At 35.4% G+C, this 72,089-nt stretch overlaps 1 protein-coding gene across 1 annotated transcript; it reads right to left on the bottom strand.

Moving 5' to 3' along the window:
- Nucleotides 1-25,151: 25,151 nt before the first annotated feature.
- Nucleotides 25,152-33,816, bottom strand: LOC123925267 (MICOS complex subunit MIC27-like). Its single transcript, XM_045978515.1, has 2 exons — nucleotides 33,802-33,816; nucleotides 25,152-25,982 (listed from the first exon to the last, which is right to left on the bottom strand). Exons 1-2 carry the CDS (start codon nucleotides 33,814-33,816, stop codon nucleotides 25,152-25,154), a joined length of 846 nt encoding a protein of 281 aa, XP_045834471.1.
- Nucleotides 33,817-72,089: the final 38,273 nt, after the last annotated feature.

Genomic DNA, 72,089 nt, shown 5'->3' with positions numbered 1-72,089 from the left:
AATTTGCCCACTTAATTGCCCACTGAGAAGAGATTTCTTCACCATTGTCTTCAGGCATCTTCCAGAAAGGGGCTATAGTGATATAGCACTACACTTTCGAGTAATGTCTGGATATTATGCAGAACCATCTATGAACCAGGCCTGAGTCTTCTTTCTCTTCCTTAGTCAACTGATCATAGGAAAGTCCTAGTGAGGTCCCAGGTACAGGCTTGGGGAGAGAAGGAAGTGTATGTAATAGAAATGGTGACTATGAGCATTTGGGCTCATTCCTCATGTAACTAGCAACTTCAGGGTATGCTCAGACCCAGTCTTACATACAACACTTCCATTTGATGAGGGAGTACTGTTGTACATAACCAAGTTTATGTCTTCGTGGGGCAGATAGCACAGAGAACAAGATGGGAAGCTCAGATAACAGGACAATTTGTGGCCTGTGGTTTAAGCATTCAGTCTTAGGATATGAAGGCCCAATAGCAGAGTAAAAGCTGTATCTCAAAGGGGAGTAGTTAAAACAATCTGATTAAAAAACAGGCAGAGGATCTGAATACACATTTTCCCAAAGAAGACATACAGATGCCCCACCAGCACATGAAAAGACTAATCACCAGGGAAGTGCAAATCAAAACCACAATATTCACCTCACATCTGTTAGAATGCTTATTATCAAAAAGACAAGAAATTCCAAGTGTTGCCGAGGATGTGGAGAAAAGGGAACCCTTATTCACTGCAGATGGGAATGTGAATTGGTGCAGTCAGTACAGAAAACAGTAGGGAGGTTCCTTGAAAAATTAAAAATAGCACTATCATATTATTCATCAGTTCTACATCTGGGTATTTATCTGAAAAAAAAATGAAAACATGAATTCAAAAAAGATATATGCACTCCCATATTCACTGCTGTGTTATTTACAATAGCCAAGATACGGAAACAACCTAAGTGCCCACTGATGGATGAATCAATGAATAAAGAACAATGGAATACTATTCAGCCAGTAAAAACTGAAATCTTACCATTTTGACCATATGAATGAAACTTGAGGGCACTATGCTAAGTGAAATAAGTCAGACAGAGAAGGATAAATGTTGTATGTTCTCACTTATATACAGAATCTAACAAAATAAAAAAAAAAACAAAAAAAAAAACAAGCTCATAGACACAGAGAACAATTGTTGTTTGCCAGAGGCAGGGGGAAGGAATAGGCAAAATGGGTGAAGGGGGTCCAAAGGCACAAACTTTCAGGGATAAAGTCAGTCAGTCCTGAAGTAAGGCTTTGCCATTCTACAGCATGAGGACTACAGTTAATAAAACTCTATTGCATATTTGAAAGTTGTTAAAACAGTAAATATTAAAAGTCATCATCATAAAAAAATTATAATGATGTATGTTGAGGGGTGTTAACTAGACTTCTTGTGATTGTTTTGCAATGTATACAAATAATCAATCATTACGTTACATACCTGAGAGAGATATGCTGTCAATTACACCTCCGTAAAAGAAGAGGAAGCAGTTATAGGCACAGAATGATGGAACTTGGGCCTCAAATCCTATAGACTTTTCCTGTGATTCATACACAGAGGTTTGCCAAAGTCTCTAAATAGCATCCTTGTCTGCTACTAACATTTCAAGCACCACCATCATATGTTCTCCTCCATCATATGGCCCAGGTGGCAGAGAAACTTGTACTACCGCCTTAAAGAGCTTTCTGTTCTGGGCTTCATTCAAACTAGCAGTAGTCCACTCAGTAAATGAGTTCTAGTAACATCTCCAAATGAAAACTATGTTGTTTCCAAAATCCATACATGTTCACTATGTGTTGTGCTTCTTTCTTGACTGTAGGTGGGGCCACAGGGAGTTGCTTATCCTTCTCCTTAGAAGGGATATCCTAAGATACTCCACACCACTGGAAACTTAGAAATTTCACTGAGATAGAAAGGCCCTGAATTTTTGTCAGATTTATTTTCCACCATGTGACACACATGTATCTTGCCACTCGGTCTACTTTTCACTGTTATTCAAGTCTTATATCCTCGCTTATCTTCTACCTTGGTATTTCTATTATTGAAAGTAGAGTCATAGTATTTCTGCCTCTCTGCCTCTCCCTTCAATTTTGCCATAATTTACAACATATATTTAGGAGTTTTGATGTTCAGTGCATATGTATTTCTAATTGTTATATCTTCTTGATGAATTAATCCTTTTAATTAAAAATGTCCTTTATCTCCTTTTTTTAAATTTAAAGTCTTTTTTTTTTTCTGGTATTAGTAAAGTGACCCCCTGCTCTCTTTGGGGTAACACTTGCATGAAAAATGTTTTCATCTTTTCACTTTCAGTCTCTCTGTACCATTAGATCTAAACTGATTTCTTGTAGATGGCATATAGTTAGATCCCATGTTTCTCATCCATTCTTCTAAACTATGTATTTTGATTGAGAAGTTTAATCCAGTTATATTTAAAGTAACTACTAATATGAAAGGATTCTTTCCCTGTTTTCTGTACATCTTGCAGCTTTTTGTCCTTCCTTTCTTAATGACTCCCTTTGAGGTTTTGTTTGTTTGTTCTTTTTTTTTGTTTTTGTTTTTGTTTTTGTTTTGTAGTGACATGCTCTGATTGCCTTCTCATTCCTGTGCACATATCTCACAATAACACATTTATTTTCACAGGAATCATATCTGCCTCATAAAAATGTGGTTTTAGTACATTTTTAAAAGGTTTTGATTCCAATCTAGTTACTATACAGCGCTGTTAGTTTCAGGTGTACAACATAGTGAGTGGTTCAACAGCTCTATCCATCACTCAGCGCTCATCAAGGTATGTGTGATCTTAAGGCCATTCACCTATTTCACCTATCTCCTCACCCACCTCCCCTCCGGTAACCACCAGTTTGTTCTTTATAGTTGAGTCCATTTTTTTGTCTCCTTTCCTTTGTCCATTTGTTTCTTAAATTCCACATATGAGTGAAATCGTGGTATTTCTCTTTGTCTGAATGATATTTCACTTATATCATTATACTCTCTACATCCATGTGTTGTTGCAAACAGCACAATTTCATTATTTTTATGTCTGAGTAATATTCCACTGTATATATGTGATAATCATCTTTAACCTCTCACCTATTGATGGTCACCTGGGCTGCTTCCACAATTTGGTTATTGCTGCAATAATCATAGGGGTGCATGCATCTTTTTGAATTAGTGTTTCCATATTCTTTGGATAAATACACAGCAACTAAATTACAGGATTATATGTTAATTCTATTTTTATTTTTTATTTTTTTAGGAATTTCCCATACTGCTTTCCACAGTTGGCTACACTAATTTGCATTCCTACCAACAGTGCATGAGAGTTCCTTTTTCTCCACATCTTTGTTGTTTCCTGTGTTTCTGACTTTAACCATTCTGACAGGTGTGAGGTGATACCTCATTGTAGTTTTTGATTTGCATTTTCCTGATGAGTGATGCTGAGCATCTTTTCATGTCTTTCTTGGCCATCTGGATGTCTTCTTTGGAGAAATATCTATTCATGTTTATTGCCCATTTTTAATTGGATTATTTGTGGGTTTTTTTGGTTTTGATTTTTATAAGTTTTTTACATATTTTGGATAGTAGTCACATATATCATTTGCGAATATCTCCTCCCATTCAGTATATAGATTCTTAGTTTTGTTTATTGTTTCCTTTGTTTTGCTCCTTCTCATTTCCTTTTGTGCATGCTCTATAGATATTTTATTTGTGGCCACCATTGCAGTTGCATAAAAACAAAATTAAATTTTCTAAATTTAATTAAAAATTAAATTTTAATTAATTAAAATCAAATTAAAAATTTAATTAATTAAATTTTAAAATATTAAATTTATTAATTATGATTTTAATGATTATTAAAATTATTAATATTAAATAAATTAAATTAATTAAATTAACTAAATTAAAAATCGTATTTTAAACTGATAACAAATTCCAATTGCATATAGAAGCTGTACTATTTTGCTCCTACTTTGTTATTGCTGTCACACATTATATCTTTATAGGTCATATACAAATTGAATAGGTTTTTATGATTTAGAAATATAAACTGTATAAAAGAATCAAAAGTGACCTTATGCACCAAATTTACCTTAATGCAGGCTACTATATTTGTCCATGAATTTACTTTTACCTGGAAACTTATATTATCATTGGCTTCATGTCACTAACATCCTTTGTTTTTACCTTGAAGGACTTCCTTTTACATTTCTTTCAGAGCAGGTCTAGTAGTAATGAACATAATCAGCTTTTGTCTATCTTGGAAAGTTTTCATTTCTCCATTTTGGAAGGACATTTCTCTGGATACAATATTTTTGTTTGATGGTGTTTTTTGTTTGGTTTGGGGTGTGTGTGTGTGTGTGTGTGTGTTGTGTTTTGTTTTTCATCTTTCACCACTTTGAAAATATCATCCAATTCTTTTCTGCTCTAACAAATTTTTGCTGAGAAATCTGATAATCATATGGAAGCTCCCTTGTACATGAAAAGCCACCTTCCTCTTGCTGCTTTCAAGGTTCTTTGTTTTTGATAGTTTAATATAACATGTCTCAATGCAAGTCTCTTTCATTTATTTGGTTGGAATTCCTTGAGGTTCTTGAATTTATATGCCCATTCCTTCCTCATTTTGGGGAGATTTTCAACTATTATTTCTTCAAATAAACTCCTTGTCCCTTTTTCCCTCTCTTTTCCTTCTGTAACTCCTATTAAGCTTATATTGATCTACTGATAACATCCCTAACTCCCTCAGGCTCTCTTCACTCTTTTTTTTTTTTTCCCATTTTGCTCTTGTGACTTGATAAATTCAAAAGAACTGTTTTCAAATTAACTGATTCTTTATTCTACCTATTCAAGTCTGTTGTTCAACCATCTAGTGATTTTCCCCATTTATTGTATTTTTTAGCTTCATAATTACTGCTTGTATCTTCTTACTATCTTCTTTCTTCCTCTTAGTATCTTCTATTTGTTGATATTACTATTTTGTCCATGCATAATTTTTTCTAATTTTGTTTGGCTGCTTTCTCTTTTAGCACAGTGAGCATGCTTAAGACAGTTATTTTAAATCCTTTTTAAGAGGGCTCATAAATTCACATTTCTTTAGGATTGGTTTCTGGAGTTTAATTTTGTTTCTTTGACTGGGTCATGTTTCTATGTTTCTTAGAATGGGATTAAATATTTGCAAATTCAGAAGTACGATAAGGAATTTGTATCTAGAATATATCAAGAACTTTTTATTAAGATTTTATTTATTTGTTTGACAGAGAGAGCACAAGCAGGGGGTACAAGCAGAGGGAGAAGCAGGCTCTCTCCTGAGCAAGAAGTCTAATGCAGGGCTCGATCCCAGGACCTGGGGATCATGACCTGAGCTGAAGGCAGACACTTAACTGACTAAGCCACCCAGGTGCCCCTATCAAGAACTCTTAAAACACTAATTAAAAGAAAACCCAATTAAAAAGTGGGCCAAATATCTGACTAGACATTTCTCCCAATAAGATATACAGATGCTCAACAAACAAATGAAAAGATTCCCAGTGTCCTTAGTCATCTAGGAAATGCAAAACAAAACCACAATGAGATACTGTTTCACACCACTAGCATAATGGAATCCAAAAGTCAGATAACAAGTAATGGTGAACATGTAGATAAATTAGAGCACACATACACTGCTGGTGGAAATGTTAAAATGGCACAGATACAGTCTCACAATTCCTCAATGATTAAACACAGTAACCATATATCCAGCAATTTCTATTCCTAGATATATATCCAAGAGTTTGAAATGGGTTCACATACAATATGCATGAATATTATGAATATTTACAGCAGACTACACATGATAGCCAAAAGTTGAAAACAACTCAAAAGTCTATCAATAGACAGATGTCATACAACATATCAATACAATGGAATATGATTCAGCCATAAAAGCAAAGGTAGTGTTAATGCATAGTACAACATAGATGAGCCTTGAAAACATTATGCTAAGTGAAAGAAGCCAGTTATGAAAGACTGCATACTATAAGATTTCATTCACAGAAAAGGTTGGAAGAGGGAAATCTGCATATTCAGAAAGTAGAGTAGTGGTTGCTCAGGGCTATGGGGTAGTGGCCGTGAGAGAATGGGAAGAGTGAGAATGGAAAGGTACAGTAGTTTAAGGGTGCCTGGGTGGCTTAGTCAGTTAAGCGTCTGCCTTTAACTCAAGTCATGATCTCAGGATCCAGAGGTCAAGCCCCATGTTGGGCTCCCTGCTCAGCTCAGAGTCTACTTTTCACACTCCCTCTGCCCCTCCCCCTGCACATGCTCTCAAGTAAAAAATATAATCTTAAAATAAAAGGAACAGTACTTTAGATATGAAGTGATAAAAATGTTCTGAAATTGTGGTGGTTGCACAAATCTATAAATATGCTATAAAACATTAAATTATATATCTTAAATGAGTGACTTGGATAATATGTTAATTATATCTCAATAATGTTTCAAAAGTACTGAAGGGACAAAAGGACTCCACTGAACTTTTTTCCAAAGATAAGATATAAATTAAAAACAAACATATTAAAATATGTTAAGCATCATTCATCCTCATGGAAATGTAAGTCAAAATATAATGAGAAACCACTTCCTACCAACTAAGATAACAGAAGTTTAAAAAGTTAGGCAGTAAAAAAAAAAAAAAAAAAAAAAAGTTAGGCAGTGTTGGCAAGAATATGGAGAGAAATTAGTACCCTTATATATTGCTAGTGGGAATGTGAAATGGCACAGCTGCTGTGAAAAACAGTTCAGCAGTTCCCCAATAAGTTAAATATATAAATACCATTAACCCAGCTATTACAGTTCAAGATCCCCTTCACAACTGAAGTCACGTTTTAAAACAGAAACTTCCACACAAATATTCATAGCAACGTTATTCTAGTCACAATCGTCAAATGTTAGAAAACAACTCAATTATCTGTTACCTAACCAACAAAATATGATAGATTCAAACAATGGAATATTATTCATCCAAAAATAAACTAAGTAGTAATATATGCACAACACAGATGATCCCTGAAAACATTATGCCATGTGAAGAAAGCCAGAGAAAAAGTCACATATTCCACATACATTAAATAGCCACAATAGGCAAATACATAGAGACAGTCAGTAGAGTAATCATTCTGAGAATTTGGGAGAAGAACAAAAAATAGGCATACAATTTTATTGTATGGTATTGTATTATACGGTTTTCCTTTGGGGCAAAGAAAAATTCTGGAACTAAATAATGGTGATTGTATTAAGGTTACTGAACCATACACTTTAAAATATTTAAAGTAGTTAATTTTATGCTATGTGCATTTTACTATAATAGTAAAGCTAAAAATGGTTTTTGTGAACATAGCACTATATAAAATTTAATCATCTTTATCTTATAAATTAACATGCATTTTCTAAGAAAATGAAAACCTGAACAAAATGATTTAATTCATTATATCAACCGAATTTTCTCCGAGATATATAATGTGAATAATGTTGAAGGATCTTAAGAGTTTGAGTTTTCTCCTTCATTTGTTCAAATCTGTTCATATTTTTGAAAAGAAAACAATTCTACTTATTTGTCTTTGGCTTAATCACTATCTGACTCATTTAACATGAAGATTTTTATTTAAATTTTCACCTTTCTCATATTTGTCAAGGTGGGATAGCAGAGTGTTTTATCCATTTCAATATAAATTATCAAAATAAAAGTATAGGATGATTTTCCGGTGTCAGACTGCCAAATATTTTTTTTGTCTGGTTTTGATTTATGTTTAAGGTGAATGTAAGTTGTTGGTAGTGTTTTCTAGTATGTATGTCAAGTACATCTCAAAGATTAAATTAAAACAGAAGGATAATATCCCGGGTTTGTGAGGCAGAACCACTTAAACTATTCCCATTAGGATAGTGATCTGTGAAAATGGGATAAGGTCTATGTTATGTGAATGATATTAAATCATGGCAACGAAGCAATCAAGGCATGTAAAATTTAAATTCTGAAGAGTGATGTGAGCAAGTCTGCGGACTAGGAAGATTCAGGGCCCCCCTCTCTCACATATGGACCAAGTCGGCAACAATATAATGACCAGAATACATTTGTGAGACTCTAAAGGCCAGCTGAGAAACTAACTATGGCACAGAGACTAATATAAAATCAAGAAATAATTCCAGAAAAAGAAGTAGGAAAATTTGTGGCATTTCATGTACCCCTAATATGCCCTTGCCTTATCTGACTTAAGTGGTGGAATTAGGAGAAAACCCATCACACTGGGAATTCTCCTTTAGGACAGAAACTAAAGAGTGCATCAAAAGTTCAATGTTCATGCCACCTGACTCAAAGCACTAAGAGGCTCACTGGCCACATTTTTTGGAAGCCCCTGAAAACAGACTTTATCACTGCAGCATGTTAGAGGCACAGTTTCGCAGGCATACATAAGGTGAAACAAGAGATGGTGAGCTTATGAAAAGAAGCACTGTTAAATTATTTGGGCAATTTGAAAGAACTAAAAGCATATGCATGCACTCACAGATACATCATCAGAAAAGGTTTGAGAGGTCCTAGACCTCTAGTTGTGCTGATCAGTGAAGGTCATCCCCTCTACCTGAAGGCAGCCCATAAACACCAAGAGAGATAGTTGTTTGTTTGTTTGTTTGTTTTCAAATGCTGAAGTCTCAATACAAATCTCAAGGCACAGAAAGAAACAGGAAAACATGAACCAATTAAAAAAAAAAAAAAAGAAGCTCCAGAAACCAATCCTAAAGAAATGCAAATTTATGAGCTGCCTTACAAAGAATTAAAAATAACTATCTTGGGGCGCCTGGGTGGCTCAGTGGGTTAAAGTCTCTGCCTTTGACTCAGGTCATGATCCCAGGGTCCTGGGATGGAGCCCTGAGCCCCGCATCAGGCTCTCTGCTCAGCAGGGAGCCTCTCTCTCTCTTCCTGCCTATCTGCCTACTTGTGATCTCTGTCTGTCAAATAAATAAATAACTAATCTTTAAAAAAACAAAAACAAAAAAAAACTATCTTAAACATGTTCTTTGAACTAAAAGAGAACACAGATAACAAATGAAATCAGAAAAAAAGAAAATAGATGCATAGACAAATTTATATTATCAACAAAGAGAAGTTATCCGAAAGAATCAAACAGAAATTCTGAAGCTGAAAAATACAACGAATGCAGAAGTTCACTAGACGGGTTGAACAGCAAACTTGATCCGGCAGAAGACAGAATCAGTTAATTTAAAAACAGGTCTTCTGAATCATTAAGTGAAGCAAGAGAAACAAAGAATGAAAAGGAAGAGACCCTAAGGAAATTATGGGACATTATCAAGTAGACCAATATATGCTTAATGGGAGGCTCAAAAGGAGAAGAAAGAGAAAAAAAGGGACAGCAATTTGAAGAAATAATGGCTGGAAAGCTTCCCAGATCTGAGGAAAGAGATGGGTATACAAATTCAAGAAGCTCAAGAAATATGTGCCAGATAAATCCAAAGATACTCACATCAAAGCACATTATAATCAAACTGCTAAAAGACAAGACCAAAAACACCCTTAAAAGCAGCAAGAAAACATTGCAAGATAGAGATATTCTAAAATACTATAATCTACTTATTATATATTTAAAAACATCTTTCTTTTTTAAAGCATGCACTCTGATTATTTCTGGCAAACAAATGTCAACTAAAATGTCCTCTGATTTCATTGAATTTTACTTAATATGAAACATAGCATATACACATTTAAAATATGGAGAAAGAATATAGTCACTGTGTACAAATATATTTGCGGATCTTTTAATGCTACCTCCTTTCAGGCAAAAATAATTTTAAGAAGTACAGTCAGTGCTTTAATTATCACCACTACTGTACAGGGATCATGGGAAAGAACAATGAACAAATAGGTAAATGTGATTATATTCTTGATATACTGTGTTACCACTGTGGAATGAGGAAGATACAAATGTGGAATGTCTAAACACAAAAAAGTGAGTGGCACTGAATGAAATTAAAAGTATAAATATTAATACCTTTTTAAGATTTGAGAGATGAACATTCATTATCTCATATTTCAGAGAGGAAAAGAGTCCTTCTCCTACAAAATAAAATTTTAATGGGGCATATTAAAAGGGGACAGGAATCAAGTTGAAGAGCTTCCTCTAGCTAAATCTGGGACAATTTGAATGTTACACAATTAAAAACAGTAACAGGGGCACTTTGGTGGCTCAATCAGTTGAGCCTCTGCCTTTGGCTCAGGTCATGATCCCAGGGTCCTTAAATAGAGCCCCATGTCAGGCTCTCTGCTCAGCAGGGAGTCTCCTTCTCCTTCTCCCTCTGCTCCTGAGCATGCTCTCTCTCTCTCTCTCTCTCTCTCAAATAAATAAATAAATAACATCTTCAATAAAGTAGTAATCAATTCTGAAGGAAGACTAGGAAGGGAGGGAGGGAGGGAGAAGGTAGATATCTTCATTACAAGAAAATGGTGACTGATCACTTTACAGAAAAATGAATTTGGAAAATTATAACTCTGTAAACATCATAGAATGACTGCTCCAGGCACAAATAATAAATGTTAAATTAATGGGGAGGGTGGACAGAAGGTATAAGGAGTACAATATTCCCATTGTCTTTTTTTTTTTTTTTTTTATTTGACAGCGAGAGAGAGAGATCACAAGTAGGCAGAGAGGCAGACAGAGAGAGAGAGAGAGGGAAGCAGGCTCCCTGCTGAGCAGAGAGCCCGATGTGGGACTCGATCCCAGGACCCTGAGATCATGACCTGAGCTGAAGGCAGCGGCTTAACCCACTGAGCCACCCAGGCGCCCCAATATTCCCATTGTCTTAAATGTCTTTCTATAGATTGCTTGTCATTTACAAGAACATACAATGGAGAAGCCAGAGCATACCTTGACCAGGTGACCAAACTTAAAATCACAAATGAAAAATAGATAGAACTGGAAAAGGACACACATTATTTATGTAATATTCTGACCTGAAATTTAGAATCTGAATCTAAGCATGAATTGTTTCCGATTAAGCACATTTGTTAAAATAACGAAATAGTAAATGAGTAAAATTGATAAATATGCTTGATCTCTGAGGATACGGAGCCCCACACTGATGAAGAAAGATTTTTGCATCACTTTTGGTATTCAGTCAATAGGTAGTGTGATTCCTTTTCCAGAGCACTTCCCAATTCTTCTGTGGTATTAAACAAATTTACCTAAAACGTGTTTCCCATAACAGAACTGGTAGCATGTTTATCAGAACAAAGCGTGACTTGCCTTACCTTAAGTTCCAATTAAATTTATGGCAAAGACAAGCAAGACATTGAGAAGGCTTAAGAAGTAGAAAGATTTTTAATTAAATTGAATATTCTTTTGGAATATTGAATATTGAATATTCCCTTGGAAATATTTCCCAGAAAGATTTTTTTTTTATTTTGTGACTTTGAAAATGACTATAAAGACTGTGAAGATTCTGTTAATTTTATTTTCTATGTAACATTCTCTCCATGTGTCAATATCAAAATTATCTTTTATCTCTTTGGTTTAGTATATTACCAGGATATATTTGGATTTGACTTTATTAAACAATGCTGATACTTAATGATACTTAACGATCTACAGATTCAAGACTTCATGCTTCACAATTTTGAGTGTTTTTCTGTGCCCCTTATTTGCTCTCTAATTTAAAGGTATCAGCTATTAGGGGGACGTGGGGGGCTTAGTTGGTTAAGCATCTGCCTTTGGCTCAGTTCAGGATCCCAGGGTCCTGGAATTGAGTTCCACCTTGGGCTTCTTGTTCAGCAGGAAGCCTGCTTCTCCCTCTCCCTCTTCCTGCTGCTCCCACTGCTTGTGCTCTTTCACTCTCTCTCTCTGTCATATAAATAAATAAAATTGATATCTGTTATCCATATGCTTTTTATAAACTGTCTTTTTTTACAACTTTTATTTCGTTTACATAAATTTTTCTGGTTCCTCTTTATTCTGTGACGTTTCCTCAAGATCAACTCATTTTCAGTTTTCCTTTGAGTTATGTGTTATAATCATTCATAATATTCCCACTTACAATACTTATAACAATACTTCTGCTTTTCCAATTTTATTTCAGATCCATGGGGGAGAGAAGTCAGATTTCCTACATCAGAGATTATTGTTATCTGATGTCTCTGCAACAATTTTTTCATTTTCTTTTTTTAAAGATTTATTTATTTTAGTGAGAGAGTATGAGTGGGGAAAGGGGCAGAGGGAGTGGAGAGGGAGAGAAGCAGACTCCCCACTGAGTGTGGAGCCTGACATGGGGCCTGATCCCATGACCCTAGGATCATGACCTGAGCCAAAGCAACAAATAGACAATCAACCAACTCAGTCACCTAGGTGCCCCTCTTCACTTAATTTTAGTCTTTCTCTTCAGATCTCCTATTTTCATCCCACATTTTAATGAATCCATTAAAATATATGTGTCCTGAAACAGTTTTATTTGATGTATTTGTTTTTAAATTTTGTAAATGATACTGTGTTACAAATTACCACCTATTTTCTCCTCTTTCAGGCAACACACAATCTTTTTTTTTCTTTCTTTCAAACATTTAGTTACATATCCATTTTCCTAGTAATGACCATTTAGATTACATGCAAATATAATCTACCACAAACAGCACTATTAAAAATCTTGTTCTAAATCAAGTCATGGAATTTCAGCTTTGAAGCATGTGCATATTGGTTTACTTGAAGAATACCAGATTATTTTCCCCTAATATATGTACCAGTACAAATGTTTACCAGAGATGGATAATGGCAGCAATCTCCCAACAGCATCATCTACATTTGTATTATCTAATGTATCATCTACATTGTATCATCTACATTTGTATTATCTACATTTGTATTATCTATTTGTATTATCATCTACATTTGTATTATCTACATGTATTATCTACATTTGTATTACATTTTGTATTATCTATACATTTGTATCATCTACATTTGTATTATCTACAAATGTATTATCTACATTTGTATCATCTACATTTGTATTATAGATAATACATTTGTATTATCTATACAAAGTTTCACAAATTAACAGCTCAAAGGCACCACCTTGGTTTAATTTGTATTCATCAATTTGATAGTAATGACACAGATAAACTTCACATATAACAATTAATAATTTTATTTTTCCCCTCTCTTCCTATTTACCATTGTCTCCCCATTTCCTTAAATTATTTCATTTAGGGGCACCTGGGTGGCTCAGTGGGTTAAAGTCTCTGCCTTCGGCTTGGGTCATGATCCCAGTGTCCTGGGATAGAGCCCTGTATCGGGCTCTTTGCTCAACAGGGAGCCTGCTTCTTCCTCTCTCTCTGCCTGCCTCTCTGCCTACTTGTGATCTCTGTCTGTTAAATAAATAAATAAAATCTTTTTAAAAAATTATTTCATTTATCCTCTTCTGATATGTCATCTGAAGTTTCTGTCTGATGTTCCATAGATTTGCCTTTTTCTCCACTAATGTGTAAGATCACATACAATCATGGGTTTTAAGAGTACTATATGTTTGTTATAGAACATATATTACATAAAACAAATTACTTGCAATGGGTTTAATTATTTGATATAAATTCGAAACACACTATAGTTTGTTTTATAACATATTTATCTCTCTTCCTTAGTTAATATAGAGACTTATTTTGGGGTTCAGAAAAATTATCATGCCAGCTTTTTGTGACTGACTTGTGACATTATCAATGACAACCACCACAGAAAATGAAACCATGTAAAATCTAAGAATATCTTCAATCTGCATTACCCAATTATGGATAATCATGAATTAACTATATATATTAGGGTATTGATACAAAAAGTTTCCCATTGGACCATTACTGCACCCAGTAGTGAAAGTTAGCTTTCAAGGTACTATGAATTACACACTACAGGGAGATTCTATAAAGAACAAGATTAACGTAGGAATAACAAGGTTTTAAATCTTGGTTGGAACCCTGAAACCCTGGGAGCACACTAAAAATATAGTTTCATAGTCACTGGTGTACAAATACATAAATCATGAAGGTGTATGTAAACGGAATAATATCCACAGAATAGAGAGATTGTTTATGTCCAAGGTAAGTTACTTTTTGCATTTGGACACTTGGTGCAATGAGCACTGGGTGTTATATGCAACTGATGAATGACTAAATTCTACCCCGAAATTAATAATACATTATATATTAACTAAACTTATATAAATAAAATTTTTTAAAAAGAAAAAACATATCACCTAAAATATTAGTGCACAAAAGCATTTTGAAATGAGAAACTTTCAGTTATATATTAAATTTATAAAAGAACAATTAGTCATGATTAAAAAACCTTCACTGCATACTCCTAATGTTTTTACTGCTGTCATTTTCCCCAGCTTCTCAGAAGGTTTAGGACATCCACCACCCTTAGCTGAGTGACGGTATTCTGAGATGTGATTATTCTTTAAAGTTTAATATCTTGAAAATCCTAAGGAAGTTAATAATATATGTAAATGTTTTATTATTACATGTTACATTTAAATTCTAATCTTTGCTACTCTTTGTTTAGCAACTCATTCCTTGGGCTCCAGCAATACTTACAGATTATTTATATATACCTCTGGAACTTATGTCATTTAACAACCTCCTTTCCTATTTGTCATTGATGTTACACTTTCAGACATTCTTACTTTCTTGCTGCTTTCAGACCAGTCTCAAATCATTCGCAATATACCTTGATACTTTGTATCTTTTCAGTGCTTCACCCTTGCTATACACATTTTGATACAGCTATAATTTAGATTTATTTGATGCTGAGCTCATATAGCAAATTTAATTCAACACAACTTTAATGTATTGATAATCTATTACATAGACAAAAACTGAGTTTGCAAAGTTGACAAAGGCACTCCCTATTGATTAGTTTATTATCCAAATTAGATAACTAAATATTGACTGTGATTAAAGTATAAATGATAAATGCCAAGTCCTGGCAAAATATTGTACTTAATTGAACATGGATGGCTTACATATCCTCAAAAAAAAAAATAAATCTAAAAAGTTCTTCCATTTATAGTCAGAAACACACAAGAGATAATCCAGACTTGGGCTGAGTTCTATTAAAAAACTGAATAAGCCGTTTACTTGATTCTAATATAATTTACCAACTGCCAATATGATATTAAGTTGAAACTTGGTTTAAAAAATTTAAATTTCTATCTCAAGCCTTCTGGGAAATGCAATCCATTATATACAACCTAAAACGACATGCTTGTGTAATTGAAAAAGTGAATATATTCATCTTTAATAAATATTTTAATAACATAATATGAATAGCAAACTGCTAATTTTCTAGAAAATACAAAATTATCCAAAATGAAAGAAATTACATTGTATCACAAAAGGCACAGGTAAAATCTGTTTTGCAAAAACATAACGGCATAAGTAATAGACTGTCATGAAAATAAAAGCAATGCCTAAGGCATCGGCAATGTAATATATCAATACAATATAATGCCGTAGGTAATGGAATCTAGACCCAGGAATCATGGTACTCCATATCACTGAAGATAGGATTAGTCACAGTAACTCCTTAAAATGAAGCCTGCACTATTAAGTTTATATTCAATATGATTTCATTTTCAGTTTTTTGCTTGTTTTGTTGTAAGTAACTAGAAAAGAAACATATTCAGTTGTAATCTGACATCTCAGACACCTGCAGTACAGATATGAAATGGTCCTTTGTTTTGCTTTTCCTTTTAGCTGTAAAATATTTCACAAATGAAGGCATTGCTTATTCAATTACATCATTTTAATTATATATGCATTATATATATAGGATACATATATATTATATGAAAATCTTTCTGAGGAACAAAGGTCAATTTAGTTGTTACTGATGCTAACTATTCTTTAAAATGTTATAAACCAGGGGCACCTGGGTGGCTCAGTGGGTTAAGGCCTCTGCCTTCGGCTCAGGTCATGATCTCAGGGTCCTGGGATCGAGCCCCGCATTGGGCTCTCTGCTCCGCAGGGAGCCTGCTTCCTCCTCTCTCGCTGCCTGCCTCTCTGCCTACTTGTGATTTCTCTCTGTCCAATAAATAAAATATTAAAATGTTATAAACCAAAACGAAAACCAAACAAAACAAAACCACCATCATCCTGTGATAGAGCCCTGTGTCAGGCTCCCTGTTCAGCTGGAGTCTGCTTCCCCCTCTCCCTCTGCCTCTCCCCCTGCACATACTCTCTTTCTCTTTCAAATAAATAAAATCTTGGAGGGAGGAGTCAAGATGGCGGAGAAGTAGCAGGCTGAGACTACATTTAGGTAGCAGGAGATCAGCTCGATAGCTTATCTAAACATTGCAAACACCTACAAATCCAACGGGAGAGCGAAGAGAAGAAGAACAGCAACTCTAGAAACAGAAAATCAACCACTTTCTGAAAGGTAGGACTGGCGGAGAAGTGAATCTAAAACGACGGGAAGATAGACCGCGGGGGGAGGGGCCGGCTCCCGGCAAGCAGCGGAGGAACGGAGCACAAAATCAGGACTTTTAAAAGTCTGTTCCACTGAGGGACATTGCTCCAGAGGCTAAACCAGGGTGAAGCCCACGTGGGGTCAGCGTGGCCCCAGGTCCCGCAGGGTCACAGAAGGATCGGGGGTGTCAGAATGTCAGAGAGCTCGCAGGTATTAGAACGGAGAAGCCGGCTGCAGAGACAGAGCCGAGGACTGAACTCTCAGCTTGGGATTACCTTGAACTGGTCGCGGGCTGGGTGAGCTCAGAACGTGGCTAGAGGCTGGGGATACGGGAGTGATTGGGTGCTGTCCTCTGGGGGCGCACTGAGGAGTGGGGCCCAGGCTCTCGGCTCCTCCGGGCCGGAGACTAGGAGGCCGCCATTTTCATTCCCATCCTCAGCAATCAGACAACAAAAAGAAATTAAAGGCATCCAAATTGGTAAAAAAGAAGTAAAACTATCACTCTTTGCAGATGATATGATACTATATGTGGAAAACCCAAAAGACTCCACTCCAAAACTGCTAGAACTTGTCCAGGAATTCAGTAAAGTGTCAGGATATAAAATCAATGCACAGAAATCAGTTGCATTTCTGTACAGCAACAACAAGACAGAAGAAAGAGAAATTAAGGAGTTAATCCCATTTACAATTGTACCCAAAACTATAAGATACCTAGGAATAAACCTAACCAAAGAGGCTAAGAATCTATACACAGAAAATTATAAAGTACTCATGAAAGAAATTGAGGAAGACACAAAGAAATGGAAAAATGTTCCATGCTCCTGTATTGGAAGAATAAATATTGTGAAAATGTCTATGCTACCTAAAGCAATCTACACATTTAATGCAATCCCTATCAAAATACCATCCATTTTTTTTCAAAGAAATGGAGCAAATAATCCTAAAATTTATATGGAACCAGAAAAGACCTCGAATAGCCAAAGGAATATTGAAAAAGAAAGCCAAAGTTGGTGGCATCACAATTCCGGACTTCAAGCTCTATTACAAAGCTGTCATCATCAAGACAGCATGGTACTGGCACAAAAACAGACACATAGATCAGTGGAACACAATAGAGAGCCCAGAAATCGACCCTCAACTCTATGGCCAACTAATCTTCGACAAAGCAGGAAAGAATGTCCAATGGAAAAAAGACAGCCTCTTCAATAAATGGTGCTGGGAAAATTGGACAGCCACATGCAGAAAAATGAAATTGGACCACTTCCTTACACCACACACGAAAATAGACTCCAAATGGATGAAGGACCTCAATGTGAGAAAGGAATCCATCAAAATCCTTGAGGAGAATGCAGGCAGCAACCTCTTCGACCTCAGCCATAGCAACATCTTCCTAGGAACAACGGCAAAGGCAAGGGAAGCAAGGGCAAAAATGAACTATTGGGATTTCATCAAGATCAAAAGCTTTTGCACAGCAAAGGAAACAGTTAACAAAACCAAAAGACAACTGACAGAATGGGAGAAGATATTTGCAAACGACATATCAGATAAAGGGCTAGTATCCAAAATCGATAAGGAACTTAGCAAACTCAACACCCAAAGAACAAACAATCCAATCAAGAAATGGGCAGAGGACATGAACAGACATTTCTGCAAAGAAGACATCCAGATGGCCAACAGACACATGAAAAAGTCCTCCACGTCACTTGGCATCAGGGAAATACAAATCAAAACCACAATGAGATATCACCTCACACCAGTCAGAATGGCTAAAATTAACAAGTCAGGAAATGACAGATGCTGGCGAGGATGTGGAGAAAGGGGAACCCTCCTCCACTGTTGGTGGGAATGCAAGCTGGTGCAACCACTCTGGAAAACAGCATGGAGGTTCCTCAAAATGTTGAAAATAGAACTACCCTATGACCCAGCAATTGCACTACTGGGTATTTACCCTAAAGATACAAACATAGTGATCCGAAGGGGCACGTGTACCCGAATGTTTATAGCAGCAATGTCTACAATAGCCAAACTATGGAAAGAACCTAGATGTCCATCAACAGATGAATGGATAACGAAGAAGTGGTATATATACACAATGGAATACTATGCAGCCATCAAAAGAAATGAAATCATGCCATTTGCGACGACATGGATGGAACTAGAGCGTATCATGCTTAGTGAAATAAGTCAATCGGAGAAAGACAACTATCATATGATCTCCCTGATATGAGGACATGGAGAAGCAACATGAGGGGGTAGGGGGATAGGAGAAGAATAAATGAAACAAGATGGGATTGGGAGGGAGACAAACCATAAATGACTCTTAATCTCACAAAACAAACTGGGGGTTGCTGGGGGGAGGTGGGATTGGGTGAGGGGGAGGGGGCTATGGACATTGGGGAGGGTATGTGCTATCGTGAGTGCTGTGAAGTGTGTAAACCTGGCGATTCACAGACCTGTACCCCTGGGGATAAAAATACATTATATGTTTATTAAAAAAAAAAAAAATTTGGAAGGGGAGGCAAACCATAAGAGACTATGGACTCTGAAAAACAACCTGAGGGTTTTGAAGGGTCAGGGGTGGGAGGTTGGGGGAAGAGGTGGTGGGTAATGGGGAGGGCACGTTTTGCATGGAGCACTGGGTGTTGTGCAAAAACAATGAATACTGTTACGCTGAAAAAATAAATAAAATGGGAAAAAAAAATAAATAAATAAAATCTTAAAAAATAAGTAAAATCTTAAAACCCTGTGGTGAGTTTGTGTGAATTTATCTCTATACTAAATCATATGACTTAATACATCTTGGAGAACATATACCTGCTCTCTCTCACACACGTATTAACAGAGGGTACCTACTTATTTGCTTGTGTACTAAAGGAGAGAGTAACAATCAATGTAGTTAAAAAGTGAAGAATATTTATTTCCCATCATATAATAGCAAATTTGAACTAAAATTTATAGTTCAATCAGTCACAGCATCAAAGTCATATTGATTTGTGTGATCAGAGAAAGAAGGGCATTCTTTTATTTATTTATTTATTTTCATTTGTTCATTCAACAAATGATACACTCCTTAGAGAATTTTAATTGGCTAAAGACTGAGTCTGCATGTGGAGTGTGGTTGAGAGGGAAGAGAGTTGTACTGAAGCAGAAAGAATAATTGGAACAGAAGAAGAGAGGCAAGAACCCAGAAGATGTATTTGACTATCATAATAGTGAGTAAGGAAGGGGTTAATAGTGGCAGAAAGGGGCGCCTGGGTGGCTCAGTCTGTTAAGTGCCTGCCTTTAACTTGGGTCATGATCCCAGAGTCCTGGGATCCAGCCCCACATCAGGCTCCCTGCTCAGCAGGGAGCCTGCTTCCCCCTCTCCCTCTGCTACTCCTCCTGCTTGTGCTCTCTCTTTCTCTCTCTCTCTGTTAAATAAACAAATAAAATCTTAAAAAAAAAAAAAAAAAGGTACTGGCAGAGTGTGTGTGGGGGGGTCCTCTACTAGGCTATGAAAGAATGAACAAGAGATAAGGACATAGACCAGACCACCTGGTCCCAGATGTTAGGGAGTATTTTTCTTTGATGGCTACAGTGTAATCATAGAAAATAACCAAACCTCAAATAATTAAGTCATTAAGGGTGTTATCAATAGTCCTTGCTCAAACCAAGATGACATAAGAATTTCAAGGCCACAGGCTTCCCAGTCAATTCTCAATAAAAGACTACCAGTAAAAGCTCTTGGTGACAACCCATTCAGGACCCTCTCACTCTAGAGCTTTCTCTTTCCTTTCTGTTCTCACATTCACTTAATACACTTTCACTTCACTATTTTGTGTCCCTGAGATTCATTCTCCGACTCCATGAGAGAAAAATCCTATAACAATAGGATGATTAGAAGCTGTGTTCCCAGGCATAGACTTAGCAGTGTTGACATGGCGGCAAAGCCTATGACCAGACCAATCATAAAAATACACACCACCACAGTGATTCCTCTCCTCAGCAAGGCATCTCAAGAGATTGTTATCTGGTTGAATCATATCCTCATTATAAAAAATTCACAGATGATAAAGTAAAAGATGTGATTAATGTCAAACTACAAAATATCTGTGAAAGGAAATACTCCATGAGAATAGTCATATCATTCTTATGAATATCAAAGGAACTTGCTTAGCTTATATAATTTTTGATATAATCATCACTGAAATTCCCTACAGTCATTCTAATTAAGGAGGTTATGTTCCTTCATGTTATGGGAATTAAAATGCCCAGAGAGAGAAATGAGACAGTGGATAAAATGTCCACTTCTCTTGAAATGTAGTATTTTTTTTTTTAAGATTTTACTTATTGAGAGAGATAAAGAGCACGAGTTGGGTGGGAGGGTCAGAGGGGGTGAGGGAGAGGGAAAAGCGGACTCGCTGATGAGCCGGGAGCCCACTGCAGAACTTGATTTCAGAACCTGGGGATCATGACCTGAGCTGAAGGCAGACGATTAACTGACTAAGCCACCCAGGTGCCCTCTTGAAATGTAGTCTTAAGTCATGTCTGGCAAAAAATAGTAGTGACTAGATAATTCATGTGTGTTACAGTGGTGAAGTGTTCAAATTATGAAATCTGCTTATTGAAAATTATTCTGTAACTTATCAGTCCTGTGGTATTTTTTGTTATCATTTTGTTTTTTTTATTGATACCTATTTAGCATACAGTATGTTATCAGTTTCAACTGTACGATATACTAATTCAACCACTTTATATGTTACTAAATATTCATCACAGTATGTGCACTCGTAAATCCCCTTTATCTATTTCAAACATTCTCCTTTCCACCTTCCTTCTGGCAACCACCAGTATGTTCTTTATATCTAAGAGACTGTTTTTTTGTTTGTTTCTCTCTTTTCTCTTAATAAGTTCATTTGTTTTGTTTCTTAAACTCTACATGAGTCCTGTAGTATTTATTAATTAGATCATAGGATTTTTACATTATGTTAAAACTTTACAGTATGAAGAAGGAAAACTTACCAGAAAACCAACCACAATATGGATTCACTTGCAAATGAGTATGAAGATAATGATTTTTATAATGTTAATAGCAGGTGATTTTTTTCTCCTTTTATCTCTGGTCCTATTGACACATTAGCAACCCAGTTTGTGTATATAAATATAAATATAGCCAACTATGTAAGCCAAAGGAAATTTGAAAGGAACACTATGTGTAGTTTAATTGTAGCAAAAACTGAAATTGATATGTGTTCTTGTTCATACACCCATAACAGACTGCTCCGAGTTTAATGATTTATTCATAGTTTTTGGATAAATAGATCTTCTTTCTTCACAAGTAGTAAGCCACTGTACTTCTTAGGCCTATATTTATTTACTTACCAGAGAAATTTTAAATACTGAAAATTTTATCTATAATGACATTGAAGAAGAGAAAAAGGGTACAATTGACAGTCTAACTTAAAATTTCTGAAAGTTATGAAATATTGAAATAGATTAAGAGAAATATCAATTAGCATTAAGTAGCACTGGAAATTATTCATGAAGTCCTTTTAAAAAAGTTGGGGGGGTGCCTGGGTGGCTCAGTGGGTTAAAGCCTCTGCCTTTGGCTCAGGTCGTGATCCCAGGGTCCTGGGATCGAACCCCACATCGGGCTCTCTGCTCAGCGGGGAGCCTGCTTCCTCCTCTCTCTCTCTCTCTGCCTGCCTCTCTGCCTACTTGTGATCTCTATCTGTCAAATAAATAAATAAAATCTTAAAAAAAAAAAGTTGGGGATGATACAAGTCATGATATGTGTATCTATTTGGCTAAACCTTGCCATGTTGTTATATATTTAATATATATGCATTTGTAGGTTTCTTTGGAAACTGCAAATCACTCAAACATTATTTTTATTCCTAAAAATGTAATGGCAAAATATTTCAGTTTCTTAGACAATTAAAGTTTATGCAAATAAAAATTAATAGAATAGAACTTAAAACCATACCCCAGCTTTTGTGATCTTTTGAGTTCATGATACTTGATACTAAATAACTCTAACATATATATATATATATATATATATATATATATGGTACATATTTATTTGTTTTGTTTTACTTTGTTTTTCCTGACTGTTTAAGGTTGCTAGTTTTGAGTCCTCAACTTTTCTCCCCTTCTTCTCCAGAGGAAGACTGCCAAAGTACCCTGCATTGTTTCAGTCCCAGCGAAGGATCATAAATACATCTGTTTATTGTATCTTGGAAGTTAGCCTGGAAACCCTATGAAGAACATTCTCTTTAAAATAGCTTTCAGTAATGGAAAATACACATTCTCTGAGAAAAGAACATTTTCATTACTGTGATGTGACAATTTCAGAGGCAGAATAAAGTCATTTTTAATGTTTTTAATAATAATTGTAATATCAAACACTTCTAGCTGAAAATGTTATGTCGTCTGTCAAATTTGCATTCATTTTCTCCTTAATGTCTGATTCCAAAATAGTACTATCAGGTATCTCTTTTGGAATGCAAAATAATGTCAGAGTCTGAAGGTGAAGATGAGGTCAACATTTTTAAAAACCACAACTAAAGTTAATTAAAGGTAAAAGAAAGCACAGTGCAAAGCAATTATACCTTCATCATCTTTTACATCAAAATAAAAATTACACTGTTTTTTAAGCTCTTTTATTCTGCATATACATTATTAAAAAAAAGTTTACATAGTACTGAATGATTTCAATGGAGATAGGACTTCAAACATTTGGGAGGATAACAAGTTATTACATCATATTTCATCAAGGAATTATTTCATTGTCTTTTTTAATTCATACCTGCCCATCTATGACTCATTTTTCCAGTTTTATTAAGATATAATGACAGAGCAGTGTGTATAAGTTTAAGATGTACAACATAATGATCTGAATTGCACATACTGTGAAATGATTAACACACAGTAAGTTTGATTAACCATTACCTCACACAGATACAAAACAAATTACCTTTTATGTGAACTCTTGAAATTTACTTTCTAAACTGTCATATATTATATACATATATGACATATATACACATTTTATATATATATGTGTGTGTGTGTGTATGTGTGTGTGTGTGTGTGTTATAATATGGTTAACTACAGTCATTTTGTTAGACGTTATAACCTGATACTTAATTATAACTGGAAATTTGTACCTCTGATCACTTTCATCCAATTCTCGGTACCCCAAACCCCTGCTTCTGGTAATCATGAATCTGATCTTTTTTTCTATGAGGGCTGCTTTTGTTTATTTGCTTGTTTTTTGAGATTCCACACATAAGTGAGGTCATACAGTATTGTCTTACCTGTCTGACTTAGCATTATGTTTTCAAGATCTGCCCATGTTGTCTCAAATGACGGGATTTCTTTTTTTTTTTTCCATACCCAGGTAACAGCCCATTTCACGTATACACATATATCACATCTTCATCCATTTATCTTCCAATGGACACTTAGGTTGTTCCCTGCCTTGGTTTTTCTAAATAATGCTGCTATGAACATAGGGGTGCTGATATTTCTTCAATACAGCAACTTCCTTTTCTTCAGGTAAATTACTACAAGTGGAATTGCTGACTCATATGGCTGTTCCATTGTTAATTTTCTGATAAGCCTTATATCTGTTTTCCTTAGTGACTATTTCAATTTACAATCCCACCACAAGTGAACACGGGTTCCCTTCTCTCTATATACTCACCAGCATTTGTTTTCTCTTATTGTTTGGACACTAACTATCCTAATAGGCATGAAATGATAGCTCACTGTGGTTTTGATTTGCATCTCCCTGATGGTTAGTAATATTAAGCATCTTTCCATATGTTTGTAAGTCATCTGTATCTTTTCTTTGGGAAAATTGGATATTTAGGTCCTTTGCCCATTTTTATGTTGCATTATTTGGTTTTGTATGGGTGTGTTTTATTATTGAGATGCATGTCCCTATCAGATACATGATTTGCAAACATTCTTTACAATTCCATAGACTGTCTTTTCATTTTGGTGACCATTTCTTTGGCTGTACAGAAAATCTTTAGTTTGATGCAGTCTCACTTGTTTATTATTTATTTTATTGCTTGTGTTTTAGGTGTTACATCTGAAAAATCATTGCTAAGACCTATGTCAAGGAGCTTTTTTCCTATGTGGTTTTTTTGGGTCTTTTTGGTTTTTTGTTTCTTTTTTTTTTTTGTAAAATAATGGATATTTGATTCCAGCTCTGGGGTATGAAATAAAGGAGGGGAACATCCTTCTACATACCATTCTAATTTAGCTAACATTAATTTGAAAAAGCAAAAGCAAATATGTGCATGTAACTGTATAAGTATTTATATATACACATATATATTTCATCAGTGTTTATATATTTACTCCAGTTTTTTATAAGCACACCTTAAAAATCATTAAATGCATCCCAATACTTCTGCCTCTTCATCAATCACTTAATATTATTTGGATTAAATTCACAGTTTGTGTTTTAACCTCTATGTGATTGGTCAAACTGTACATTACATTAGAAGATGTGAGAGAAAAACTTTGTTTAAAAGTTACACCCCCCCCCCCCCAAAATGGTTATACTCTGTGTCAGTTACCCTTTACATGATTTTTCCATCATTATTTTTAACTTCATACATCTTGTAGTTCTCTACACAGAGTATTTCAGCTTCTAGTGCTGTACATATCTACATCTTCTGGATGGGCCTGCCCGTGATCCATGAGTCTGGGGTCAGGCATAAACTGTGTAGCACCTGAGGTGGATTCTGATTTTGTCTTTGTTTCAGCGCTGTGTTCTGCTGGCAAGGACACTGAATATTTCAGGCTGTCAGTTGTTTTTGCAGGTATTTCTAGTGCAGCAGAATTTCCTAGCTTAGATTTTTCTTTAGGTGTAGGAAGTGATTCTTCTTTGTTGCTTTTTGTCCACAATGATTTAACTGCTTCATAAATTTGCTGGCTTACAGTATATGCCTTTTTTCCAGTTACCTTTGCAATTATTATTGACTGAACTGGGTAGCAAACAGTTGCTCCTAAAGTGGCCAGTCCCAGTGGATAAGCAATTTTCTTAAACCTAGAACTTTTTTTTTTTTTTCTTGCTGAAATCAAGCCTGCCAATCCTGATACTCTAATCACTCCAAGTTTTGGAAGAAAATCTTGAGGTGGATTCTTCAGGTAGATACATGCATCTTTTCCAAATTGTACTGTATTCATTATCCCATTTTTCACAAACACATAAACACCCTTGCACCAGCCGATATAACGACCAGTTGTACTGCGGATGGATGCAAAGCCCATTTGTAAATGACCAGGCTGCTCTTCAGCATATTGAGACTGCAGAGGTGGTGCAGTATATATGGGAAGCTGCTCTGGTTTTACTAGCTGCTTTTTGTATTTTTCTTCTTTAGCTGCAAGCACAGTTATAGATGCACATATCAGGCCTACAGGTATGGTTGTCAGCTTTCCCATCCTAACAGCCACCGTATCTGTGACCTTCTCCTATATTTTTATCTAGGAATTTTATGGTAGCGGGAGAGAGAGCGGGGGGAGTGGGAGAGGGAAAAGGAGAGAGAGAATCCTAAGCAGGCTCCACTCCTAGTGCACAACCTAGAGAGCATGACCTGAGCTGAAATCAAGACCTGGATGCTTAAATGACTGAGCCACCCAGGCACCCCTATTTCTAGTTAATTTTTATGAGTGGTATAAGATAAGAGTCTAGTTTCATTCTTTTACCTAAGAATATGCAATATTTTCAGCACAATTTATTGAAGAGAGTGTTTTTTCTCCATTGGAGTATTCTTGGCTCCAATGTCAATTACTCATTGCCTGTCTATGCATAGGTTTATTTCTGGGCTCCTGATTCTGTTTCATTGTTCTACATCTGTTTTTATGTCAGTAACATACTATTTCAACTGCCATAATTTTATAATATAGCTTGAAATCAAAAAGCTATATAGTTTGATGGTCTTCATTAAGATTTTTCAACATACAAATAAAATTGCCATGACCTTTGTAAATGATCTCCCAATCTCTTAATTTATTCCTTATGCTTTTTGAAATTTTTACATGCTTACTTTAAGTAATATTTAGAATTATACATTAATGTTCAAAAGTGAGCAAGCATAAAGTTCTGTATTCACTATGCCAAGTGTACAAATAAAGAGAAATTACATAAAAATAAAATAAAAGCATTGGAGAGATGACAAAGAGAGCTTCACAAGATTCACATATTAAAACAGAAATCCCTGTCATCAAAATTTTATAGGCCCTTGAATACTTTCTTCTTGTTATGAAGAATCCTAATGTCTTACTCTGTAAAATATGGCTCAAGCATATTGATTTATCCTACCTTTGGAAAGTCTGTATCTGATTTTACAGACTTAATTCAATCTCTAAAGTATATATTTCCTATTTTCTCCTATAATGTAAGACTTTGGAGTCCTTCCCCTTTACTTTTTCAAATGTGATTCATCACATGAGAAGATATTATTATTATTAAATAGAAATCAGTAAGATATTGACCCCTGAAACATGAATTTATTACACACATATTTATGATAAATGTTCCATTCCCATACTTTTTCAACTGTTTCCTGGTATTTACTCACATAATCTGAATTTTGAATCCAAACTACCAAACATTATATAAAATGTACTACTGAGAGTACACATGGATTTCCATAAATGTCACACATTCAACACATAACATCTTGGTACCTTAGATAGGAAAATGACACATGTCAACACCTAAAAATTGCCATCTAACTCCTCCTTTATACAGAGTTCACATTATCACAAATAAATCAGAAATAGCTTCTGCAGATCTTAAGGTTACTAAGGAGGATTTGCCCTATTAGTCATAGTAAATCCCAAGTAGTTCCATCTGCTGCTTGTTTCACAATTGTTCAAGGTCTCGGTCATTTCACCTCATTCACTAACACACACTTGTCTGATTTAAAAAAAAAAAAAATTATTTATTTATTTGAGAGAGGGAGAAAGAAAGCAGGTGAGCACAGCAGGGAAAGGGAGAGGGAGAAGCAGACTCCCTGCCAAGTGGGTAGCCTGATGCAGGGCTCAACCCCAGGACCCCAGGATCATGAACTGAGCCAAAGGCAGAGGCTTAACTGACTGGGCCATCCAGGTGCCACAACACTTACCTGAGTTTATACCACAAATATTTGCTTAGTTAAGCAATTTACACATATGTATCTAGACCAGATAGTCCCAAAGTGAAGCAAAACCTTCATCCACAGAAACCATGATAAACGATACAATTTTTTTTCTAATTTTATGAAATTGAGGAAAAATCAAGTCACTTCAGATAAAAAGCACAGAGTCTAATGTGGTATAAAACAATCCATGTAACTCTTTAAATATAAAAAGTACTACAGTATAAGGATTACCAAACATCACAATTTAAGAAAACCATAAAACCACATTGCTAAAAAAGAAGACACAGTCTAAGGAAAGTTAGTGTTAGGCCATGGCCAGTAATCAGCTTTTTAGATTTTATTTCTCCTACATTTTAATTTCTTTTCAACAAAGGACTTTTGTTGCAATCCTTGAAACACTTGAAACAATACAAGAGTGAAAAAAATCCACTGGCTTTCATTTTGGCCTCAACATTTTCTCCCTCCAGAGGAGTCTTCCATTTACTTTCTACTCACAGCTTGGAACAGGGATTCAAAATTGAACTCCTTTTCCTTTCAATACCAACTATTTTTCAGCCAAGACTGTAAATCTCATTTCAGTCATTCTAAATTAAATTATTTATAAGAAACTTTATTTAGGTATAACCTCATTATCCTATGCAAAAACAAATAAACAAAAAAAAAACCCCTGCTACTTTCTATTTTAAAGATTATCCAATTACCATTACATCACAAATTCCTTCCAAAAGGATATTTTACTTTTCTTTGTTTCTAAGATACTTGAGAAAACTATTTCCTCTGATATCTATATATTTATACATCTATCTATCTATCTATATATATCTTCCTTTCTTCCCACTAAGTTTGACCCTCTGTTATGCCGTTTTCACCTACCATGTACTGAGACATTTTCAATTGCTTTGCTTTGTTCTTCTTCTTCAAGTTTGCTTTTGTTGTTGACATAATCACACCCTTGGTCCCGCCTGCCACTGCTCCATCATCGAATTCTTCTGTCATCTCCTATTGAACCCAAGTATCCCTTAGAAACAGAGAAAAAAATAAATAAAACAGGCTTAGGCATCAACTTTTCATTGTGGTTAAACACGATAGAACAAATCACATCTTTTATAAAAATCCGTGTGAACTCAAATAACAAGGACAACACAAAAATATTCACACAGAGATACAATGATTTACACTGAAATAAGACATCTTTCTAGTCAATATTACTTTGATTAAACTAAGAAACATATATATCTAAGAAAGTTAGATATATTGTTTTCCTTTCTTAACTGTACATTTTTAATTGGAAATGTACCTCATATACATTAATTGAGATTTAACTGCATAAGTCAAAATCCTGTAAAAATCCTATAAAAAATCCAATCATGGACTTATGTTCCAGTCATGGAGCACCTAATAATATATATTTAATATAGAGATATTAAATATATGACATATATGAAATATACAGATATTAAATATATGTCAGGAGAAATTACTCTTCATTTTTAGACATAACTAGAAAATTTTACTATAGCAGTTACTATTAAATATTTATTTGTAGTCATTCTCTCCAAATAAACTAAAGGGTTATTAATCAGAGAGCAAATATATATATGCTAAAAACATTAATTAAAATAAATGTTCACTTCATTACACATGAAACCAAATGACTCAGAGTCTCATGTTGCAGTGGGAATCCATTCAAGTGTAAATTCCCAATGTGCAGGAGCCTTCTGAGTTATTAAATGTGCCCTTTAACTCATAAATACTACACATTATGGATTGGATTGTGTTTCATATATTGAAAGTCCTAACCCTCAGTATCTCAGAATGTGACCTTATTTGAAAATAGGATTGTTGAAGATATCATTAGTTAAGATGAAGTCATACCGGAGGAAGATAGGCCCCTAATCCAATAAGACCCGTGTCCTTATTAAAAGGGGATATTTGGACACTGACCGGCACACAGGAAGAACACTATACAAAGATGAAGGGAGAGATCAAGGTGATGCAGCAAAAGCCAAGGGAATGCCAAAGATTGCCAGCAAACCCCCAGAAGCTAAGAGAGAAGCCAGAAGCTCCTTTCTGGCTCTCAGAAGGAACCCTACTGACACCTTGATCTCAGACTTCTAGCTACCCCAACTGTGAGACAATAGATTGCTGTTTAAGCTGACTAAGAAGGCCTTAATAGTCCCCTCAGCTTGACTGACTAAACTTCAGGCAGGTTTCTTCCTGACTCTTTGTTCCTGAGCTTATCTTAGCTCATTTACTTTAGAAAACTTGCAATTATTTATTTATTTTTCTCTACCCCTTGGAGATGTAAATCTTTTCCCCTCCTCTTGTCAGTTTTACAAACCAGGAAAATCTTTCTCAAAAACAGTGGAAGACATTCCTTTGAAATGTAGATATCAAGAAAAATAGGGTCCCAATATCCTTCTTTAAGACTTCTTTAAGCAGGAACTGGAAAACATGGATGATCTAATCACATTGACCAATCTATCTTCCATTGTCTTGTCCTTTTCTAGTAGTTTACCCCAGTGCTGAAAAACTTTCCTGCCTTTTGTCTGAACAAACTTGAGTTCAATCTCTCACCCTTATTGCATTAGTCTTGAATAAAGTCTCACTTGCCTATTTTACTCTGTCCATTTCTATTTTTTATTGACAAAGCCACCCAATCGTGGTACATTGTTACAGCTACCCTAGTAAACTACTCTGATAAGTAGCATCCATTGAATGTCTGGTAAATTAATAAGAAAGAGAGCTTCAAATACTAGATTTAGAAAGAGTGAAAGAGCAGGATTCCTCTCTCTAGAATTTTTTAGCTAGAATTACCCTTGGTAATTACCCTTGGTTTATACATACCTAAGAAAAAGCACTGGCAGCTAAAAACAATATAAAAAGACCATCAACTACAATGTTATATGGAAACATAAATCAGATAAGACAGTAAAGTACTTAGGGAAGAATTTAACATCTATTTATGATCTCAAATGTTAATCATGTGTGTTTTTCTATATGTATATATGTGTGTGTATGTATAAACATGTATATATATACACACACATATATGTATTTATATATATATACACACATATATTTAAGTCATTATTATTAGATACATATATTTCAAGTTTTGTGTAGAGGTAGGTATAATTAATATTAATGTAAAAGCACTAAAAGATAATCTGATATTTTCATTTTCATTTTCCTTGTGGGCAGATACGAAAAAATCCTTGAGATCTCATTGGCTTATAACCCTTCAGCCAGTCCCTACCACAGATAAAGTCAATAAAGTCAACCAACACAATGAAGTTTTCTTTAGATGCACCAGTAGCATCAAATCTCACAGCTCCCCACTACGTTCTTACAATATGCAAGTATTTGTCATTTTGTTTCACTCATCATACTTCTCAGGCCACTGTTCTTTTACTCATACTATTCCCCTTTCCAGAAAAGCCCTTGACCACTTTTCTTCTTCTTCTTCTTTTTTTTTAAAGATTTTATTTATTTATTTGACAGACAGAGATCACAGGTAGGCAGAGAGGCAGCCAGAGAGAGAGGAAGGGAAGCAGGCTCCCTGCTGAGCAGAGAGCCCGATGCGGGGCTCAATCCCAGGACCCTGAGATCATGACCTGAGCTGAAGGCAGAGGCTTTAACCCACTGAGCCACCCAGCCACCCCAACCACTTTTCTTTACCTACTACACTCTCACTAACATCCTCAAGAGTCCTCAGGCTCCATCTCTTCTACCAAGTCCACCCTGAGTGTGGAAGCCAGAGCAATTGCCTTACTGCTGTGCTGTGGGTATCCTTCTGTGTCTCTCTCTTTTTTTTTTTTTTCCTTTTCCCCCTATTTTCCATCTTATTTTCAAAAGATCAGGTTATGTCTGGGTCCCTTCAAATAACTGAAAAACTCTTTGAGTTTTTCTAGTCTAGAGCTAGTATGTAATAAATGCTCAATAAATGTCCATGTAAACAAACAGAGCTTTCAATTCTGGTGTTTCCTAGGTAATGCAGAGGTAAGTGAATATTTTTTCACTTACAATAGTATCAGTTGCCCTTCATGTCAAGTCCAAATTAATATAACAGGATTTTAATGCATATCACTTAGAGACTTCTAATTTATTTTTAAGAGACTTATAATTTAAACATCAGTAAATAAACCAGTGTTTCTATAAAAAGAAAAAGGCTGTTTTCTTCCCCAACAACCTTCTACCTTTGTGACAGTACTCAAAACATTCAGTTTATTTTCTAAAAGTTCTGCTTCCCCATTTCTCCCAGGAATGCTGAAACTTTCAAACTGGTAACAGATGTCACTCATGTGTTTAAACAGTGAAAACAAATTATTTCGCTGTGGGGGGTGGTGGTGGATGATAAAAATATATCAAACACTGTACAGTATGCCATTCAAATCTTAGATAGTTGATATGGTGTCATACAGCCATAGTCTGATCTATTGATACCAGCTGTCAAATTTCTCTCTTAAACTCTGATTATCCTTCTAACCTCTCATTCTATTCAGGGAACCATGCTGTAATTCATTAATTAGCATCAGGCGCTTATTAAATTACAAAGGGTGAGATTTCCTTCTGGAGTGGGGTTTCTAAGTAAATCAATGTTCCCAAATATATTCTCTGACTTCCTAACGAAGCCACCACTCCCTTACATCTGGATAACTGGAACCGCTTCTTAATGCTTGTCTGTGCCTTCTCATTTCCACTCTTATAATCCATTCTCCACACAGCAGTCAGCATGAAATTTTACCACACAAATCAGATTATGTTATTTTCTTTCTTAAAAACCCTCGAGCGGTATTCTATGGCCTTGAAATAAAACCCAAACTTCTTCCTACAGCTTGAAGGCGATACAGACAGGGCCACTGTCTGCTTCCTCCACCTCTCCTCCTACTTCTGCCCCCAGACACCAACTTGCAGCCCGTGGGCCTCCTTCTGACACTCACATACACCGAAGTTTTTATTTCCTTTTTTGTGTTCTCTGCATATGTTATCGTTTCCTCCCTCTAGAAAAAACCCAATCCTAAATCTCCCCATGACTAACTCCTCCTCATTATTTCTAATCTGGGTGAATGACCTCCCAGTCTATAGGATGTCTATGGTCACATTTTATTCCTTTGACTTAATTCACTTTTTAATTCTTTATCCAGTGTTATGGCATTAGCTTATTGGTACAGTCATCTACTTCTCTCCCCATCTGTAGAATATAAGTTGCAGAGTGGCAGGGAATTCACCTCTCAACTTTATACCTATGACAACACTAGGAACATAATAGCTGCTCAAGAAATACTTGTTTAATAAATGAGAAAAAGAATGGGCATTTAAACATCGACCAAATAAACAATACCTCTCTTTCAGGACTGTTGGGACATTCATGTTTTCATCCTGGCCAATAACTGGTATATAATAAGTCTTTAGTTACTAGCTAACACTTCCCAGGTTGTAACTATATCAAGTGATGTTTTAAGTGTGAATTAAAATACTTAACACTCAAAATACTCTTATGAGCTACATACTATGCTCTCCTCTTTAAAGCAAGGAGAACATTTAAGCACTAATTAAAGGACTTGCCCAAGATTGCACACCTTGTATGTGGCTACACAAAGATTCATAAGCAAGTGCATTAGTATAGTAAACTACATTGGGAATCTTTTTCTTCCCTGTTCACAGATCACTGTTGATTCACTATCAAAGTAGAAAGTATATAGCTATGCAATCACAAGCCCCTACTACTGTAAACTGAACAATCTTTTTTGTTCATTCACAGAGCAAATTAAAATTTGTAATCAAGGTCTAGGATGATTGCGTATCTATTCTTAATAATGAATATTTGTTCTCACTTAACTTTCTATATGATTAATTGCATACCTTACATGTCTATATGTATAAATATAGAATGCATTTATTCATATGGAATATATTTATTTTCAAGTACATGAATACTTTTTTAGAGAACACAACTGAAGTTACTATGAATAAAATAATAACCATATATATGAATAAAAACATTTCAACAAACATTCACTTACTGCTTTATGTGCACACATGGACAAAACTGGGAATGAAAAGGAGGTAATAAAAATTATATAAAGGAAAAATACAGATTAAAAATGCGGATGATTGTATATTTCCTGCAGATGATGATAAACGGCAATAGTTGCCATATTTTGTGGGAAAGAATACAATTGGCTCAGTGATCCTAGTATTCAAGAATAAATATATGGCAATCAGCATGGTATTAAAGGATGGTTAGAATTCTGACAAGCAGATATAAACAGAAACTAGTTTTGTTTTTGATATTATAATACCTCTATTAGGACAGGGGATTGATGTGGGGATGGGCTAGATACCCAAGAAGCTAAGGCCAAAATTAGATCATAATGATGATCTAATTAACCTGCGAAGGAAGAGACCCTGGAAAGTGAACTTGCAAATTTAAGTTTGGTTTTCCACGTGAGTACATGGCGCAAGGCAATGGTGTCCTTCCTATGTGTGTGTTGAAATCAATGAATAGCCTTGAAGAAAAGAAGAAAGAGCAGGTATATCTTCAGAAAAAAATGGATTAGCCACTTGGGTGGCTCAGTTGGTTAATCATCTGCCTTCGTCTCAGGTCATGATCCCGGGGTCCTGGGATCCTGTCCTACATGGGGCTCCCTGGTCAGCAGGGAGTCTGCTTCTCCCTCACCCCTGCCCCTTATTGTGATCTCTCTCAATGTTCTCTCAAAAAAGTAAATAAAATCTTTTTAAAAAATGGATTAAATCTCTCACCATTCCCTTCTTTGGAATGGCGAAGAGTTTAAAAAGAATCATGGGGTATATGCAAACACACAGGGACTTGACAACTTGCTCTTGATAAAATATGTTGACTACAATCTCCTTAGATTGCAATGCAAGTCCCTAGAACATCTACCATTGTGGGAAATGATACCTTTCCTGGAGAAGAGACAAATAAGTATATTCAGTAGGGGTCTCACAACAACAAATCTGTAAGAATTCAGTCATGAAAAACACTTAATTCCAGATTCAGCACATGGAGAAGGTGAATATATTTTGGGGAAGTTAAAATAATTTTGTGACACAAGTTCGTTCTATGTTTCATATAATTCCAGAAGTGTTGTTCAAGAAGCAAATATATCTCTATGAGATTTTACCAAATGTGCTTAGCTGAAGATACTACAGACATTGGGGCAGGTTTTCAGTACTCAGAACTAATTCCTTTTCAGAAAAAAAATGCCTACTGTTTGTGGTTCAGTCCAGCGTGGGGTAGCCTGTGCTGCTCATGATCAGGGGTTGCCCTGTCTGCAGGAACATGTCCACTTGTACTTCCTTTTGCTCTTCATCAGTTGTGAAGCCATAAAGCCACTTTTCACTTTAACTGTAACTTAGGAGAGGTCAGATTTATATTTCTCAGGTTGGGTGGAAGAGAGAGTCCACCCTTCTTTCTCCTTTTCATTCATGGTCAGATAACCCCTCCACTAAACACAGCTGGCAAAAATCCACAGAGCTGAAAACTAATTGATCACATTGAGAGAAAGAGAACAAAGAGAAGGTGTTTTCTATAGCATCCAGAATGTTCCAGTTTTCCTCCTCCCTGTTAGAAAAATAAATCCTAGTTGCTGTGAAGGAGAGGAGACTATAGAGATAATAACAGTGACTCAAGCTTGTATAACTTGGTTCACACTATCCCACAGCAAATTTCCTCGTGTTATCAGACTTACATCCAGGACCACAACTATTTAGTGTTTGCTAATACACAGACCCTGAATCAGATCACCACCCTCTGAGTTACAATATGTAAGGAGGAGACTGTGGCCATCTGAATTGTTTAATACCACCCATAACTTGGGTTTACACAAATTATTGAAAAAAAATTGTTCAAAAACTTCTCATCTAGAAGTAAAAATTCCTTGTTTCAAATTGTAAGTTGAAAACTAATCTCAAGACTTTTTTTTTTAAACTAGTGTCCTATTCATTTTATTTAACAAAACATAAATAACATTTATGATACACTAGCCACAATTCCAGGTACTTTACAAATGTTAGTTGTCATGGAAGTCTCACTAATTCACTATAGTTGAAACAGTTCACTATTTCATATCATATAAAATACATGATTCACTGTATAAAGTACACACACACACACACACACACACACACATCAAGCACCTGCCTAAAGAGGATCCAGTATAACCAGTATATACACAAGCAATGTAGCTTCACTATATATTGGATGTACAGGTTTTTGTTCAACTTGCTAGATGTGAATTTTTGGGAGATTTTCTCAACTGTATTCTTACATCTTAGAAGCAGGCATGCTTTCTTTATACGGAGTTGGCACATCTCTGTTTTTTTCATCAATATGAAATGTAAATGCCTTTCCCTGTGCAGCATTCTTCAATTCCGATCTTCATCTCCTGTGATTTTGATACCTCCTACTTTGTGAAAAAGAAATAGAATGTATCTCTCACAGAATAATATTTTATCATATCTTAAGGAAATTCATTGGAAACCACAAAGTAAAATATAAATATTAGACGAATTAAAGGAGGATAGAACCTAAAGTTTACTGAGATTACAATATGTCAGATATTATTCTGAGAATCATTTTTCATATATTTGCACATTGTGCCTTATTAATGACCCTGAATTAGGTATTATAGCATTATTTTTTCATATAGCTGAGGAAACTGATGCAGAGTGAGGTTATGAATAGTAGATCCTAAGAACCAGAATTTGAAGGCAGACAGTATGACTTTAGAAGGCAAAAATTCTTAATAAAATACTAGGAAATCAAATTAAACAGTACATTAAAAGAATCATTCAACACAATCAAGTAGGATTTATTCCTGGGCTGCAAGTTTGGTTTAATAAGCACAAGTCAATCTGATACACCACATTAATAAAAGAACAGATAAGAACCATATGATCCTCTCAATAGATGCAGAAGAAGCATTTGACAAAGCACCATACCTATTCTTGATGAAACTCTCAATAAACAGGAATAGAGGGAACATACCTCAACATCATAAAGGCCATATACAAAAGACCCACAACTAATATAATCCTCAATGGGGAAAAACTGAGAGCTTTTCCTTTGCAGTCAGGAACAGGACAAGGATGTCCACTCTCACTGTCATTTAATATAGTATTGGATTTCCTAGTCTCAGAATCAAACAACAAAAAGAAATGAAAGGAATCCAAATAGGTGACAAAGAAGCCAAACTTCTATTATTTGCAGATGATATGAAAACCTTAAAGACATCACCAAAAAATTGCTAAAACTGATATCAAATTCAGCAAAGTCAAAGGATACAAAACCAATGTACAAAACTCTGTTCCATTTCTATACACTAATAATGAAGCAGCAGAAAAAGAAATCAAGGAATTGGTCCCAATTATAATTGCACCAAAAACCATCCAATACCTAGGAATAAACCTAAACAAAAAGATAAAAGACCTGTTCTCTGAAAACTATAGTACACTATGAAGGAAACTGAAGATGACATGCAAAAATGGAAAAATATCACATGCTCATGGATTTGAAGAACAAATATTGTTAATATGTCTATACTACCCAAAGCAATCTATGTATTTAATGCAATCCCTAAAAAATTCCACCAGCGTTCTTCACAGAGCTAGAACAAATAATCTAAAAACGTGTAGGGAAACACAAAAGCCCCTGAATAGTCAAAGCAATCTTGAAAAAGAAAAGCAAAGCTGGAGGCATCACAATTCTGGACTTCCAAGGTATATTATAAAGTTGAAGGGATCAAGACAGTATGGTACTGGCACAAAAATAAATACATAGATCAAGGGAACAGAATAGAAAACCCAGAACTAGATCCACAATTATATGGTCATCTAATCTTTAACAAAGCAGGAAATAACACTCAATAGGAAAAAGACCATCCCTTCAACAAACGGTGTTGGGAAAACGGGACAGCAACATGCAGAAGAATGAAACTGGACCACTCTCTTACACCACATACAAAAATAAATTTTAAATGGATGAAAGACCTAAATGTGAGACAGGAAACCATCAAAATCCTAGAGAAGAACAAAGGCAGTAACCTTTTTGACATCAGCCATAGCAACTTCTTACTAGACACTTCTCCAGAGGCAAGGGAAGCAAAAGCAAAGATGAACTACTGGGACTTCATTAAGATGAACAGCTTCTGCACAGCAAAGGAAACAATCAATAAAACTAAAAGGCAGCCTTAGGAATGGGAGAATATATCTGCAAATAAAATATCCGATATAGGGTTAATCATCAAAATCTACAAAGAACCTATCAAACTCAACATCTAAAAAATAACCCAGTTAAAAAATGGGCAGAAGACATGCATAGACATTTTTCCAAAGAAGACATACAGTTGGCTAACAGACACCTGAAAATATGTCAATATCACCCATCATCAGGAAAATACAAATCAAAATTACAATGAGATACCACCTCATACCTGTCAGAATGGCTTAAATTAACAACACAGGAAACAACAGAAGTTGGTAAGGATGCAGAGAAAGGGGAGACCTCTTACACTGTTGGTGGGAATGCAAACTGGTGCAGCCACTCTGGAAAACAGCATGGACATTCCTCACAAAGTTAAAAATAGAACTACACTGCAATCCAGCAATTATACTACTAGGTATTTACCCACAGACACAAAATACTGATCCAAAGAGTTACATGCACACTCTGTTGTTCATAGCACCATATCAACAATAGTGAAATTAATGGAAAAAGCCCAAATGTCCACCAACTGATGGATCATTAAAGAAGTGGTATACACACACACACACACACACACACACACACACACACACACACACAAGAATATTACTCAGCCATGAAAAAGAATGATATCTTGCCATTTGCAACAATGTGGATGGACCTAGAGTATATTATGCTAAACAAAATAAGCCAAAGAAAGACAAATACCATATGGTTTCACTCATATGTGGAACTTAAGAAATGAAACATGTGAACATGGTGGGGGGAAAGAGAAGCAGAACATAAAACAGACTCTTAACTATGGAGGACGATCTGAGGCTTGCTGGAAGGGAGGTGGGCCGTGGGGGGATGGGTTAAATGGGTGATGGACATTCAGGAGAGCAATTGTAATGAGTGCTGGGTGTTGTATGTAAGTGATGAATCATTAAATTCTACTCCTGAAACTAACATTAGACAAATGTTAATTAACTCGACTTTAAATAAAAACTTGAAACTACAAAAGAAAGATAAAGGGCAAAAGTTAAACTACATCACTATACTACTCTCTGTGGGGGAAAAAAACAGAAGGTCAAGTTTGTAGGTCACAGTTTATATTTCATGCCTTTCTTGAGTGGGGTGGGAATTCAGTGAACCTCACCAGGCAAATAAGAATATAAGAGGGGTGGGGCACCTGGGTGGCTCAATGGGTTAAGCCTCTGCCTTCAGTACAGGTCATGATCGCAGAGTCTTGGGGTTGAGCCCCGCATCAGGCTCTCTGTTCAACAGGGAGCCTGTTTCCCCCTCTCTCTCTCTCTCTGCCTGCCTCTCTACCTACTTGTGATCTCTCTCTTTGTCAAATAAATAAATAAAATCTTAATTTAAAAAAATAGGAAGGGTATGTGACTGCAAGTTTTTTGTTAAAGTTGAATGATATCTTAAGTTGGTAGTCTTTGCTTTACACAACTGCATTTATAAATGTGAATTAAAAACATAACACAGGGACACCTGGGTGGCTCAGCCTGTTAAGCATCTGCCTTCGGCTCAGGCCATGATCTCGGGGTCCTAGGTTTGAGTCCCCCATCAGGCCCTTTGCCCAGTGGGGCGCTTCCTTCTTGCTCTGCCTCTGTTTGCCGCTCCCTTGCTTGTGCTCATGCTTTTACCTTCTTTCTTCTCTGAAAAATAAATAAAATCTTGAAAAAAAAATGGTAGTACGAACAGGCAACATTAATGAGAGTTTTAAGACCATTAGACATTAGGTGATAAAAACTCCTTCCTCTGCTGATTATCATTTACATATTCTCTTACTACATCTACATCCTTAGAACTAAATTAAAATCAATAAAAAATAAGCATTAGGGATGAGATATATATACATAAAATATATGTGCATGCTATATATGCATATGAAAAATACATACACACAAATATATATGTATACACGTATATATGCATAGATTCTAATTCAGCAGACCAGAGAAGTGTATGTCTATTAGACTTTTCTTTCTTTCTTTTTTTTTAAAGATATTACTTATTTATTTAACAAAGAGAGAGAGGTCACAAGTAGACAGAGAGGCCTGCTGAGAGAGGGGGGAAGCAGTCTCCTTGCTGAACAGAGAGCCCTATGAGGGGCTCGATCCCAGAACCCTGAGATCAGAGGCTTAACCCACTGAACCACGCAGGGGCCCCTCCATTACACTTTTTAATCACAGCTACTAAAATGGCACATGGGTGATAATACAGCAGAAAACAGCAGTCTCGCTTTCAAGCTCTGCAACTTAGGATATATACCACCTGTCTTTAGCTTACTGTCTGTAATAAGAAAGGGCATTCAACAGCACTTGTGATCAAATAATAATATAAAGAGGGTAGAAGAGGTGGCATATTTCAAGAGAAAGTTGCCCAACACCTAGACCTGTATAAAAATAGAATATGTGACCCTGGAATGCACTGGACTAGGAAAAAAAAAGATTTTATTTATTTGACAGAGAGACACACAGCAAGAGAGGAAACATAAGCAGGGGAGTGGGAAAGGGAGAAACAGGCTTCCCACCAAGAAGGGAGCCCAATGTGGGGCTCGAACCTAAGACCCTGGGATCATAACTTGAGCCAAAGGCAGATGCCTAAGAACCGAGCCACCCAGGAGCCTCAACAGACTGGCACTTGGTATGTAATTGGATTAAATACCTTTACTTAAAAAAGGCATTAAAGGCATTTAACTTTTCAAACCCTGAAATTCTGAGATTTACTTGAAAAATAAAACTATTTCTGAAGGATATATCTTCTGATATAAAAACTGTCTCTGTAACACTCTTATTTCCCTTTACTAGCAAAAACATTCTAACACTGTTCCTTAAGTGTGTGTTTCTTGCATATATACATACATGATTATCTGTTTATGTGTGAATGAGTATTCGGCATAGTTAAAACTATTCTAAATAGTTTATTTTTATCGTGATAGGATTCTATTTTAAAGCATAATGATTTGCAGGTGGCAGCCACTTTTTTTTCTATGTTGTAATTATAATAATTACTGTAGAAAATATGAAAGCTTAGTTTAGATTGAAAGAAAATCTCAGGCCATAACTTGTCACATCTATAGGTTTTATTGAAATGGAAACAAAGCAAATATTTATATTTGTTTTGTTAAATTAGTAACTCAATATTCTGGGGAATTTAATCCTTTTTTAATTTATGCTTTCCCATATCCCTAAATGGATATCTAACTCTTGTCTATATCCAGAGGAAACCATATTTAATATTGCTTGTAGAAAATTTAAGACTTCATTCATATTTTCTGTCTAAACATGTGTACTTACTTCTCTCTGCAAGACTCTAATGGTTTTATTATCATATTAACTTTATTTAAAAATCCAGAAAACATTTAACATAAAAGTACAAGAGAAAGAAAAGTACTGGAAATATGAAAGTTGTTCAGTTGCAATAAGGTCTCCTTTCCCAGAAAACAATCTGGAATTTATTATACAAGGTCATGTCCAGAAGAAAAGATTAAATACTGCAGCACCATTAAAGTCTACAGTAACTGCTCTCTTGCACCTTTATTTAAAGGCTACATGATTGACACATTTTATTAGCTAGCTCATGCCTGTAGCTTTGTTACAGCAACTGCTAAATTAATTTACAAATTTCAGTCAACCTGTTGTGTTTTTATAACTGTCTCCCTGAATATCCTTCACAAGAAATACTAGAATTCCCCCCAGACAGAGCACTGCTGTTCAAACTAATTCTTCCCTTGTTAAAAGTGTTCTTTTGGCCTAAAGGATAAGCTGTTTTTCCCATGTGCTATTTTGTCAATGACTACTTTGGAAAGTGATCAAATTGCAAACTGTATAAGATAAAACACCTACCTTATAATATGATGAAAGGCATTATAATTTGCTGTTTGCTATAATATTTAAATTATAAGGTATTGGCAAGTAGACTCTAGTACAAATATATAGTGCAGGAATAGTTACTTAAAAATGAGTTGGTTTAAATATCAATCCAATGATACTGGAATTTAGGTTTATCTTTAGCAAAAAGCTTCACTTTGGGGATATTATACTTACAGATACATGCAGTATAACAGAAGGGAAAAAGTTCTGATAATGGGAGGATATTGAAATAAAAATAACATATTATAAGCTTCAGCCCTGTCAGTGATGGCAGGAACAAGTATGAAGTAAGCTCTGGTAGTGCCTCTCAAGTTCTATTTATGCAGAATAATGAAAAGGGGGGCATTGGTAGAGAAATTGATCTGCTGATATCATTGAGTGTCCCACCAAAGAGATAAGTCACACACAGTACCAAAAAAATTTGGGAACTTCTTCACAAAGGAAATTATGGTAGGGAGAATAATACCGCCCTCACCAAACGTCCATGTCCTAATCCCTAGAACCGGTGAACATGTCACCTTACATAGCAAAGGAGACTTTGTTGATGTGATTAAGTCAAGAATTAGGAGTTGGGAAAATTATTCTGGATCGTCTAGACAGGTTAAATATAATCACACAGGCTTTTGTAAGAGAAAGAGGAAGGCGAGAGAGTCAGAGAAGGAGATATAATGACAGAAGCAAGTGTCAGAGAAATCCAGGGCCATTGGCCAGGAATGCACATGGCCTCTAGAAGGAAAAAAGGTAAAGAATCTCTCCTAGAATATCCAGCAGGACAGTGGCCCCACTTACGCCTGGACTTTCAAACTTCTGTCTTCTAGAACTATAAAGTAATAAATTTGTATTATTTAAACAACTAAGTTTGCAGTAACTTGTTATAGCAGCAATAGGAAAAATAATGAAGGAATCTACATAAGGTAAGTGCAGGAGAACTTCAAGAATTAAGGAGGGATGAGGGAAGAGATAAACGAACTAGAGTCCACAGACTCTGAGTTCATACTGTCAGACCCCTTGAAAAACACAGTGACCCTTGCTTAAGGGATCAAGCCACATAAAGGTGACCTAACAAGTTGGGAGCCAGGGGAATAAACATCCCACCAATGCCATTTTCTCTCTGTATTTAGTGTCCTACCAGGCCCTCCCCATGCCATGACTCCAGCTGAAAGCAACAGGGCAGGAGATCCTGATTGGAATGGACGGCTGGGACTGAACAACTGGTAGGGAACAGTGGAGAGAGACTTGGTGCATCTCCCTTTGGCATTTTGTCCCACTGACAATGCACGTGTGTGCTGCCTGAGGAGTTGCTAGTAATAATGGGTCTGCAAGTAAGGAATCTGCTGCTTCTACCTGCCTGTGCATGCAGCAACCAAACACATGTTCTGGCCTTGTTCTTGAATCCTTTTCATTATTTTTTTAAAGATTTTATTTATTTATTTAACAGAGAGAGATTGCTAGTAGATAGAAAGGCAGGCACAGAGAGAGAGAGGGAAGCAGGCTCCCTGCTGAGCAGAGAGCCTGATGCGGGACTCGATCCCAGGACCCCGAGATCATGACCTGTACTGAAGGCAGCGGCTTAACCCACTGAGCCACCCAGGCGCCCCTTTTCATTATTTTTATTATAAAAAGGAAAAAGCTATTGAGAATCTAAGAAAATGGATATTTTCTAAATCATATGAAAAAACTAAGATAACAATAATAGTGTACAATTGGAATGGATAACACACTGTGAGCTTAGATCTAGAACTATGCTAGCCACCATACAGAATCTATCTTTATGCTGCTAAAGCAATCTGTGATTTAGATACTGTCCATCTTACAGGTCGTTTTTTTGTTTTGTTTTGTTTTTTCCAAAGAGGCATTCAAACATTTATGCAATTTGTCCTAAGTCACACAAATAGTAAATGGGATAGCTGGAATACAAAGCCCCGTGCTCATCAGCAACACTGTTTCTATCTATGCCTTTGAAGCACCATCTCTCCCCTTTTCCAATTACACACATACCCAGACTGCCCCGAAATGATTCACAGATATTATGAATATATTTTAATAAGGAAAGAATGGTAATTTACAAATGCCATAGGAGAACATTAAAGCAGATGCTTGTGAATTACACCTAAAATCTTAGTGCCTACCCAGGAATACACATTGACCTACAATGAAACTAAAAAAAAACAGTCTTCTTATCAAGGGCACACTTAAACTTTAGTACTAAGGTTTTCCTCCAACGCAAGTTTTCTAGTTATTTTAGCCCTTGCCTGCTGTCTCACTGTAACTTGCTTTTCTGCACTCTTTGTGCAGAAAAAGTGCTTCATGGTGCATATTCTTTCAAACTATTAAATCAATTTGGAATTCTCTTGGAAAATAATTCTGAGATCACTGGAGATGTGAATGGCTGTTTCTAAACCCCTACTCCTGTCTTTTTTTTCTTTTCTTTCCCATGGGAAATATAACTAAACTCATTGTGTCTCTGTGTATGAGGTTTCTAATCTATATGCAATGCATGAAAATCAAATAGCTAAGCAGGTTCATCATAGCTAATACTGAAGGGCATAGGAAATTTCTGGATCTAACGAAGGCCACTGTGTTCTGGCTGTCCCCTGAACTCACAATTAATCATATTTGACAACCGACTACAAAATGCAGATTACTTGGCAGATAGCACCTTATGTTTCACATAATTCTCCTTCTTCTCCTTGAAGTACCTATTTATGTTCTACTTCATGAACCGGGTGTTTTATACATAATCTATTATGCAAAGTTGCTTTAAAACATTTGGTACTTGTGTTTCCATTTAATTATCTGATATGTTAGCAGTATGTTAAGTGAGCTGAATTACAGTGAAGGATATAGAATTTCAAGGACACTTATTTTGTTTGCCAATGAACATAATGCATCTTTCGTAATGTTTATAGAGTCCCACTTTGGAAGCAGGAAGGATAAGGCATTTGATTAATTCCTCTGCCATAAACAACACTATTTTTACATCATTCCAGAAAGGAATTGATTCCTATATACTAATTGCAACCAAAATAATTTTCACTGTCAGAAAATTTATTTTCAATATGCTATTTGTACCACTTAAGAACAACTATCCATATTTTAATTTTCCAATGGTTACTTTGTGAAAAATATCAGAATTAGAAAAAAAAAGTTGGATATTATCAAAAAAGGTTGGTAGGCGATTTGAAGAATGGCATTTATTTGAAATAACAGTGGTATGCTATGAATCTGAATTGCTTAAGTAATGAAATAGTAGAAAAAATTTTTAAAAATGAAACAAAATTCACATAGTCATATTCAAGCGAATGAATAAATATCCTCTTCAACATACTGGCAATTTTCTATTGGTATTTTTTTGTTGATTGTGTAAGAGTAGGAAAAAAATGAACATGGATAAGTGTTTAAGATAAATCAATTTAAATATATTAAAGCAAAAAAAATGCTCATTCATAAATAAATTTATCCCATTCAAGCGCAGAAGCGTATCATGTTTTAATTGCCACACTTTGCAGGAGACAGATTTTAGATATGCATACATGGATTGAAATGCTAAACGGCTTTTGGCTATTATTTTTCTTCCATGTCCTATGAATAATCAATAAGAAACCAGCAATGTGAGTTTGGTAATTATTCTCAACTTTTATTTTGAAGTACACTGGAGTATTCCAGACACTAATGCTACTTATAGCAATGACTAATTTTAATCAGTCATTTTATGGAAGTGGTGATAAAAAAAAGATGATTAAAAAATCTCAGAGTGAAGTATTTCTTTAAATAGAGCATTGCATAAACAGTAAAGTCAGGACATATTCTGGGTCTAAGGGCAAAATCAGCAAAACTGAATACTATAGATAGTGCAGCATTTGTAAACTATAACCTATATGAAATACATACAAAAGCTATATGCATGCAGTAATATATTTAAATCTTCTGCAAAGACTCTTTTACCTCAAGTTAAGGGGTAGAGATAGATACCCATATGTTTTTGCAACTTGGTAGTCTATCATAAGCACAAAGGGATACTTAAAAACTCCTCAAAATCTCAGAGAAGGCTTTGTCTAAAATAAGAGAATGGTTCCTCTTTGCCCTAGTTCAGTCAAAAGGAAAACATTAAAGCAAAATAAAAATTTATCTTAGTATGCCATCCTGAAATCTAACTACAGTCATGGCATGGTGTGCAAAGTTGGGCCCACTAAGCTAAAGCCACTCTTATTATTTATGTCTGTGATCAAGATACCAGATTAATTCATTTGCTCAATGAAACCACACTGCTGTAGTAGCTACAAGTGAAGTCACCATCTGGTGGAGCCAAAGATAATCCACTGTAACTTTCCAAGATCCATCTATCTTCTATATGGGTCAAATAGGTTAACTGAATGTGTATGTGGTGAGAATCACCACCTGTACATACTTCGGATCCGTGATGGTGGTGCGAATATTGGTAATCCTTCCAGTACTGAAAATTTACTATTTTCCTAGATAGAGACAGCCCTGGTGGCTTCCACTTGACATTTTCAATGATAATACTCCTCCCTCTACAGATCAAGAAGTCTATGTACAGATTCTGCCAACTAATAAGTATGTCTATTCCAAATATGCATTCCAGAAGTGTGGATATAACAAAAGGGGTCAGGGATTCAGTACGCCCACTGTGAGACAGACCTGACCTCCACAGCCTCCACTCTGGTGGGACTAGAGTGATATTTTCATTCTCCTGGAATTACCATCAGTTTGGAACCAGCATTTAATAGTATTCAAAAGCTCTGTGTCTGTTTCTCTACTGCAGTTATACGGCTGAAAAGTCACAGGCCACTTTGAGGAAGTTTAGGAGTATATATAAAATTTTATCAACTTATCAGGGTCTTCCTCAAGGGGTCCCAGTTCTGTATACTGGCTCAAATCTGGGAATTGAGGAATCATGACTCTGTTTTTATGATTCAGAGTTATTAGACTTTTGCTTACTTGACTGAGCTTTTCTGCTTATACAGATCAAGTAAGAATTAATTAGTCTCCTACTTCTCTTCCAGGGACATCATGACCAGCTAGTTAATAGGTCTGTGTAAGTCAGACAATTCTACTCTTTGACTCTGCCATCCATTAGAGTAACTATGCCCACCTTGTCTTTAATGGTTGAATGCCGCCATTTGCCCCCCTGCTACCTTGAGATGCAATTATTCACACTGCATTCCATTTTCCTGATTCAATCACTCTAGATCCCAGAGTAAGACCTGGACTACAAAGAGAGATTTGATGAACACTTCAAAGATAATGGGGCTCCCCTCACAAATTTACTTCTCACAGTTTCGTGAAAGGTAAGTTTTTGGGATTCCAAGTGTGCATGAGGACATCTTAATGATGAATCCACTCTAAAATTTTAATCTCCCTAAGCTATGAATCTTTTCCTACACATTAAATCAAGGCATGTCTGGCATTTCCAACTAATCGTAGGAACCCTTTTACTATGTGTTTCAGACAATCAACTAAATGGTTTGAGTCCTCTCTAACTTCTTGAGATGCAACACTAACACAGACTCTCTGCTCAGCGAGCCCATCAATAAATTCATCCTACCTCCATTTTGTGTTCCTTCCATCATTATTCCATGTCCTTAAAAGCCATTCCCATCCATGTTCCTAGATTCTTTCTGGATAAATTAGAAAACTCTAATAGTGCTTTTGGAGTGAACACTTCCTTGTGAATCATGCTGACTGTTAGAAGTCAGCTAGAATATGAGTCTAGTTAAAGGTCTGGAAGCAAAGACGGGTGGTAGGGTGGGTCCTAAAAGAATCGGCATTGTCTTGCAAGACAATTAACTCAAAGGGTGCCATTGTAATGTCCTTAGTCAATAAAGGTTAATCCCTCAGTAAAAACAGTAGAAAGGCCACTTATACTCTGGCTAGGGAAGCTGCTTCTACTATCAAAGAAGACTCATCTGAGGGCTCAGTGTCCTGGGCTTCAAAAAAGTCTTCCCACATGTATGCATTCCAGTTTTCAGGATCTCTTCCTTACCAATCAAGTATCAGCAGACACCTTGAGAAGCTGAGAGTTCAACTTGCATTGTGTGTCAGCCAGCTGCAGAATGAGATTATGAGTTTGTCAACAACCTCAGCCAAGCTGCTACAGGAGATAAGGGTCTCCTTCAGGGCACACACAGAAGGCTTCAGAGCTTTTATATGGCACTTGAACTAGGAACTGGAATCCCTGAACTCATCCTTTTCTAATACCACTTTTAAATTCAGTGGTATTAGGAGCAATCAGACAATCTCATTACACTTGTAAGTTTGTAAAAAAATATTTGTCATACACAGTCACCTAGCCCCTTGCTTTTTATAAGTCCTTAAGAGTGGAGGGGCATGGGAAGCATGGGATGGCTGGGTGATGGATATTGGGGAGGATATGTGCTGTGGTGAGTGCTGTGAATTGTGTAAGACTGATGATTCACAGACCTGTACCCATGAAACAAATAATACATTATATGTTAATAAAAAACAATAAATAACGTCTTTAAATTAAACAAGGAAAAAGAAGTTAAGCACTCTTCAAAAAAAAAAATTAAAAAATAACGAGGTGATATTTTGCCAAACTCTATTGCCTGATCACAACCAGAAGCTATCAGTTCTCTTTTTTACTAGAAATAGAACCATCAGCATCTTCAAATCTATTCAGATTAGAGAGTCAATTCCAGAAGCCTTCTAACTCATAGGAAAGTGAGCTATTTTATTCTTTTTAGATCTTCAATCCGTTGAAGGAGGCCTATCTACAATAAAGAGGACAATCTGCTTTATTCATTTACCAACGTAAATGTTAATCTCACCCCAAAATACACCCACAGAAATACTCAGGATAATGTCTGGTCAAATATCTAGGCACTCAATGGCCCAGTGTGCTATCACAGTCAATAAGTATTAGCAATTTCTACTAAATTTCTACATATTTTTTCTTACACATAAATAGGTTCCATTCCTATCTCTATTAACAAATAGTATAGTAACTTAGGTCAAGCCACATTAATTGTATCATAATTTTCTTGATCAGGAATCTGTACATATCTAAGCTGGGTCCTCTGCTCAGAGCATTTCAAGGTTGCAGTCAAGGTCTGACTGGACTGGGTTATTGAGAAGCTCTGGACAAGAATCCACTTCAAAGCTCATTCCAGCTGTTGGCAGAATTCATTGTCTTTTGCTCAATGACTCAGAGTTCAGCTTCTGTCAGATGTAGGTCACCTGTGGGTCCTAGGGTTCTAGTGAAGTCACCTCCCACTTGACCCTCTCCACAGACTGTTCAAAACATAGCTATTGATTTCCTTCTTCAGCCACAGATATATAGTGTTTTTCTTCACTCTTCTAGGAAAAAGCCGAATAGTACGAATCATGATCTTGGGTGTTTCATCCCATTGCCTTTGTCACGTAATGTAACCTGATAAACATAGCAGTATTCCATCATCATTCTTGTCATTTTTCATTGGTTAGAAGCAAATCACAGATCCCAATCAAAGGAGGATATTACACAAAGGTGTGATTTATTTAAGGTTGCTTAAGGGTATGTCCGTAACAAGAAATATTGTGCTTTACTTCCATCTGAAAAGTTATTAATGCTAGGTTTTGTTATATGCTTTGTTCATTAATTTGTTCATTCTGTAGTTTACGGAGGATCTACTATGGGTCAGATATTTCAACACAGAAGATAAAGGGATTGAAAAAAAAGTTATGTATTTAAGTAAAAATGCTATATTCATTTTCAAATGTACAGTAATTTGAAACAAAAGCAATGCTATGACAGTGAATGAATGGAGGGTACGGTAATTTAGAACAGAACTCTGTCAAAATCAGATTTGAGCAGAAGTCCGCATTTTTTTCCAAAGTCAGTCAAAAGCCATCTATAAAGGTTTTGTCAAAAAGAAACATGACCAAATTTACATAGTCAAAATAATGCTCTCCTTATAGAGAATGTCCATGAAGAATGGCAGCTATGTGGAACACTGTAAAAGTAGTTCATTAGTTAAGATGACATTGCACAGTTTATGCTAGAGACAGATTTCAGCAGGATGTAGGTAAAAGAAAAAAGGAAAAAAAAAACTTCTGATCTAGCGATTTGATTATTGATCAGATTATTCTGATCTAGCGATTTGATAGGTTTGATACTAGAAGTATATGCTTAAGGCTATTAAAAGAAAACTAGGGGTACCTCGAAATTGTAAGTGTTCCCCTTATATCCTTAAGCAAAAATGCAGTGAGTAAACCTCCAAATTAGAAAGTATGTGGAAATATTGCCTGATATAGTTAACATGGTTGTGAAATAACCAAATAAAACAGGAACTTGCTGTATTGAGTAGAATACATGTGTGCACATATACATATAGCAAGATATTTATTAATGTTTCATAATTGTCCTCCATAAGTACTAAGATCATGGCAAAAAATGATGTTAAGCTCAGGTGTGAAGAATATTTTGGAGGCTGAGATAGTCCCAAGAAAAATGATCTGCAATAGTAAGTATTTTTTCAAGCAGACCTTTCACAACCAAGAGAAGAAAAAAAACAGGGTATCATCACACAGACAGAAAACACATACTGTTTGGGGAGGTCTCTGGAAAAGGAGTAAATGTCCAATAATTTGGATGTTGTTTCATATGCTGGGTTTGTATATAGCTGAACTGTTAATATTCCCAAAAGAAACATCTTCAGAATGTGTTTTCACCACAAATTTGCTTCAAACGCATTCTTACCAGAATGCATTCTTACCAGAGTGAAGACAGAGATAATCATAGGTCATTTCTCTTACCTGATACCTTCTTTAAAATTCAAACTCAAAAGGAGGTATTAAGACTCAAGGACAAATTTCTGCCTTAGAGAATTGATTGAATGGAACTTTCATTTACTAATAATAGAATGGCTGGAGTAAGATTAGGTCATATTGTTTGTTCTTTTTAAAAATTATTTAGTGAGAAAGTAAAAGATCAAATAGAGTTTAAAATATATGGTCCTAAAATAAAGTGCAGGTGAGTATTATAAACTTTGCAATTACTAGCTTGCAATTGTTATATGAAATGCAAGAAATAGGTTACATTGAAGTGGACACCTAGATTCTAGACATTAATTAGCTTAACAATTTAAAAATCACCAGAGAAAGGTTTGGGAAGTTAGAACGATATGTGTCCAGTGAAATAAGAAAACTCAGGATTTAATGCCACCAAAGATTGGTTTCATGGACACGTGATTTGCAATCACACAGGGCTTTGTATTTGGTCTAATTAATGCTTTGTTGTTACCATTTTGAAATTTTTAATAATTTATGAACAAGGAACTGTACATTTTCAATTTTTGCTGGGCTTCATAAATTATGTGGCTGGTCTTGATGCTATGAAAGTCAAGAGAAAACAGGGATTTCTCACATGACCTAGAATATAAGTCTCTAATACACTGTGGAATAAAAAAAAAAAATGTGTGTTTTGGTTCTGACAACATGGAAGTCATTATGGACTTAGCAAAATATCTTTGAGTGAAGATTTTGAGGGTGAACCACATTGCAAGGAATTGTAATACAGATTTTAAGAAACTTTACTATACAATTAAAATTGAAAGAATATATGACTACATAATGAAAGAGAAATATGGGTCAGGGAAAGATTTTTGTCTGTTTATATATAAATATGTCTATTTTTAAAATATTTTATTTATTAGAGGGGGGGGTGAGCAGAGGGAGAGGGGCAAGCAGACTCCAAGGCTGAACATGATGACTGATGAGGGGCTCAATTCCATGACCCTGCAATCCTGACCTTAGGTGAAAAAGAATTGGATGCTTAAACTACTGAGCCAGCCAGGTTCCCCTAAAGATGTTTCTAAGGTACATTTGAACATAATGAATAATAATCCAGGCAGAAGCTGAAGACACAGCCAAAGAGAAGTTAACCAGAATGAGCTCCATGAAAAAAAACAATGGAATTAGATTTGAAACGCATGGAAATATTGATTTTTTTCAGTGCAGAGAGCCTTGTCCTTTGTTTTAAGAGAAAAGACAGCTACCCATTCAGGTAGAATTTTAGTTGGGGCCATGGGAAGGTGTATTTCCAATATGAGGGCCTGCATGCTACCAGTGATCAGTTCAGAGTGAGAAGATTGGCAATGTGTTGAGAAAAATCAAGAAGACATAAAATAATCATTGCAGAAAGAGAGAGGTGGATATAGCTTACCACAAAAATGATGAAACTACTGCTGGGCTTTAAGTAATCCTCTGCCTGACAAAGGGATAGATAAGCAAAGCTGAGCTGTAGGCTATCTTTTTTCAACTTAGCAGAAGGTAAGGGATATAATGCTGAGCTGGGTTTCAAACCCAACTTCCTCCCTGTAGCTCCGCCGTGGCAGTGAAAGGAAGGAGGAATAGCCTTCATGAAATATGGCACACCCTGGAAACCCCGTGGCAGTGAAAGGAAGGAGGAATAGCCTTCATGAAATATGGCACACCCTGGAAACCCACCGCACAAACAGAAAGTATATTGACAGCTGAATCCCCACCTTCCTGTTAAGTTTGAGAACCAACCCCAGTTAAATTCCACCATTGTTAATAGTTTCTAAAAAGTGGAGCTCCCTTAATAAGAAAATGGATCTTTCAATGAGATTACGTTATGGTAAAAGAGAAAAAATAAGAAAGCACAAGTATTTTAAAATCTTAGGATACAAGTTATACTTTACGTCTTTCTTTTAGGAGATTACTAAAATATTTTAAAATTATTTTCTTTTTAACCTCATTATACTTGATCTTGGTAGTAAAAGATGTATTTAAATATTTTAATTATAACATTTAGAGCATCCCACATCAAGACCAATAAAGTACATAAAACATGAATCAAATTTTTCTCAAGTTATGTTTAGTCTTTTAGAAACAAAATAAGAACTTGACCTTTCTTTCTGTATATGACCAGTTGACCATGGAAGATCTAATATGGATTCTTGATTTTTATGATGTCACATTTATTTATTTACTTATTTATTGCATTTCTGGCTTTTTTTTGAAGTATGATCCACCTCATAAAAAACTCATATCATATTGTACTGCTCAGAGAATTATCACAAAGTAGACATAGCTCTGAAAATAATGCCATGTAATCAATACCCCACAAAACCAAATACCCCACAAAACCGTGACATCATCCAATTACCTCTTCTTTGTCCTCAGAAGGAACAACCATCCTGATTACACCTTAAATATTTTTGCCTGTTTGAATATTATGAAAATGGGGTCACAGATCATGTATTCTATTTTTGGCTTCTTCTACTCAACATTTGTCTTGCAATTACACCACATTGTAATTGTTATTAATTATCCATGCTTAATAGCACTTCATCTATGAATCATTCATTTGTATATTCTACTCTACATGGACCTTTGAAACTGTTTTCCATTTGGGTGTATTAAAAACAATTCAATTATATAATGACACTTACACATATTTTTATCGCACATAGGAACAAATTTTTGAGGGGTAACAATATTTCCAAGACCAGAGTGGCAGCTTTTAGCATTCTTATTTTATAGGATTCCATAGTCCCATACAGATCTTTAAAGATTCACACATACAAGAATAATAAGAGTGTGTAGGGCTGTGTAGATCTGAGCAGCAAAGTATATGCAACAAGGCCACCTGTTTTTGCCCAAGATCATGAAAGGCAGCATTTATTAACACTTTTTTTCCTTTTCTTTCAAACCTCCAGATAGACTTGAGCCATAAAACGTGACAATAATTTGAATCAGGAATGTAGAAGTAGGGAAGTCAGACATAGGAAGTGGGAAACAAAGTAGCAATATTGTTTATGAATTTAAAAAAAGTATGTATCATAAGCATTTGTCCTTTAACATTTTTATAGATATACCATAATGATATTGAAAATATTTAGATTAGGATATATTAAGGAATATATTCCATTTTAATCGCAAGCCAACCCCCCAATCCCCTAAACTTTTACTTCCTATTGCTTGACTCAACAACTATTATGCATAGGAAATGATCTAAAAATTTTAAGATATATTTTCCTTTACCCATAAAAGAAAATAGTATTTGATATAGTTGCATTGATGTGTGTCTTAGAAATGAGTGTTATTTTAATTAGGTAATTATACATAATTGTAATTAGACACATGTAATTATAATTATACATAATTTGAATTACACTGTACATTATGTAAATATGCATAATTTTAATTATACATTTGTCATAAAATCTAAGGAGTTAGAGACAAAATATCTACTAGGTCACCTAGTGAGTCCTTTTCTTAGAATTCTGTCCCAAGGATTTTCTTAAGGATTATTCTTACCCTGCAAAGGAGTTAAATAAAGAAGTTGAGGGGCACCTGGGTGGCTCAGCGGGTTAAAGCCTCCGCCTTCAGCTCAGGTCATTATCCCAGGGTCCTGGGATCGAGCCCCGCATCGGGCTCTCTGCTTAGCTGGGAGCCTGCTTCCTCCTCTCTCTCTCTCTCTGCCTGCCACTCTGCCTACTTGTAATCTCTATCTGTCAAATAAATAAATCTTTAAAAAAAAAATAATGAAGTTGATTTGTCCTCACTGATCTTTCTTTATAGTCAATCAGCAGGTCAAGTTTTTTTGCTGTTCATCTGTTAAAGCCTTCTATTATGCGTCTCAGAGTACACTGTGAGTCATGTTGTGACGTGTTTATTAATGAAGACATAGGAAGAATTCAATGTAAAGAGTCTCATTTATAGATAAGTAAGTTTCATGAATTGAAGCTACAAAAGAGACTCCTTTCTGTAATCTGACTGATATGTTGCTGTTGACAGGACGGAAACCTAATGAAAAAGTACTGCTGAGAAACTGTGACTTATAGCACCCTCATCTTATATTATAGCTGGCCTTGAATAGGTAGGAAGCTTGCTTTTATTCAATCCTGAGCCAATGACACAGCTCAGAACGCTATGGTACAGGTAAGGAGGTCAAAATTGATGTTACTCTCCCAGCCACTGAAATGGTATTTGTTTTATATGCTGAGTTTTGATATGCAGATCATTAGAGCAGATGCTTTTAACTTGAAAATAAGTTTAATCCATACATTGAAGCTTTGCACAAGCAGTATTTACTTACATGGTCTGCACTTTCTTAGAAAATCACCTCATTGTGGTACCTGGGTGGCTCAGTCAGTTAAGCATCCTACTCTTGATTTCAGCTCAGGTCAGGATCTTAGGTCTGAGATCAAGCCCCACGCCAGGCTCTGTGCTCAGCGTGGAATCTGCTTCAGATTATCTCTCTCTCTCTGTCCTTCCTGCTCGTTCTTGCTCTCAAATAAATAATTTTTAAAAATCACCTCAGCGTTAACTGACTTTAGCAATATGTTCTCAGTAGTCATATGATGAATTATTCTTCTGCACTATTGCTAAATTACAAACAGGCACGCATTTCCTTTCAGTGGAAGCCAAGGCAAGTTTCTGCCTCCACCCCTCTCTCTCTCCATCTTGATAGATGTGCATGCATATGTGTGTGTGTACATGGACACTTTAAATCTGTATGTATATAATAAGTGTGTGTATTTATTTTTCCTTCCTGTGGATCTGTTTAGGATATCTACCCATCCATCTAAAATCACAATCATCATCCAGTGGTGATGGTTAAAGTAAACTGTGGATACATGTCTTAATCTCACAAGCAGAAAAAACAGAGGTGTCCTACTGAGAGAGTTGAGAGTGGTAACAGCTAAGACAATACTTTCTTAATTAGAAAAATTAGAAAAAATCAAATTACATATTTTCTACTTTGTTATCAATAGACTGTAGCTCTTAATGGACATATGATGCCAACAGAATGTCTTCTAATGGCATCGTGGCAAGGTACAGTCAAAGAAAATGAGCTTTGGATCCATGATGACATCTCTAACATTGAGTAAGTTAGGTAATCAATTTGACACATTGTCTTTTTATTACATTAATTAGAACTGGTTATATTTTCCCTTCTAAAGCTTAGGTAAGAGTTTACACTTCTAAGAGAATGTTTATTTAGCACAAAGTAACTATAATAAATGTTGACCTTTTTCCCATGTGTCTATTCACCATATTCTGTTCAAACCTGACTTATGTGTTCTGGCCCTAACTGATCTGTGTTTCTGGTTACTTTCTGTACTCTGACCTGGACCCTATTCAGGATATTGTTACATGCATGTATCCTTAATAACCTTTAGCATAGGTTGTATGTACTGTGCAACTATGTGCTTAGGATTCAAACATGGAAAAAAAAATCATGCCTTGGATATCCTTGTATTTTAGTGGAGAACTTTGTCCTCAGCCTAAGATGAGCAATGATTATGTCTTATACAAGAAACGAAGGTAATATAAAAAATATTATAAGGTAATATAAAAATAATATAAAAATAATACCTACATCGTCATGGGCATCATCTCCTTTTCCAAGACAGTTTCCATTTCCCATTCCGTAAATTAAGAAAAATGATGGCACCTATTCCACAGCATATTTGTTTGTGAAAGTGGAATGAGCTAATATTGTAGCTCATTAAGTAGTAAATGGACAAAGCAATATCTCACATACAATATACACTAAATGGTCTGAAAAAGGAAAGAATTTTTGCTTAAATTCCTAGATTAAGATTTTTTTTAAAGAATTAAGTGAAATTAATAGAATAAGGTCTTTAAATCAGGCATCAAGTCAGGTAATTTGGTCTAACTTACTTCTTTCTGAGCCTCTGAAGCCCTCTTGACTTTTCCCAACCAGGAGCTTTATATGAGTAATTTATAAAATAAGCTATCATGAGCTACACAGTCCCCTCTTCCTGTATGATTTTACATGTTGGCTAGCAGCATGCTTTTAATTTTATAACTAAGTATTGTATGTTACAAAGTCCACAGTGTCTGACACATATCAAGTACCTAGCGATTGTCAACTACCTAGATAACACAAAGAGTAAGATGAGCTATTTGGAAATTCATTCTAGTGAATTGCTCTACACAGAGTAAAACTGGAGTCCAAGTGGTGCTTTATCCTTTCACCTATCTGAGTTTCTTAAATTTTTGTCCACAATTTCTTTTTTTTATACATGTGGGATGATTGTCTTTTTTTGGGGGGGGTGGGTGGATGATTGTCTTAATGGCAATCGTAGCTTCAAGGATGCAAGTTCCAAAAGTTGGTCTCACCCGCATTGTATTACTAATCGTCTGTACAAGAATCGGTAATATATTAATGACTTCAGAATCTGCATATTTCAGACCTCTTTCCCTATTTCCTAGGTCCAACTGCCAAATTTCCAATGCCTACTGGATATTATCCCTTGGATGCTTCATAGGCATTTTGAACTCATTTTGTCCAAAACATAAATCATCACTTATTTTTCACTTGAACCTAATATGTATCCTATCTTGTTTAACAACACTGTCACTCACCAGTTGCCCAGTGAAATTTCTTGGGAATCATTCCATGTATTTTTTCTCTCTCCTTCTCAGACATAAGTCTCCTTTCTGCAGTTATCTCCAATTCAACTGAGATTGTCCTATGGCTACACTATCTCCAGTGCAAATTATGATACTAACATGCTGCTGGTCCTCAGCGCTCTACTCTGTTCACTGCTTTCTCAATCACCCACGACTCTGTCAAGGCCTCTTCATTAAACACAAATAGGATCGTCACTGCCCTACTTAAATTGCTTCTCTTCCCATTTCCTACAAGATAAAACATAATTTCTCAGAAAAGTCTGTAAGTACTCTATGATCCATTGATAGTGTATGTTTTTGCCTCATACCAGTAACAAAAAGATCTTCAGGCATTCTAAACTTCATGAATTATACCATAAGAGACCTATCCCATTAGATTTCCCACTTTTTACTCAGGTTTTTCTTTCAGCCTGTCATGCTCTCTTCTACTTTTGGTTAACTCCTGTTCCTCCTATAAAAAATCCAATTGAGGGTCTCCTACTAGGTGACTCCTTCTTAAGCTACTGAGGCAATGTTTGTAGTTCCCTCATATGTTGTCCCATAACTTCTAGAATGTAATTTTAAAATGGAAACTAATACATATTGCAATTTTTATGTTAATGGGGCTTTCATTACATCTTTTCTGTGAATGCTTAGGAAGTAAAGAGTCCTTTGCCTAACATAGTATTTGATGCCTCACACAGAACAGAGGTTCAATAATGATGTCTCAATGTATTAATCATTCTCTAACTTGAAAATCAAGATTGTAGAATAGCCTTGCAATGTCAAACTGGGGCGTTATTTAACAAGCCTACCTGTAGATGAATTAGTTCTTTTGAGTATTTATCTATGTCTGACTTTGCTATTTATTACTTGATTAGAGCCCTGTAATGTGAAATTATGTGTTAGCTCAGAGATATTTGTTCAGTAGAAAAGACAGCTCCAATAGTTATGATTGCATGTCCTGTAGGACATGAACCAGTTTTGTACTGAAGGCAGAGACTGAGAAATGAACCTCAGTCAATAACAGAATGATACAAGTAACAAGCTAAATTGATACAGCAGAATGAAGTAACCCACTGGAATGAAGTAACACCCAGATTTGGGTGTTATTATTTCTTTGAATTTCTTATTACTAATCAGCCAAATCATATTTGTTTCCTATTTTCAAGATAGTTGATGGATATATGAAATATGAAATATATTAATTTAAAATTATAACACAAGATCATATGAATAAATGTCTCAATTCTGAAAGTTAAGTCTACTCAATGCTAACATTTGATAATGTTACTAATTAGTGGGTTTTCTGCCTATGTGACAATAACAATGTATCCATCACAAAAATCAAGAATGTTGTCTGTCTTCCTTTCAAAGATGTTTTATTCTTTACATTAAAAACTCAATGCTTCTTAAAATTACAATTGAAATTCTTCAATATTAATTTGTTTTCTGTAATGCCATTTACTTTAACAAACCATGGGGAAAAATTCATAATCATTAAAACTCATGAAAACCATTTTATGTTTCATAATTTAGTGTATATAATATCCAAATCCAAACTTTTATTTAAAAACAATGTAGCAAAACCAGAATTCATCTGATGACAAATTTTGGACTGCATGAAGCAATTAACAAATAACTACGCATTATATTCAGCTTTAATAACCGAGGCTTTTGTTTAGAGACTCACCAGTATACCTCTATCAACCCTACTATGCATATTATTACATTTATTCTGGCCAATATTTAATAGTAACTTAATATTTTTTGAAGTAACATATCCTAAGAATAATACTCATGTTGCTCTTCCCATTTGGCAAAGATACAATTGAGCCATGGGATCATTTCAAAAATTCAGTGCTACTTATAAAGAGCAATGCACTGTATTTCAAGGCCAGTATTAATTTTCTCTAAAATTCCACCTCTATCAACTTTATTTACTAAGTACATGAGCAAAGAACTGATTATCTAATGTCTTTAAATTCACAGATTTCCAACGTGGTTTACAATATTCTCAAAACTGCCACTCGGAATTTAATCAGACCCAAAAGTTTCTCAGGAAGTCCGCAGACTGATTATTAGAAAGCATGGGAAGGAAACCAATTCACGGCGGTTACAGAACAACCAGGGATAGACTGTAAATGGATCAACGAGGTGTCACAGCCACCCTGCTCACATCCTGTCAAAAGGTCCTCACAAACTAGTAATGAAAGACAACCTCTGTCAGCAGTAGTCATGGAGCTGTTATACACTTTTAATAGAGCAATTCTGAGATCACGATGTGCACAGAATCCTACTTGCAGTGGCTCAAATGAATCTGGCTATGTCAGGCAAGGCTATAAGTGAATTAAGAGAAGTTTTCCATGTACACTGAGTTTTTGGCTTCAGGTATCTTTAAATGTCACTGTCCCTTTTTATGCTCATAAAACTCATCTTTTCCAAAAATTGTGGTTCAGAATGACAATGGACATTTTGGAGAGAAAATAAATATATTCAGCTATTTTTGTCACCCCCATTCTTGTATTCCTTGGTCCAAATCTCCAATTCTTTTTATTAACATATAACGTATTATTTGTTTCAAGGGTACAGGTCTGTGAATCATCAGTCTTACACAAGTCACAGCACTCACCACAACACATACCCTCCACAATGTCTATCACCCAACCACCCTATCCCTCCCACCCCGCTCCCCTCTAGCAACCCTCAATTTGTTTCCTGAGATTAAGAGTCTCTTATGATTTATCTCCCTCTCTGGTTTCATCTTGTTTCATTTTTCCCTACCTTCCCCTATGATCCTTTTTCTTATTTCTCAAATTCCTCATATCAGTGAGATCATATGATAATTGTCTTTCTCTGATTGACTTCTTTTGCTTGTGATAGAGGTTATTATGCTAAGCCAAATTTCTAATTTTATGTTTTTATTTGTCCAAATATAAATTGATTGGATCTTTTCCATGTAATAATATCCATTCTTCCTGGGTGGCTGAAAACTCTTACATTTAAAGATTATAACCTATTATAAGAAGAAGTGGGGGGGGGGAAACAATTCCAAGCAGAATCCATGCTGAGCCCAAAGCCAGATGCTGGGCTGGATTTTACAATCCTGAGATGATGACCTGAGCCAAAACCAAGGACAGACATTTAACCTACAGAGCCACCCAGATGCCCTTATATTTTGTTAATTTTTAAAAGATGTAAATACACTAATTTTATCTTTTTTAACTAAGGAGTGTATTTACACCTAGAAAAGCTTCAGCTAAAATATACTTTGCAGCTGGAAACCCGAGTTCTATTAATCATTTCTCCTCTTAGTAACTACCTAACCTTAGGCAAGTCATTTAATCCTATTGCACTTCAATTTTATCACTTGAATTACAGGTATAAAATAATATATCCTACACATTATGAGATTCAGAAGACATTATTATTGTATGGAATATGATTAAATAATAAAACTTTACATTATATTGGAAAGCAAAATAGTTCTATATCAACTTAAATGTATTCAGTGCATACTATATATGACATACTTGTCTCTTTTTCTATTCCTCAAAACTCTTTGGAAATAGTTTTTTATTGTCAATTAATAAATATGAAGTAAATAAATATCTCAAGTCTCAATAGCTAATAAGTGGCAGAGTTAATTTTACTTCAAGGTGTCTGTCTTAACACTCTAATTCAATTATTCTATCTCCTTTTCATGCAAGTATTTCATATGTGCATACATAAGATTTTATGTAAAGAAAGAGCAAACTGACATAGTTAAATATTTGTTCCATTATGTTCAATGTCAGTAACTGATAGAATTAGACAGAAAATCAGTAAGTATATAGATCTGAACACCTCTAAGAAGCAACTGAAACTAATAGACATTACAGAAAACTTTATCCAAAAGGAAATTAATATATATAGGTTTCAACTGCAAAGAAAATACTTCTGAAAATTACACCATAGTTTGAGCTATAATACAAATTGCAATTTCATCAAAAGATTTATGTCACATAAAGTATGTTCTATGACCACAACAATATTAAAATAAAATTCAGTAACAGAAAGATAAATTCATTTGGAAACCAATATATCTAAATAGGTCATAGGTCACAAAAGAAATCAAAAGGAAATTATAAATTATATTTACTAAAAAGGGAAACACAACGGTATTTAAAAATACCATTAAATTTATAGCTAGCATAAAAAATATATCCAGCTACTGTAGATAATCCCCCAAGCCCGCTCTGATGATCCCACTTTGATTATACCTCCTTCTTACTTACCTTCCCCGAGAGAACTACTATCCTTAATTTTGTGATAATCATATCCTCTTGCTTCTCATTTTAGTCTTTCTCCTTGGTATGTACCCTTAAACAAACTCTTTTTTAATTAAAAAACAAAACAAACAAACAAAAACCACCTATACGAGAAGAGAAGTAAGAATTTATAGAGACCACAGGAGTAAAACTGAACAGATATTTTTAAATAAGAAAATACAGGGGGGCCTGTGTGGCTCAGTCGTTAGGCGTCTACCTTAGGTTCAGATCATGGTCCCAGGGTCCTGCGATCAAGTCCCATATCAGGCTCCCTGCTCACTGGAAGCTTGCTTCTGCCTCTCCCACTCCCCCTGCCTGTATTCCTTCTCTTGCTGTCTCTCTTTTTTTCAAATAAATAAAATCTTAAAAGAAAAAAAAATGAATGAACAAATGAAAGCAAGAAAGAAAGAAGGAAGGAAAGAGAGGAAGGAAGAAAAAGAAAATACAGGGAGAGACCCCAAATTGTGGGGGGGAGAAAGGGGATAAAGCACGTTTTGCATGGAGTGCTGGGTGTTGTGCAAAAAGAATGAATACTGTTACGCTGAAAAAATAAATAAAATGGAAAAAAAAAAAAAAAGAAAATACAGGGGTCCCGGGTGGCTCACTATGTTAAGCATTTGCCTTTGGGGCTCAGGTCATGATCCCTGGATCCTGGGATGGAGCCCCTTGTTGGGTTCCCTTCTCAGCAGGGAGCCTGTTTCTCCCTCTGCCCCTCCCCTGCCCCCTCATGTGCTCTCCTGTGCTCTTTCTCAAGTAGATAAAATCTTAAAAAAATAAGAAAACATAATGAATAACTTTATGATGATGAATTCTAGAACTTAGATGAACAAATTGCTTGAAAGATGCACACTTTTAAATTTCACTTAAGAAAATAATTAGACAGCCTGAGAAACCCTGTATTTATTAAAGAAATTTAATGTGCACTTAAACACATGCACACAAAACATGTTCTAGGCCCTGATATCTTCACTGTTGAAAACTATGAAATATTTAATGATGAAATAATATAAATTGTTTGCTACCTCTGTAATAAAACTGAAAGTAAATGAATAATTCCCACATTACTCTATAAAGGCCACTATTTCATGATACCAAAACAAGATGGCAACAAAATTTCATATGAGTATCTCTCAAGAAGAAAGATGCAGAAATTCTTTTAAACAAATAGCAAACCAGGAGCACCTGAGTGGCTCAGTGAGTTAAAGCCTCTGCCTTCTGCTCAGGTCTTGATCCCAGGGTCCTGAGATTGAGCCCCACATCTGGCTCTCTGCTCAGCAGGGACCCTGCTTCCTCCTCTCTCTCTGCCTGCCTCTCTGCCTACTTGTGATCTCTGTCTGTCAAATGAATAAATAAAATCTTTAGAAAAAAAATAGCAAACCAAAGCTAGCAATATATAAAAGGGATAAAATATCATAGTCAAACAGATTCTGCCCCAGAAATGAAAGGTTGGCTTAACAGTAAAAAAAAGTCCATCCATCTAGTTCACCATATTAATAATCACAAAAGGGAATGTATCTTGGTAGATGCATAAAAACATTTAATGAAATTTAACATTCATTCCTAAAAAACTCTCAGCAAGGGGCACCTGGCTGGCTCAATCAGTACAGCATGAGACTCATGATCTTTTGGTTGTAAATTTAAACTCCACATTGAGTATGGAGATTACTAAAACAAACAAGCAAACAAACAAACAACAACAAAAACCTCTCAGCAAAATCAAAATAAAAGGAAACATCCTCAATACAGAGCATCTAGGGGCGCCTGGGTGACTCAGTACCTTAAGCCTCTGCCTTCCACTCAAGTCATGATCCCAGGGTCCTGGGATGAGCCCCGCATGGGGCTCTCTGCTTCGCAGGGAGCCTGCTTCCCCCTTTCTCTCTGCCTGCCTCTCTGCCTACTTGTGAAAACTCTCTCTGTCAAATAAATAAATAAAATCTTAAAAAAATATACAGAGCGTCTACAAAAGTCCTAGAGCAAAGGTTGAAAGGCTCTAATTTTTGCCTCTAATATCAAGAACAAAATAAGGATGCCTGTTTTCACCATTTAACATCACATTAAAGTTTTCAGTCAGTGTAATAGTCTAAATAAATAAATAAATGTCATCTCAATTGTAAAGAAAGTTCAACTCTTTATTTATAAATGACATAACTGTCTATGTTAACAATCTGATGAACTTCATAAATAAATTACAAGAACTATTAAGAACTATTAAGTGAGTTCAGCTTGTATGCAAAGTACAAGATCACTATTCAAAATTCAATTGCATTACTGCATACTAGGAACAAACAATTGGAAAATACAAATTTTTAACATGCCATTTACAATGGCATTGAAATATACATTATTTAGGGATAAATCTGATAAATGTGCAATATTTATAATTTGAAAAGTAAATATTACTTAGAGAAATTAAAACATACTTAATAAATGCATTGATACACCATGTGTGAAAAAGACTAAGTATCTTGCAAATACAGCTGAAACAACTGAAGTGAATCTGGAGCTGCTTTTCAATTCAGGCATAAGAGTCTATAATTTGAATTAAAACAAGTTAATTTCCACCAACAATGATTTTTTTAAAAAATCGATATTATTTGGAACAACTAAGACAATCCCACATCTCCACAATATATCACTTATATCAAAGACACAATAATTCAAGGCTCAAAGTATAAAGACCCAGGAACCAAAATCCATTCTTGAATTTCAAGACAATCAAGAGATGGCAATCCTAAAATAGTATAGATAAGAAAAACATTTAAAGTAGGTATTATAATTGTGCTCAGTGTGGTAAAGTAATATGCAATTTTAGTGAATGTAAATCTAAGAATGTCAGCATAGTAATATAGGATAGAAAAGGAAATTTTAGAATTGAAGACATTTCTGGAATAAAATAGAATGAAGATGAAAGAATAAATACACAGAAAGGAAATACAGATAAATACAGGGTATCCAAATTGAGTAAGAAAAATAAAAAGATTGATGAAATATAAAGATGGCCTCATGGGCTTTGGGACAATATCACATTCAATATGAGAGAGAAAAGACAAAAAATATAAATGATAAAACAATGAACACAAACTTCCCTGAAGTTTAGAAAGGCCTAGCTTTATATATCCAAGAACTCAGCAAAGCTCAAAATGATAAATTTGAAGAAGATGTCATCTAGATAAATCAAAGGTAACATCTGGAAAACAAAGATAAAGAAAAAAATCTTGACAGAAGCCAGAGAAAAATGATAAAATGACTAATATCAATTATACTTTGATGAGAAACAATGGAGACAAAAAGTCCATGATGCAATATTTTTGAGATGCTTAAAAGTAAAAAACTCTCGGGTTCTTCTAGATCTGGCAACAATATACTTCAATATAAGGCCAAGAACAGGCATATTCAGATAAAAGAAAAGTAACATAACATCTTCTTCCATACTAACAGTATAAGAAATGCTAAAAGACATTTTTAATCTGAAGTGAAATGAAATTAGAAGGAAATTACATTTCAACACAGTGAAAATACTGGAATGGTAAAAATGTGGGTAAATTTTATTTTTTATTTTTTCTTTATTAAAAGTAGATACGACTGTTAAAAACAAAAATCATGAAATGTTATTATGGGGTGTGGAATAGATGTAGATGTAATGCATATGTCATATACCACATAGAGGATTACGGACTGAAGGACTCAGATGATTGCAAGATCTCTATATTTTATGTAAGGTAACTCTTGATAAACTGAACACTTAAGTACAATATTGTACTCCCTAGAGTAATTATTGAATTATTAAATCTGTATCACTGAATGTGCCATTAAATTAAATTAACTAAATTAAAATATAGTTACATACTTTAAAACATGACAGTATGAAAACAGAATATTCAGCAAATACTAAATGGTAAATATAAATTCAATCATATCAATAATTACATTAAATGTTAGTTAACCAAATCCTGCAGTTAAAAGGCAGACATATGTTGAGTCACTACATTACACACCTGAAACTAATATAAATTGTGTGTCAACTATACCTCAATTAAAAAAAAATTTTCAAAGGCTGTAAGATTTTTATGATGACATTTCCTTTAAAAAGTAAATAGGAAGAATAACAGATATAAAAAGATAAAACGTAAGATGCAATTATGTGTTATCTAGAAGAAATTCATTTTAAATATTAAGATATAAACTAAAAATATCAGAATGGAAAACATGTACATACAATGCAAACCATAAACATAGAACTGCTTAAATGGCTAGAGTAACATCAGATGAAATAAACTTGATGACAAAGAGTACTAAAAAGAAAGAAAAATTTCCTAAGAATAAAAGAATCCCTTCTCAGGGTGCATGGGTGGCTCAATTTGTTGAGCAGCCAACACATGGTTTCAGCTCAGGTCACAATCCTGGAGTACTGGGATCAACCCCTTTGTCAGGCTCTGTGCTTACAGGGAGTTTTCTTCAGGATTCTCTCTCTCCCTCTACCCCAACCCTCCCTAAAATAAAACAAATAAATCTTAAAAAAAAAAAAAAAGAAAAATGAGTCACTTCTCTCAGCAAGACATAAGCATCATAAATATGTATACACCTAATTAGAGATCATGATTGTTTTAAAAAGGCAAAAATTGAAAGAACCAATGGGAGAAATAAGTTAAAAGGATGAATAGTCAAAGAATTAGAAGAAATATAGAGTGTCTGAGCAACGCTATCAACTGTCTCGATCTGATTGATACATTTATGACTTTATAAACAACAAAGGCAGAATATTATTATACAGTGCACATGGCATACTCACCAAGATAAACATGCTGGACAAAAATAAAAACAAAAAGCAATAATAAAAAAAGAAAAAGACTTGGAAAATGTAAAAGGTTTGATGTTATACAGAAGTAGTCAGTTAATAATAAGGGACTGGTAAAATTTCAAATGTATGGAAATTATTCTTCATACTTTGAAATACTGCATGGGTCATAAGAAAAAAATAAATAACAGTCTCCAAGGAGTAATTTACCCACAGTTAGGTCCACTGATTGGAGGAAAGTAGTTTTGCTTCCTTGACACCACAGAAGCATAACTAACTACCAGAAGGATACTTCCTCTAACATTACATGCTTCTCCTTCAACTTTCTCTAATTCTTACCACTACTTATTTATTACCAGTAACAAAACCAGGTCAAGAAAATCAAAACAAGATGAAATTTCAAACCAATATCCCTCAAAAGTATACAAGAATAACCTTTAACAAAATTGAACTATTAGAATAAAGCAACATGAATAAGTGGGGTTTATCTCAGGAATGCAAGGTTGATTTAACAGGGAAATTATCACATTGTGTAATAGTATTTTAACAGAAAAAGAGATGAATCCCATCATCATTTCTAAAGGCACAGTAGAGGATTTGATAAAAGTCCACACATTCATGATGAAAACTCTCATAAAACTAGTGGAATGGAATTCCCGTCATCTAATAAATGTCATACACATAAACTATAACAAAATACTTTGCTGCTCTCCTACTAGGACTATGTATAAATAAGAATGTCCATTCACTTCTACAGTCCATTAAATGACCATCATTTAGCCTTTCAGGTAAGGTAGGTGGTAGGAAGAAGGAAGGGAGGGAGGGAGAGAGGGAGGGATGAGGGAAAGAAGGAAGGAAGGAAGGAAGGAAGGAGGGAAGGGCTATAAAAATTGAAAGTTCAAACTTTCTATTTGTATCTGATCTGACTTCTACAAAACAACAGAACTAATAAACTTTGCTCAGTGGTAGAGCATTTGACTGCAGAACTAATAAACTTTGGGATATCAAGTTACAGGATTTACATATAAAGCTCATTTGTATTCTTATATGAAATAAAAAATTAGATAAATGAAATAAAACAATTTGATCCACACTAGTGTCAAACATGAAATACTTATGAATATTTTAATGCACCTGTTGCAAATTACAGAATGCTGACATACATTAAAGACCTAAATAAATGAAGAGACACAATATCCATACTTTGGAATATTATAAAATTCCAAACTTTATACAAACTTTAAAAAATGAACAGTACTTTCATGTAAACTCCATACAATCTAGGAGGCATTCTGACTTAAACTGACAAGTTGTTGTTTCAGTTTTTACGAAAATACAACTGCCAAAGCAAATTTGAGAAAGTAAAATTAAAGTACTTATTCCACCTGATTTCAGGATTTACATAAAGCAATAAAAATTATAAATACAGATCAATGAAACTGATGAGAGTCTAGCAATAGAGACATACATATATGTTCAATTGTTTTTTGACCAAGTTACCACTTAATCAACACGTGAAAAAAGGCTTTCAAAGTAGAGTACTATGGGGAAAAAAGAAACCATTGACATAGCTTATGCTGTATTTTTTCCTAATTTAATCATAACCCTAAATATGAAAGTTGAAATTAAAATATCCTAAAAGAAAACATCAGAAAAGTCTTTCTGATACATGGGTTTCACAATAAACCAATGTATCTTTCTGATATATGGGTTTCACAATAAATAAGACACAATAAATCATAATAACGAAGAAAAATAACAATTTGAGCTCTTTGAAATTGAAAAAAAATGGTTTTACAATGTTACCATCAACAAAGAGAAAAGGTAAACCATATAAAGGAAGAAAGTACTGCAACTCAATATAACTCAGTATATTACTGATATAAGATCAACAAATCAGTACTGATTGAAAATAAGGATATACTTTCACTTTAGAAAAGTTCAGCAATTTCTTATAAAGTTAGCAAGGACTTAAAAACCAGAAATCCCACTCCAAGACATTTAACAAGAAGATATGAAAACATATGCTACTCAAATACCTATACATGGATATTCATAATGCCTTTAATCATGATGGCCAAATCTGCAGATAATAAAATTGTCCATCGAGAGATCAACAAAATATACTGTATGTATATGATAGGACTCTAGTCGATAGTAAAACAGAATGGACTGTTGATACATTAAAGTGCCAGGATGGATCTCAAAGCATTAGGCTCAGTGAAAAAGAGTCAATCTTAAAAGATTACATGCTCCTTGATTCCATTTATGTAACATTACTGAAATGACAAAATTGTAGAGAAAGAGAACAAAATAATGGTCACCAGGAGACATGGATAGTAGGGGTTGGGGACAGGGTGAGACTATAAAGGAATAGCACAGAGGATTTCTTTATGGTGATAGAATAATTCTATGTCTCGATTTTGTTGGTTACACAAATCTATACACTGGGTGGAACCGCACAGAACTCCACATACACATGTCCACAAACGCATGTAAAGAAACGATCAAAACAGTATAAGGTATGTAGTCCACTTAAACACATTATGTCATATTTTTATATCCTTCTACAGTTATGCTAGGTATGAAAAATTGACAGAATCAGAGCAACCGCTATAGAGAAACTGCCATAACCCGCCTTTGTCTGAACCGGGCCAAAACCTCTGGCCTGGGCAAAATGGCAATTGTTTTAGGCAACTACTTGAAAAGTCAGCAGAAGAGACATCCTGATCACAAGACTGATGGTTGTGGACTTTCTGAAGACAAAGTCTATGGTCAATCAATGTATGACCCAGGGTAGCTTAGCCGGATCATCCCCACAGAAAACTCTGTTTTTTCTTTCAATTCACGTAATTGCCCCCCTTTCCTTTTCCACATAAAAACACTTTGCTTTTAATCTCACAAAACAAACTGGGGGTTGTTGGGGGGAGGTGGGATTGGGAGAGGAGGAGGGGGCTATGGACATTGGGGAGGGAAGGCGAACCATAAGAGACTGTGGACTCTGAAAAACAACTTGAGGGTTTTGAAGGGTCAGGGGTGGGAGGTTGGGGGAACAGGTGGTGGGTAATAGGGAGGGCACGTTTTGCATGGAGCACTGGGTGTTGTGCAAAAACAATGAATACTGTTATGCTGAAAAAAATAAATAAAATGGGAAAAAAATACTTTGCTTTTGCTCTACAATCAGTATACTATTTGTGTCTGCATTTCTACTAGAATCCTTCCTGAGTTGCAATTCTTTGATCCCTAATAAACTTTTTTGCCTCTCATTGCAACTTTATTTTCAGGTTGACAAAGGCATCTCCCCAGGGGAGAAGCTGGGTGAAACACTCACGTGGCCTCCAGGTGGTAGGGATGACCAGTGCGACACCAAACAACATAGATGAACCTCAAAGTCATGTCAAAGGAAAGAAGCCAGTCACCAAAAAATTGCATATGTTATGATTCCATTTATATGAAAATGCTAATTATAGTAACAGAAAGCTGATTAATGGCTGCACAAGTCTGGGCCAGACAGAAACAGACTGAAAAACAACAAACGTGAGAAAACTAGGGGTGACTGAAATGTTCTGTATCTCAATTTTGTTACGGATATCACAGGTTTCTGAGACACTCAAAATTCACTGGATTATACATTTTGGATAGACACAGTTTATTATATCTGAAGAATTCCTCAATAAAACTGGAAAAGTAAAATATAGGAGAAAGGAAGTTACCTCAGGGGTGTTTCAAATATACTCATATCAATAATGTTTAATTTCTTTCTTGAGGGTCATAGTTTGAAATTTTCTGTTCACTTCTGTATACATAATAAAGACTTACAGTAAAATTTTAAATAAAGGAATATAAGACATTTAGTCTTTGCATGACTGTATTTCAAAGATTTGTGGAAAAACATGTCAAAGAGCACTTACCTCAATTTTACATTCAACCAGCTTCATTTACAGTTTTGTAAAGTGGATGTTTTCTGTCTATGAATGTTATAGTCAGGTCAAAAAAAACTGTCCAGAGAAACTTTTCTTTTCATTAACTAATATGGTCAAAAATTTTTTAAGAATCATTAAGCATTGTTGGAGGGAGGTGTGGGAAAAAATAAATAAATGAATAATCACTAATGAAAGTATATTTATGTATTTGTCTTTTTTACTGTCTTTAATCTCATTTTACTCTAGTTTGTGGTTAATCTCATTGTAAATACGTGGAACATTATGTTTACAATGAGCTGATCTTAAAAGACTATACCCGGTGTTTTTTATAGATGGAATTTCCTAGAAGGAAACTAAGACTAGAAATGTTAGGGAGATGGTTTATTAGAGAGGAAATAGTATTTCCAGGAAAGACAGTATACAGTGGGAGAGTGCACCTGGAAAGGGAAGAAGGGCAGGTTAAGTTGGTGATACTAAGTTGCACTCATCACATAACACAGTATAAGCACACAGAGCTCAGTGAAGGCCAAACCAGCATGGCCCCATGCCAATCAGACATTAATGCTGGAATGCCCCCGAGGCAAGGTGAAGTTCCAGGTATCTCTAACTGTTAGGATTACAGGGAAAGAGCTCTCTCTGGGAGAGGAAGGGGAGCCTGCCCACAAAGGCACCCAGTGCTAGTTGCTGTCAGAACTGCAGCTGGAGAGCAGCAAGCATCAGACTGAAGAGGGGGCGTAGCAAGGCACAGAAAAGCAACACCAGCCTCTGGGACAGCCTTATATACACTCACGCTTCGCACTGGATTCTCTCTACTGATTCTTCGGAGTTGTTACTAATCATGAGTCCAGAAAGGAACAGTAAGTACGGAAGGACAATCACTGTGATGAGCTGTAGTCCCAGCTGCTGAAGTTGCTGCCAGGGTTGTAATTGCCACAAAATATTTGAATTCTGGTTTGTCAAGGTCACCACCCTTTCAAAAGTGAAAGGACTGCCTATACACCGGCCCCCCACCATGGCTGTTTACCCCAACACTGGGCCTATACTTCTCTAGTGTATGGTGCTTTTCTTAGTAATCTGCATTCCTGAGGACCCCAACCCCAGATTATGGTTCACTTGTCTGTGACTTGTTTATTCACATTTAAATCATACTTGGGAGCAGGAAGAGATGCTGAGTGGATTCCCTGGGTTTCCAGACTTACATACATGGGCAAGACTTCCAACAGAAATCTGCTCTTTGGTCCATAAACAGTGTCATCCCCTATCCATATTAAGTACCTGATATCCTACCTCCTCCCATGATTATTTATCCCACTTCTTGCCTACTGGTTTACTGTAATAAGCATCTAAAAATGACCACAGGGCCATAATACATCTGTTTTCAATGAAGTCTTAATTTGTCTCCTGGTGTTTTTCCTGAATCTCTAGATATACGAACTTTAAAGTTGTGAGGACAGAAAATACACGTTTTCTAATTAACTCCCACGGCTTGAACATGAGGGGAGACACTCTTATGTCCAACCCTGGATTTCTAGACAAGTTTATTCCTTTTCTCAGAGACAGAGAATAGCATAATGGTCATTGAATCCTGGTATGTGCTGTACCTTGAAGAACAGTATCTTATTCTCACAGATATTCCAGTATTACCCTTAAGAGATCTTTTCAGTGTTCCATAAAAAGATCAGCTCTAGTGATTCACCACAAGGTATGACCAATAAGTCCCATGATCGTGCGGTTACACTCCTTACTGAAAAGCACATCCCTTGGACAATGCAGGGACAGAGTTATATGGGATCCCATATCAGGTCTTCTTAGCCTCTGGAAAACACTGCTATGGGGAGGCACCGTGGCGGGAAAGGCACAAATCATGTTAGTCCTGTTCACAATGAGCACAATGA

Source organism: Meles meles, chromosome 14 (assembly GCF_922984935.1).
Source record: "Meles meles chromosome 14, mMelMel3.1 paternal haplotype, whole genome shotgun sequence".
In the NCBI taxonomy this organism is placed as follows: Eukaryota; Metazoa; Chordata; class Mammalia; order Carnivora; family Mustelidae; genus Meles; species Meles meles.
The sequence above is the reverse complement of the archived record's forward strand: the minus strand, read 5'-3'. Positions and strand labels throughout refer to the sequence as shown.